At 36.3% G+C, this 72,089-nt stretch overlaps 2 protein-coding genes and 2 pseudogenes across 3 annotated transcripts; 2 read left to right on the top strand and 2 right to left on the bottom strand.

The window, feature by feature from the left end:
* The first annotated feature begins 31,322 nt into the window (after positions 1 to 31,322).
* LOC149234161 (AAA-ATPase At4g30250 pseudogene) lies at positions 31,323 to 32,326 on the top strand (annotated as a pseudogene).
* A 5,156-nt stretch (positions 32,327 to 37,482) lies between these two features.
* LOC149234160 (uncharacterized) lies at positions 37,483 to 43,233 on the bottom strand. The gene is made up of 2 exons (XM_089368174.1): positions 41,851 to 43,233; positions 37,483 to 41,715 (listed from the first exon to the last, which is right to left on the bottom strand). The coding sequence occupies exons 1-2, from the start codon at positions 43,231 to 43,233 to the stop codon at positions 37,483 to 37,485; spliced, it is 5,616 nt and encodes a 1,871-aa protein (XP_089224300.1).
* A 17,136-nt stretch (positions 43,234 to 60,369) lies between these two features.
* On the top strand, positions 60,370 to 62,275 carry LOC149234159 (AAA-ATPase At4g30250 pseudogene; annotated as a pseudogene).
* A 3,285-nt stretch (positions 62,276 to 65,560) lies between these two features.
* Positions 65,561 to 66,651, bottom strand: LOC149234158 (respiratory burst oxidase homolog protein A-like). Of its 2 annotated transcripts, XM_089461116.1 has the most exons (5): positions 66,512 to 66,651; positions 66,272 to 66,425; positions 66,057 to 66,185; positions 65,880 to 65,958; positions 65,561 to 65,767 (listed from the first exon to the last, which is right to left on the bottom strand). In XM_089461116.1, the coding sequence occupies exons 2-5, from the start codon at positions 66,311 to 66,313 to the stop codon at positions 65,658 to 65,660; spliced, it is 360 nt and encodes a 119-aa protein (XP_089317242.1). In that variant the 5' UTR covers positions 66,314 to 66,425; positions 66,512 to 66,651; the 3' UTR covers positions 65,561 to 65,657. The 2 variants fall into 2 exon arrangements, with proteins under 2 accessions (XP_089317242.1, XP_089317241.1); XM_089461115.1 differs by lacking the exon at positions 66,512 to 66,651 and having other exon boundaries at positions 66,272 to 66,304.
* Positions 66,652 to 72,089: the final 5,438 nt, after the last annotated feature.

Below are 72,089 nucleotides of genomic sequence, written 5' to 3'. Positions count from 1 at the left end.
GCAACCAATCAAATTATGACACGTTATCAGCCTCTGCTGACATCATCCTAGACATATGGCACATTCCCGGGACAACACGTGTCCTGCTGACATGTTGACTATTTGACTTTGACTTTGACTTTTTGCCCTAGTTTGCCTTGAAACTTTGACTAGCCTTAACTTCTTCATCCAAACTCGAATTTATGAACTATTCACATTGTTGAAATCATCTCGTCGAGCACTTAGACTTGATCCCACTTTCATATGCATTTGAAGACTTTGATCTAGAGGAAAAACTAAATCCATTTTGGATCAATACTACTAGCCAATAGTGTTCAAGGACTCTCATGCTCTCGCTAAAATAAGCAAAACCTACCAAAAAACCATTGGTGAACTTAAAAAATCAGCTTTCCCTCTTCAACTTGTTACTGTTGAAGCTCCATTTCAACAATGAGGCTTGGACATAATTGGACTAGTAAATGCTCCCTCATCCCAAGAACATAAATTCATTATAACAACCATAGGTTGTTTCACTAGATGGGTTGAGGCAACACCTTTATGCATGGTAAATGCTAATCAGGTAATTAATTTCTTATAGTCACACATTATCACTCATTTTGGTGTTCTTAAGTCACTGGTTTTTTTATAATGCAGATTATTTTCATCTCACGAGTTTGACACATATGTAGTTGAAAGGAATTAAGGTAAAATATTCAGCAAACTATTATCCACAAAGAAATGTCCTTGTTGAATCATCAAATAAAAACCTACTTAAAATACTTAAAAAAAAAAAACAGAAAATCATAAGAACTGACATATTGTGTTGTTCAATGCACTAAGGATTGACAAATTCACACATAAAGCTACTATAGGCAACTCACCCTTCTTTCTAGTTTATGTTAGAGATGCCATTTTACCCCCTCGTATTTTCTTTCCTTCTCTCTAGTCATCTCAGAGTGTTCAGGAAATCAAGTCATTGGCTATGGAAAATAGAATTAATACTATATTAAAGCTAGAAGAAGAAAGATAAAAGGATAAAACCAAGTTAGACTAGCATAAAAAATTAGTAAAACGATGGTTTGACAACAAGACTCCTTCTAACCATGACCTTGATGTTGGTGAACTTGTTTTAAAATGGGACAAATCTCATGAAGATAAGGGTGAACATACTAAGTTTCAAAGATTGTGGTTGGGATTGTTCATTATTACAGAAAATATCAGATCCAACACTTTCTGATTGCAGACTTTGGAGGGTCAACCAAAGCCCCTCCCAGTCAATGGGCAACTTATAAAGAGATATTTCGCTTGATCTCCTTTGACAAATTCTTGCATTTATTACTTTTTTCTTGTTCTTTCTGCTTTTGTTTTTTGTGTGTTAAGTTTGATTATTTTTACTTTAAGTGTGCTTTTGGTATTATTTTTGCTCATTCCACAAAAAATATTCATGAACATAATTATTTTTTTCAGAAATATTGTCAGGTGATTTCCTACTCACGTGTTGATTGTTTGGTAAATTCTTCTAGTTTGGTTCAAATAAAAAGTTTTTAAGCTGAAATGATTACTTTTTGTATCTATCCTTAAGAATAAAAATTATACCTGAACCTTTTTTCATTTTAGAGGAATCCTCATCACCAAAAGAAACATATTTATTTTAAATAAGAACATTATTATTCAGTTGGCTATTTAAAACTTTTCATGACATCCCCCACTCTTAGAGAGTGAATTTGCCTCCCCATTTGTTAAGTAATCCAAAAGGGATTCATATTTATTAGTGTAATTCAAAAATATAAAAGTTAAAAAGTTTAACTAAATAATTTATTAGATAATTGACTGAGGAATTGATGAGCTGGCCTACCATGATCATGGGTATTAACAAAGATGACATTACTCTATCTGGTCACCAAGACAAGGTAGTGGATTTTGGTTAAAAACTGAAAAACAAGGGGTTTCATCACGTGCCATTTTTTTCACCTCTGTTATTCTTGTGAATGGCATTGTTGGCATTTGGTTACCAAACCAAGATAATGGTCTTCATCTGATCTCTAATCAAACTAATTGACTAAAATTTGCATCTATATCTAATGGATGGGATACTAGAAAATCATCGTGTTAAAAATTGACCCTGGCAAGGCTATGGATGCCTCCAGGCAGCAATGGCTCCACCTATGGTATTAAATTCATTATTCAACCAACTTCTACAATTTGTTGTATATTTCTGCCAATCTATTATCTGTAAGGTTTCTTCTAAAAGAAGTAATTTATTGGGTTTCTAGTACAACTTTTGTATATTTAAGTACTTTTCAGTTTCAAAGAGTGAATGGATGCTTGTACAATCTGATAGACTAAAAAAATAAATAAATAATAAAAAAATGGATTTTCAGCGTTTTACACATGATTGCTTTTTTCACATGATATTTATTTCTTTATTTTGTTATTTCAGGAACATAAAACTAGTTCACCTAGTTAGTTGCCATTATTGGTAGGCCAACCCCTCGCTTTCATTTTTCTTAAAAAAAATAAAGGGCCCCTCTTTACATTTTATTTTCCTACTTGTTTTCATATGATTGGATTTGTGTTAGCTAAATTCATGCATTCTTTCTTTTATCATTTTCTCGATTGTTTTTGGTTTTGAGATCTATTTTTCCATGCATGTTAATGTAAGGATAACCCTTCACAATTACTATGATTGGTATGGACAAATATTTTCTTTTAAATGCGAAAAAAAATTGTCAAATAAAGAGCTGCTACAGAATCTCATATTTTGTAGCTTCTTATAGACATATTTATAATGCAAATGATATTGGTTATATATTGTCATAGTGATTTCTCATACTTATCCATTATTTCCATGGTGTATGTGCTTCTGAATGTTTATTTTCCTATTCATGGTTCTAGTCTACAATGTATGACCTTGGTTGGTTGAGTTGTAATTTTGATTTGAATATTGATATGGACTAATCATTCTATATTCACTTTGATGGGTATCGTTCAATGATCCTCCGATTTCTATTTAAATATATGATCTGAGAAATTCATTCCATAGATAGGCATTTATGGTTAATTTACTTGGTTCGATTAACTTGTCATGTTGGTATGTTTTCTCATTTACTAAGTTGCAAATATAATGCCTAGGTGTCAACCTATATGAATGTCATATGTTATATAACTTGATTTCATATCATGATCCACATTTCAAGTTCATACCTACCTTGTCATGTACTTGTTCTTGACATCTATCGATTTGATTTCTGGGGCTTTCCCATAGGGTTTCGTCAAATTGATCTTTTATCCCTCATTCTCATTTTTCATTGATTTTTCTATCACTTAAGGTTGCATGTCTGGTTTCCATTCTTCAAACCCTACCTTATACTATCCTATTATTTCTTCTCTGTAACATGCCTTTGGTATTTCAAGAAGAACTCATTAGAGCATAAATTGTGGAAGCAGATGAAGAACATTTATCCTTGTTTCGACAAATATGGTGGTGGTAATTCTTACTACTATTTCAACGACACAATGAACATGTAGTTAAGGCTTTTGCTACTTCCTTCAATGGTAGAAGAGATTATGTCAGTGACCTTGAAATCAAAATTGACATGCACTTTGTGGCAAAAACTACCCACTTTCCTTTGGAAGGTGAGTGTTTGTCCAAAAACATTCCAGTCGGGAAAATCCCATGGAAGAAACTGCTTGTGAATAAAGATTGTCAATACTCCGTCAAAGGTATGTTGATTTTGTTTCTTAAACCAGAATGGAATATCCTGTTACATTTATTAGCAGAAAAATTACCTTAGAGGGTTGTTACAATGTTTTTTTTTTTTATATATAACATTTAGCTCTTGATGGCCTTTTTAGTTTGGAAACTTAATTTTCCATATTTTCACCTCAAAAGTTTAACAAGGATGTCAAAATATTACTAGGTCAAGCATAAGAACCCCGACTGGTCTCTTTTCCATCATGGATTACTTTGTATTTTGGTTAAATACCATTTAGCTCATATTGGCAATCATTGGTACCTATTTCTCACTCATAATGGCTATGCCAGACCTTCGCCATTTGACCCAATTCAGTCCTTTGCCACTACTCCTCCCAATGTTGCAGCAAGATGAATGTGAGGATGTTCCTCAAATGATAGGGTTAGCCTCTTTAAAGGACAACCAAATTAAAATTTCCAAAATATTTACTTCCCTTCAAGTAACTAAGAGCTCAACTAAAGCTCTTAATTACAATTTCATGGTCGAATCTTCTCAGTCCAATGCGCAACCTATTCGGCCTACAGCCAAACACGAAATTGGTCAGACATAAGACATGGTGAAAATGAAACGTTTCCAAAGGATAATAGCTAGGGATTGAATAATTGGTCATAAAGATCCTCTTGAAACCATCTCTTTGGTCAACTTGGAAAAGAGTCCTCTCTCAAAAGGAACAGGTCTCAGTCTTAGGACCCGTCTCTAGGTTATGGCAATGTTGTAAATAGTGGTGATTCCTCCTCCAAAAACCCCTACTCATATGATTTAATTGTAAATATGTACTGGGAGCAATGATATTTTCTTATTGTTTTTCAACTCGAACATAGAATCAAGTAATTAGTTTATGAAAATGAACAATTGAGGGTTGCATTCCATAGAAAACATAAGTTAGATGAACACAAATCATGTTATATTGAAGGTAAGACCATTCTAAAGATACAGATTGTTAGAAATACTGGGGGGGTTGAATACATATTTCATTCCCAACTTAAACTTCCCTTAACTTGTTCATTCAATTCACAATGATCTTTAAATCATTACTTCATTTAGTAAATCACAATGTTAAATATAGGTTATTTAATAAACCATGAGTGGCATCAAGATAAAAGCATGTAAATAACAAGTCACATCAACACATCAATCACATAAAGACACTGAGATTTTAGGTGGAAACCCAATGTGGGAGAAAACCACCGTTGTTATTGTATTTTTCTTATTTCTTATTATATAAATAAAAATTTCATTACATATTGGTCTTTTACTGGCACAAACTCTTGCCAACATGCAGGCTCTTACATATAGGAGGCTACAACCTCCACTTGTTCTCGAACACCCACTAGAAGGGAGCTACAACCCCCTAATCAAGTTTACCGGCTCCTACCAGAACGAAGCTATGACTCCCTCAGTAAGGCTACAACCCTCAACATCTCATGAACCTCGTTTCAAAATATTTCACGTTGGATCCACCTGCCTCAAACAATCATCAAAACCTGTAGGCCACCTTTCATCATCTTTTCAAATTGGACCCACATACTGTAATAAGCTCAAACCAATATGCGAACTGAATCATTGAATCAATCAAACCAATATATTAGATTTGAACCATTGAAGGCCAATACCAATATTGAATACTGATGTGCTAATAACTGAATCACATTGATGCCAATGCAAATGTGTCAAACACAAACAACTGAATACTAATGGAAAGTCACTAAATATAAAACCAATATGAACAATGATTATCAATGTGCCAACCAATTATAGCAATGATGTCAATGTGCCATCCATTGACTACCAATATTGAATTTCTAAACTTGAATATCAATCATCCAATTACTGCATATCAATTATGCTAACCATTGACTCTCTGACTTAAGCCAATAATGCAATCAAGATCAAATCAATGAGAAAAACATCTCAATACATCTCGTTATCATGAGCATAATAGTGCAAGGAAACTCAATATATATAGAAGACAAACAACAACATTGATAGATTCATAAAAGTCTCTCCTTTGTGTTACACTAACCATAGACTCTAAGGCATCATCATACTCATGGGCTTAGAGAGAAATGAATAAAATAAAACAACTTATATGGATCCTTGTTAAGTTCTATCACATTCACTAGTATGTCATAAACAATAGATTTCCTATGTAGCATAACCTTCAGACCTTCATAACATAGGTAGGAAAAAATGTCCTCAACTCAACAATAGTTCAATGCATCAATACATAAGGCTCATAAAACCTTTAACCATATTAGATATATCAATAAGAGTTTCTTCATACACAAACCCATGCAAGAAAACAATCTCAAAGGTAACAAAAGACTTCTGCAACAACCAATATTCATCATAACAACCACTGAATAATGTCTTCAATCTCAGCAAAAATAATCAAGTATCTATGTCAAAATAATTTATGCATACATTCCTTCTCAACACCACTAGTCATCATAAGTATAGAGAAACCATGGATAGATCTTAAAGGATAATTCAATATTAGCATACTAAGTCTATGTTATGCAAGCCTCTAATATAGATAAAGTCAAGGACTATAAAACTTTGCTCTCAATCTTTGTTAATTCAATAATTTTGATCTACATCAATGAAAGCCAAGTCATTAACATATGTTGATCTTTGCATATCAAGACATTCTGTTGAGACTATAAACCTTTTTGTATTACAAACCAGGTGTTAGAGGTCAAGGAGAAATATTAATGAATTTGAATCACAAAAATTTTGTTATTTCATGTCATTTCCATACTAAACCAATTCAATAGCCCTTGCATATAATGATTGCTAAAAAAATATCAGATCTTTGTACAACACATCAGCGATATTGATATGTATAACAAAGAGCAGGATCTCATTAAAAAGCAATTCATAGATATGATATATTTAGCTTTCATTGCACCTGCAAAAACACATATTCATTAGCTCATAATACCAAACTTCAAATCATTGGGATCTGAGATTCCTTGTACTCATGCGCCCTTATGCACTCTTGATCATAGAAAACACATACAAATTCCTTAACTAGTGCACACACACAATTCTTGGATCAATCCCCATTTTATAGTGTTTTATCCTCGTAATACCTTAGACCAATACTTTGGTTTTGTAGTTACTATGGGCATGATTACTAGTGTATTACTTTGACCAAATCAATTCCATCTGGACGTTTACGAATCCATGAGCAAAACCATGGTTGTGTGCTTGGTATTTTCATTTTTTATAACCTATAGGCTGGATGCACCTACGATACATGGAATTCTCGGTCGGTCACACCCACAAGATGCTCTTCATGCAGTTGGAGCCCTTCTAGTTGCACACACAGACCTCCCTCCATGTGACTGGAATAGAGCATAGGAGAAAAATCTTTTGCTCATACTAGAACTAGTCATAACTTCTTCTATCGATTTATGGCCCCTGTTATTCATGTATGAAGCCTCTATAAAACCAATCTTGAAGTATGTGAACCACTTTTTCAAGTCAATGTATAGCCATGTCATATGCTAAATCTCAATAAGAATTATTCAACATCAAAAGCCTCTAGTTCATAGAACTACAATATTACTTTCATACAATGCACATGCATAACCAAACCATCACCAAAGACCATACAACCAGATCTGACATACTCATCAAGAAGACAAACAAGCTTCCTCACAGCTCAATGCATCCAAAATCCTTCATGATATAACTATAGAATCACATTTTCATCAAATGTCCAAGTGGCATTATATCTCCATGTGAACATATTCAATTCACTTAAGGTATAATCAAGGGCCCTTTGTAACACCCATTCAAATCACAGTTAAGCTCACAATCATGCCATCCTGGTACTAGACAATTGTTGATAAATAAGAGATGAAAAATGCACAAGACATCCTCCATCGTCCATACATCTTGTTCTTGATCAAAAACATCATTCATGCATTAATGAAAACATCAAACATCAAAATAGGATGGGGTAGACATAAAAATAGGTTATCATCAAGGACAACACCAGAGCCATAATGCCAACATACATATCGTGATAAATTCTCTGAACCTAAAGCTCACCATCTCTTCTGAGTTAGAATGACCTAATATCGAAGAAAAGTCAATTTTCTTGAAAACAGATGCATGTAATATTTCTTTTAATCTAGTTTGTTATTTTAATAAAGGGTCACTACATAATTTTAAATCTTGTAGCAGCCCAATTTAGTTTTAATGCTATCTAATTTTCGTTTCTTTTTTTTCTCAACAAATCTTCAACATTGACAAGGCAACTTTCTTGGACAATACGATTTGGGATGTTTCTACCCAACCTATGTCCACTCATAACCCAGTATGGGATTCTTCCTATCACATGCTTTATGTTAATTTTTTCATAGGTCGAGAATGCCTAAACTTGATAATTTCCTTTATCTTCTATAACTGATTGACTCAAATACAGTTTGATAGTTTTTTTTTATTATAAGGTTGAGGGCCTTGTGGTTATATAAACTCTTGGATTCAATTGTATAGGGTGGTCTAAAAGGGGAAATTTTGGGCAAAGAAATGTTGTTGAATATATGATTGTGGAATGTTTTTATACAGTGATTTGACTTGGTTGGTTCTAGTTAATTAATTGCATCTTTATGTTTCATAGTCTCGTTGATATCTTATTTATTACTCTATAATTGGATTTCTGAGTTTTTTAGAAGACAGAAATATCCTCTCTACTATGATTTGATCTCTTGAACAAAAGATTACTTATTGAATTTCTTTGTTAACTTAATATTTCAGTTTTGTTTCTATTAAAAAGGATAGATAAAACTCCAGTGATTGGTGTCCTAAGGCTCTTATTCATCAATACCTAAATATAGTTTGATTATCTGTGGGTGGGTCTGAGATGTTTAAATTTGTCTAAGGTCTTTCTTTTATACACAGATTGAATTAATGCAAGGTTGTGATTGATTGATGGGTTATGTTATTTTATTTGTCTAATGGTTTATTAGTTGTGTCTATAAATCAAAATATTGAAGCCTGTAAATTTGTATGTTAATAGTTCTTGTTTCATTCTTTATTCACATTGAGAATTATTTCACAATTAGTAGCATTATAGAAATTGCATTTCATATTATATTTTTGAAATATTCCTCAGGTTTATTTTTAGATCATTCATTTCATGTAGTAGTTTGATCTTGTAATATAACCCTGTATTTCATTTCTAATTCTAATTTCTAAATGCAATCTATAAATTTGAATTGATCTCATAACATCACATTTAGACTTTAACCTTCTATTTAACTTAGTTTAGGATAAAAAAGTTTTACTAATATTTTTTTTACAATCTAACTGATTGTAAGATCTTACTTCATTATTTAATCATACTTAGTATATTATGACATAGTATAACATAGGTTTAGAGTTAGATTTAGGTTCATCTCGGATTCAATCCTTCGCAAGGAGATCGAAGGCTAACAAAGCTTTTAAACCCATCGAGGGTGACTATTCCAAATGTCTAGGTTGTGTGAAGAGTCTTGGTCCTAATCACTTCCTCTTGTTGACTTAGGGTGAATATTACTAGCCTCAATAGGTCTCTATGTAAAGCCTCACATTTTTTTCTTGAATTTTGCTTTACTCTCTTGACCAACAAATCTAGTCAGGTTAAGATTGGGAAAGCATAGATCTTTTTCATTATCATATGTAATAGTTAGATGATGAATTAATAGAATCCTTTTAGCCAACAAAAAAATAAAAAATTAACACTTAAAAAAAATCCTTAGTTAAATTTATAATTTAAATAATTTATTTAAATTTTAAATAAAAATAATTTAAAAAATAAATTCAAAAATATTTAAAAAAATTGAAAAATAAAATAATTATACTATATATATATATATATATATATATATATATATATATATATATATATATATATATATATAAATAAATAAATAAATAATTAAAACAAAGCGTAAAATTCATGGCCATTCACATTTCTAAAAGCAAGGACAACCACAGTCTTCTTAATTTACGTTTATGCTCGTAAACACACATCATAAAAATATAATTTCATGTTATTTTAAGATTTTTAAAGTTCATGGTAATTTTAAAGATATTCAAATTCAAGCTTCTGTGATTCATATTTTGAATACTTGAAACATTTTCGAAAGAAATCGCATGGAAGATTTAGGTTGCCGCATTTCGAACCAATCTATGTGGTTCATCACCAAGACAAGATGAAGAATTAGATCATAGATGCAAGTTAAATAAGGAGATAGGCCTACTAACGGCTATAAGGAAAACGACTAGATTTGACTTAATGAGGAAAATGGTAAAAAAATAATATAAATAAATTAAAAACTCATTATTTATTAAATTTAAAAGAATTTAATTAATTTAATTTTAACTAAAAATTTTAATTATATTATTTAATTTTAAAGATTTTTAAATTTTTTAAATCTTGAAGTGGAGACGAGCTAGACTTGTTATGTTGATAGGTAGACTCGTTATGTCGGTAGATATTTTTTGTATTGATATTAATTATTATTTTGTAATTATAATTGAAAAACGTTGTTAAATTAAAAAAATAAAAAATAAAAATTTACTTTATATTTTAAATTTATGTTTGTTTTTCTACACTTACTTAATATAATTATAAAATTATAATATAAATAATAAAGAATAAATATATTATGAAATAACAACTAATGTGTTATAAATAAGTGAATTAAAATTTAAAATAATTATCTCTCGTTCAAGTGCAAGTAGGTGTAATGGTTCCAGTGGGAGCCGAGCCAAAGATAGAGTAATAATGATGACAAAGATAAGGTGGCTGGGTGACGACCCTCATTTATCTCCCTGCATGTGAAAGGTGGCGATGTGTGATGTTAAGAGATTTGGAAGGTATAAGTTTCAATCACCAAATTTGGATTTGAAGTCTTGCTTCAAAACTATTGTGTTATCATCGACTCCGGGTAAGAGATTCCTCAAGGCTCCAGGCGTGGCTCCAGATGGGTGGCTCCTGCGCTTTGTCACCTCTCAGTGAGTAAATGTTTGGTGCAGGTATGCTCTCTTAGTTACTTCTAATTCCCTCCCCTCTGGCATGGTTCTTTGTCATTGCATGAATATCATGATGGTTGTTTCTTATTTGATAAATGTGTTTGGTACTGAGGGTTCCTGGGTTGTTATTGAGGAAAGAATGGTTATACACGTTCTCTGCCATGTATCCCCTGCAAATATTTATGTTTTATTTAGAATTTTGCTTTCTTTAATGGCTATGTACTCTGAAATTATTGTGGAGTTCTCATTTAGTGTTCTGGACTTATGGATTTTTGAGCAGTTCACTTCATTAAAGCCAACCCACTAGCTTGGGGAAATTTGGGTTAATTATGTAAAGCACTACCTTACCTGACAGAGAGGTATGTGTTCAAAGGGCTTTAGGGCCAAGAAGGCATTCAACTTTGGCTCTTTGGGTTACGACTGGCTCATTTCCATGGAGGAGTATGGGTCTGCTATCTCAGTCACTTACTGTTGCTTTGTATTATGTCTGCTTATTTTTTAGGTTTAAATATTTTTTGGTCTAATAAAGTTCTCGTGCCTTCCAGCCTCTCTGCGTACAGGGTTTCTGCCTTATCAGGTACCAGGGAAGGTGGTTTTGGGTTTTCTTGGTTTCTACATTCTACTTTGTTGGGTGGTCTGCAAGACATTCTTATGGCTCATCCCTACTCCCAGAAAAGGAATAACAGTCAAGGAGTGTAGGCCTTGAGCCACAACAATGGTCGAGGGCGAGGTGGCGACCAACCCTAACCTCAGCCAGCCAGCGGCAGAAGACGTCGAGGCTTGGTGGGGAAGTCTCGAGAAGCTACTCAGGTATATTTTAGCACCACACCTCCACCTATTTGTCAATTTATCTCCAGTTGGGAAACACAGCTTAAGCAACAAGTTGAGAACTATGATATAGACCTGGAGGAATGAAAGCATATAGCCTTGGATCTTGGTCACTCGCGTGGAAGATAAGCTCAGTACCAACATGCAATTTATCTTTACTAGCTACTGAAGAACATAGTGGCAAAAACAATAAGATCCAGTTTTGTTGGGGCACCCAAACAAGAGTCTGAGTTGTAATAAGTTCACAGAGAATTTCAATTGATCAAGTGCCAAATTCAACTCTAAAATGTTCACCTTGGCAGGGTTGAGAGGCACATCCTTTGTCTCCCTCAAACAGAGTTGTCAGGTTCTAGCGCCAAAGATTTGGCACCTATTGATTCCTCTTATGAGTAATAGTTTGATTAGCATGGTCTTGTTTTTTGAAAATTTTGTGTAGCTCATATGATGGGTTTACAGTTTTTATGATTATGTTTTAGTTATATAGATATTAGGAGAAACAAGGATATTCATACCTACATTATACTACTAGTCAGTTTGAGAACCTTTAAATTTTGGATGGCATACAATGTAGTGTGATGGCCAACAAACTCTGTTTCGCAGTGAGCAGGTTGAGGCCAACTAACATTGTTGGATGTGTATGTAAAATTTGTATGCTTTTTGAAAAGGAATAGAAAGGATCTGCCAAGCTTACATAAAAAAAAGAAAAATTAAATAATTAAACTCGAAAAATCCAAAAATTTAAGAATAATGTTATTTAAATTTTGATAATCTATTCACTTTTGATAATTATGCTAGTATAAATATAGTAGCATTTCATATGGACATTTATAGGTGAAGCATTGTTTTTTCCATGTTTTGAAAGGTGTATCTAAAGGGCCACCATTAGATCTTGTTTTAATGATAGTTGAATGATATAATGGGTGAATGTTGAATGATATAAAGAGTTATTATTTTTTAAAAGTATATGTACACTTTCAAAAATATTGTTTTTCTCAAAAAATATTATAATAGCATTTCAATTTTTGACCAAATCTCTACTAAAAAATAAGTAGCTTTAAATAATTGTATCATGTACCAACATTGAAAATTAACTATAATTAAGAAACCTTTGCTAATAATTCAAAATCAATCAAACCAATTTTATCCATGGTCCATGATTCTTTCCACATCTAATATAGTTGATGATCCAAATTCTTGACAAATCTTCAATGGTTGAAGATGAAATTTGAATTTGACACTAATTGGTAAAAATGTATATGGTTCAAATCTCCAAATATACATATAGTCATCACCAAACTCACCCAACTTTCGAGGATAAGTGAAAATAAGTTATTTTTCTAAGGTTTAACCTCACTAAAATATATGCAATGGAAAATATGAAAACTAATCCCATATATAAATGTTATGAACAAGATGGTAAAAAAATGTGAAATAATGATAATTTAATGATGCAAAGAAAAACTGCCTAAAGGCAATTTTCCTCTCATTACATAAATTCTTACGTGAACCTGTGGGTTATGTCCCACACTTACATCAGAAGTGTTATTACATTGGTGGAATTTAACAAAAACCCGACCAATCACCTAACAGCGAATAACACATAACCCGCCAATGAATGTCGGTCCCACTCCGAACGCACAAGACCGAACCCCAAATAAAATAAACCTGCGCAATTGTTGATCACCGTCGATCTGACGATTTAGATCTATTCCTTCGCTATTCTTCTTCCGCCATTAATATTCGTTGATCTAAATGATCCAACGGCTCACTCTGCGCTTGTTCGCTTATGATGGAATTTGCATTTCCACACAAATTAACTCTGCCACACTCTATTTAAACACTTACACACATATATCGTATTAACACTGGATCGCCATCGATCATTATAGTGATCAATGGTCGATCAATAACCTGTCACACGAAATTTAACTCTTCCACCACATACATCTAAACTATAGGTCAAACATACACATATACATGAAAATCCACATAAAATGTATATTTCTATTATATACATAATTCGATTACAGACTAAGGCATTTCAGCTTTAAGCACAAATTATCCTTCGACTACATTGTATTCTATCTCTCTGTCTATGTTCCCTGTTACAACACGCAGTTACATAATTTATAGAAATAACCACAGAATCATGGATCATTCTAGATCCATGATCTTCTCCTAAAATCGTTCAAACAAACTCCTAAATCTCTCTATAAGCATACATGGTAGATAATTACATTTGATTAAGTCTTCTAAAGACTTATCAATTCCATCAAATTAGCTCGTTTTTAAGAAATTTGCTCTCGGTTTACATGATTGTCCACGTCTCCTCCTCCATAGCTTTAACTGTGACTTTTGATTAAGGGTGGTCGGATGCTCCTGCATCAGACTCTCGAGGCACAAAAATTTATGACCTCCTAGTCATATACTTCTCCTTAATCCCATAGCAATTATACCCACTTCCTCAGTGGAACTTCCTTCATGATCTTTCTGTGAGCTGCAACAAAGCCTTTGCAGTAACAGTATTCTCTGCTACACAATACTTCACCAAGCTTCTCTCCTCAAGCTTAGTCTTTTGGCATCTCTCTAGTTCTCTTTTCTTTGGAACCAATTGAGCACTCCTTGCTCTAGGTTGCTACATTCTTCTCACCTTCTACTGCCGCTATCGACAATACAAAGATCATAAACTCTCCAATCTTCAACATAACTGTACCTCCTCCTTTCACATAAAAAATCTTCTTTCTTCTCGCATGAAACCTTTCCCTGCTCTGATACCACTTGATGCAAAGAAAAACTGCCTAAAGGCAATTTCCCCTTCATTACATAAATTCTTACGTGAACCTGTGGGTTATGGCCCACACTTACATCGGAAGCATTATTACATTGGTGGAGTTTAACAAAAACCCGACCAATCACCTAACAGCGAATAACACATAACCCGCCAATGAATGTTGGTCTCACTCCGAATGCACAAGACCGGACCCCAAATAAAATAAACCCGTGCAATTGCTAATCACCGTCGATCTAACAGATCTGTCAATCTGACGATTTAGATCTATTCCTCCGCCATTGTTCTTCCGCCATTAATATCTGTTGATCTAAACGATCCGACGGCTCCCTCTGCAATTGTTCGCTTATGATGGAATTCACATTTCCACACAAATTAACTCTGCCACACTCTGTTTAAACACTCACACACATATATCATATTAACGTTGGATCACCATCGATCCTTATAGTGATCGATGGTCGATCAATAACCTGTCACATGAAATTTAACTCTTCCACCACATAAATCTGAACTATAGGTCAAACATACACATATACACGAAAATCCACATAACACGTATATTTCGATTATATACATAATTCGATTACAGACTAAGGCATTTCAGCCTTAGGCACAAATTCTCCTTCGACTACATTGTATCCTTTCTCTCTGTCTATGTTCCCTGTTACAACACACAATTACATAATTTATAGAAATAACCACAGAATCATGGATCATTCTAGATCCATGATCTTCTCCTAAAATCATTCAAACAAACTCCTAAATCTCTCTATACGCATACATGGCAGATAATTACATTTGATTAAATCTTCTATAGACTTATCAATTCCATCAAATTAGCTTGTTTTTAACAAAAATTTGCTCCCAGTTTACATGATTGTCCACGTCTCCTCCTCCATAGCTTTGACTGTGGCTTTTGATTAAGGGTGGTCGGATGCTCCTGCATCATTTAATATATATATATTTCAATGGAGTGTTGCTTATTATGATGGAGATGTCCAATTTCTCAAGCATTCAAGAAAGAGTAAATCCATTCTAACTCTAGATTTATTACCCACATAGAGGGATCAACTCTTTCAATGTACAAAATCTTGTTTTAGAACACAAAACTAGAAACATGCTAAATCTGAAATTAAGATAGATTTAATAATTTAAACACAACATTATAAAAAATTATTAGTTTTTACATATCTTACATTTCTTTATATAAAATCAAATATTAATTTTTTAATACAATATTAATTTTGAACTTTAACAATATAATAATAATAAAATTAATTTACAAAATTATTAATTTAAACATAGATGATGAACCACACTTTTTGGTTTGAAATGCTTAGGCCAAAAATTTATCTTATGTAATTTCTACTAAAAAACTTTGCTTAATTTAAATAATTTATTTAATTTTTTAATAAATATTTAATAAAAATAAATTTAAAAATATTAAAATATTATAAAATAAAATAATTATACTACTATAAAAAATAAATGCTTTCATATTTAATTTTTTGAAACATTATTAATCCAATATCTGACAAATTCGTCGACGCCCCTCAGCCCTTTTGTGAACCGAATTTCAATGGCCATTCACATTTCTACACGACAATCGAGCCTTCTTAATTCACATTCACATTCGTAAAGACATATCATAAAAATATAATTTCCTTTAATCTTATTTTAAGATTTTCTAAAGTATATGGTAATTTTAAATCTGGAAGTGTAAAGGAGTTAGATTAGTTAAATTATTAAATAATACAGTTTAGTGTAAAAAAATAACAAAGACAGATTTTATCATAAAAATAAAACAACTCATAAAATATTGTATTGTTAAATCTTATCACAAAAAATTAAAAAATATGATTATATATATATATATATGTTTTTAACATAATAATAAGTTATTTTAAATCCAAAATATTGTGAAAAAATTATAATTCATGAAAATATAAATAATAGAAAAAAGAAAAAGAAAAAAGCAAAAAGTTAAATAAAAAGGAAATAAAATAAAAAACAAAAAATTAGTAACTAATAAAAATGGAAATCACTGAACAACCCATAATATGTCCTCAACTGATCACCTTACAAATAAATAAAATTAAATAATAATAATAAATAACAAAAATTGAATTCTTAATGTTAAATTATGGATAAACGTCATATTTTTTTGGTCAAAGACAAACTAATATACCATGCATGTATAATAAGTGAATTAAAATTTTAAATAGCTAAATTCTAAAATCTAAATATTTAAGAATAAGACTATTTAAATTTTGATAATTGAGCCAAGGGGCTTATTCTACAATTCACTAAGGGGATGCATAAGTTAGTCCATCTAAAATAAAAATAAATTATGTTCTAAATAGAAAACAATGTTGGCTATAATAAAAGAAAATGAATATGTTGTGGGCTAATTAGAAGTAAAACAAAATCTGTGGATAAGATGTTTAAACCATATAATTTTCAAGAATATTTCAACAGGAGATTTAAATAAACTATTTTTTCAAAAATATTTCAACAAGAGATTTAAATAAAGATCTATGTTAACAAGGGGGGGACAAACGCAAGGGATCCTGAGGTGCGGAGAACGCAAAAAGAGTGAGCAGTTAGGGTTTCTAGGGTCTCCACGGCTCTACCCTGACATCCCTTCTAGCATACAACCAAATGAAGGACTGAAGAAGCAATGAGCGGAATGGCAGGGGGGAAGAGATCCCATCCTATTAGAACATTGCAGCAGGAGAATTGATCCAGCATGGAGCAACCGACGGTAATGGAGGAAGAGGAAAAGGAATACCAGTCTTGGGAGGAAAATGCTTGCCAAGAGCCGCCAAAAAACCAAGATTTGTTATTCCGAACAACAAACTGGAGGAATATCGAAAATACATGAAGGACCATGCCCTAATCTGCAAGTTCATTGGGGCATGGCCGATAGAGAAAGAGTTGATTAAATGGATCCAACAATGATGGCAGCCGAAAGGACACATCGATCTCAAGCTTGGGGCAAAGGGATTCTTCACAGTGATCTTCTCAAATCTGGAAGACAAAGAGAGGGTTTTCGAAGATGGGCCGTATTTCTTTAACAATGCAGGACTCTTCATTAGGCATTGGGAAGAATGCTACAACCCAGATCAGGAAAAACTCTTGGCTGCCCCAATCTGGGTTTGGCTATTCGGCTTACCAATGGACTTTTGGGATCCTGAGATCCTAGAAGGAATCGGGAACTCTATTGGAACCTTTGTTAAAGTGGCAGATTCGACAAGAAAAGGCAGATACACTTCCTATGCCCGGATCTGCGTCTACATGAATATTATGGAGCCACTCCCAGATTATATAGAACTGGAATATCATGATGAGATATGGCTGCAACCTTTAGATTACAAACATATAACTTTCAGGTGGTGTTGATGCCATGAATATGGTCACTTGTTCCGGGCATGCCCCCTTAATCAAAAGGAGAAAGGCCAAGGAAGATGGTGAAGGGTTCCAGGAGGTGCAATGGAGAAAACGGAACCAGAGACAGCCAGTGAACCAAAAAGAAAACCAAAACGAGAAATACCAAAGACTCTAGAACCGGTTTTTTGTGTTACAGGAGGATAAAATGAGAGAGCACATTCCGGATAGCACCTAGGAAACGGGAGGCCAAAAAGACAAGGAACTTAAGGGAAACAAACTGAAAAAGATGGAGGCAGAAGTAAATCAAGGAATGGAGGATACCATGCAAATGGTGAAACAAAACCTAAAGGAGATTGATAACCAAAAAGAGGACTTAAGTGCTGAAGAGAAAGTCATGAAGCGGCTACTACAAGAATGGAGGCATTTGGATGAAAGATTCATCCCCGAAGACCAGAAACAACTCTATAAGGAAACCTTCCAACAATATAAAGACAAACAGGGCTAAGTGATAACAAGCTAACCATACCATTTAGGGTCCCAAGTCAGCCAAGGGCAAGAGGCGGGAACACAAGGAAAAGCGGGGAAAAAGAGGAAGGAGAACGATGAATGAATCCATCCAGATGGTTGGTGAGTTGCTTGTAAATTCTGGAAGAGTAGTTCCATTATCAGAAGTCTTTCATCAACCCCTAAAATTGTTGAAATGATTATTACAATCTGGAACATTATAGACCTCAATGGCAGAGGAAAATGGAGGTACCTTAAAGAGAGATTGAAAAAAGACAAGCCCAGTGTTATGATAGTATAGGAAACTAAAATCAGTGAAAGAAAACTGAAAGAAATTATGGAGCACTTTAAGCTTGAGTATCAAGTCATGGCTCAGGATGCTAATGGCAGTGCAGGGGGGCTGGCGATTCTATGGAACCCGAAAGAAGTCTAGTTCGAAGACTTGGTCAGCTTACCAAGAATTATCACAAGCAAATTCTAGAATACAGGCTCCAATGAATGGGTCTTTTTTACAAAGGTATATGGGCCTCATATCCTTCATGAAGGAGGATCCTTCTTACAAAAGCTGGTAAACCTGAGGAACCTCTACTCAGAGGACTTGTGGATAGTGGGAGGGGACTTTAACATGATTACAACCCTAGCAGAAAAAAAATGGAGGAATGAGAAGGGCAGATACAGATATGGAAGCCTTCATTGAAACCATAACAAATCTACGCCTCATTGATATGCCCACAATCAATGGTGTTCACACTTGGAACAACAGAAGAAAAGGGATACATAAAATAGCATGCAGACTAGATAGGTTCCTACTCTCTAAGCAGTTGATAAGCAACGATATTTTTATGGAAGCCTCGATCCTCCCATGCACGGGGTCAGATCAATGGCTAGTACAACTGGAGGTGGACCTAAAAGCAAGACCCAAGAATTGCCCCTTCAGGTTTGAACCCTTCTGGCTCAAAGACCTGGGACTCCTTAAAAGAATCGAGGAATGGTGGACACGAAGTGAACAGTAGGGCAGAAATTGTATCCATACCTTCCAACTAAAACTTAAAGAGCTAAAGAAGAAGCTTAGGAAGTGGAATAAAGAAGAATTTGGACACATTATCAAGGATCAGAATGAGATAAACAAACGTATGGCAGAAGTCCAAGAACAAATTATCCAGGAAGGGAGATCTGAAGAGCTAGTCCAAGCAGAAGGAATGATGATAAACAAGATGGAGGAAAAAATAAAACAGGAAGAGATTCTCTGGAAACATAAATCACGGGTCCATTGGTTGAGGGAAGGGGAACGAAATACAAGATTCTTCCACAAAGCTATGGTGCACCACCATCAGCATAATAGAATATACTCCTTAAAGGATGAGGAAGGGAAACACAAAGTTCGACATGAAGAGATGGAAGAACTCTTGGTCAACTGCTTTAAAGGCCTTCTCTTGGAAACCTCAGAGAATAGAACAGGAGCCATTCAAAGGATCACGCAACACATACTCCACCTAATAACTCGAGACCAAAACATGGCCCTGATGCGTGCAGCTACCCTAGAAGAAGTGGAAGAGATAGTCCACGAAATGTAGAAGAATACAGCCCCTGTACCTGATGGGTTCACAATAGAATTCTATCAAGCCACCTGGAAATTCATGGGGCAAGAAATTCAAGAGTTTGTAGAGGAATCATGCCGCAACCAAAAGGTATGTCCCAATTTGAATTCTACTTTTATAGATTTGATTCCTAAAATTGCGAAGTCTAAAGATCCTCAAGGGTTTCGACCCATAGCCTTATGTAATTTCATTTACAAGATCATTGATACTCTTATTTTAAAGCATCTGAAGCCTCTCCTCCCCAACCTTATCTCTCCCGAACAAATAGGATTTGTGGAGGGTAGACAAATCCTTGATGGCTTCATCACGTCTCAAGAAGTAGCCCACTCTCTCAAGACCCAAAATATTCTTGGTATGATGATAAAGCTGGATTTATCCAAGGTGTATGATAGACTCAGTTGGGGTTTCCTGTCGAGTATCCTCAAAGCCTATGGCTTTTCCCAAAGATGGATAAACTGGATCCTCACCATGATATCCTCTCCGGTTTTCTCTATTCTATTGAATGGGACCCCTACCTCGACGTTCAACCCAACCCGGGGCCTTAGACATGGGGACCCTATATCGCCCTTCTTGTTTATCATTGCAGCAGAAGGATTAGGTCGGTTCATAAAAAATGAGGTTCGAGAATCCCGACTTCAAGGCCTAAGAATTTGGGGTAACGACATGCCCATCACCCATCAGCAATTTGTTTATGATATCATGCTATTCTGTCAGGTCTCTTTGAAGGAAGGCCGTTGAATTAGAGAAATCCTAAACACCTTTACGGAAGCCTCGGGGACTATGATAAACAATGAAAAATCCTGTATCTTTTTCTTCAATACCCAAGGGAATGTCAAGAACTATCTAGCCAGAATCCTTGGGTTTAGTACTGGAAATCTACGTCCAAATACCTAGGCATGCCCCTTTCTGATAACCCTTTAAGAAGTACTTGTTGGTAGAACATCCTCAAAAAATTACAAGGAAAGCTCAATTGTTGGGCTTTTAGATTTCTTAACATAGCTGGCAGAACAATCCTTCTCAAAGCTATGTTGCAATCAATTCCCATATACCAACTTTTAGGCATGGCTGCGCCCAAAGGAGCGTGTTCCAAAGTGGTGGATATATTCAAAAAATTCCTGTGTGGCGGAGCACAACAAATCATGAAATGGGCACTGGTATCATGGCAAGGACTGGCCAAAAAGAAATTGGATGGTGGGCTAGGCCTCAGAGATCCCTATATTATGAATCAAACAATGGGAGAAAAACTTTAGTGGCGATGGATTGGAGGGGGAATAGATCTATGGAAATAAATTTGGACAAGGAAATACAATATGCCTGAGAGAACAGAGGACATCTTGAGATATCAAGATCCCCCAAAGGGATCGACAGTGTGGAATATGGAAGCCCGCAATAAACACCTTATTAACCATCATGCTTTTCGGGAGATTCGTAATGGCTAGACAACAAGATTCTGGATGGATTCATGGAAACAAAGAGAAATAATGATAGAGAGACAGGAGCTCAGGGACATATACCAGTATACCAGGGACAGGAATAAGCATGTGGTGGAACAATTCTGGAAAGAAGACCAAGGAATGGGAAGCTGGAGGAGATGGAAGATAAAGGAAGACTGGGACCAAGCAATAGAAACGAAACAATGGAAAGCTCTTGAAAAATAATTGAGGTCAAGAAAGCTAAAGATCCCTCATGATCTAGATATTTTGAGATGGGTACATACCACTAAAGGCACCTTTACTATAAACGAAGCCTATGACATCCAAGTAAGACAAGACTAGGATAGGCAAGATATCATATGGAAACAAATCTAGAAGGGAGGATGGTGGCCCAAGGTAACCCATTTCCTGTGGATGGTTTGCAAAGGGTGCATCTTGACCTAGGACCAATTGTAGAAAAGAGGATTTTAGGGGGCTTCCTTTTGCTGGCTATGCCGTCAACATAGAGAAGACATGGAGCATGTCCTCAACACATGCCTATTTGTGGAGCAAAAGTGGAGGAAAATGCAAGGAGTTTTCGAAAGAATGGACGGAGACCAAAATAGCATTAAAGGAACAATTCTCCTATGGAGAAATCATATTTACTCAAGCCCAGTAATAAATCGAGCATGGGGTCTAGCCCTAGGATTCAACCTCTGGGCGATCTAGAAGGAACGAAACCATATAATGTTTAAGAATAAAGCAACTACACTGGAGAAATTATGGGAAGGTATAGTCCAAAATATCAGGGAAACAATTCTTGTTGAGCCATGGCATCAAGACGACTGGAAAGTACCCCCCCAAGAATCCTGTATCCTTCAGAAGCTCAACTTATCCCCAGGAATGATTTCCACCATGGCGTGGAAGATAAACAACGTAGGCTCAACATCTCGGTTCCATTTTACCTCTCCGGAAGAAGGATTCATGAAACTAAACTTCTGTTGGAAATAATACTGAGAGGGGGGGTGAATCAGTATTATCAGATCAATCAAACTTTTTCAATTTCATGCTCAGAAACATATACGCTACTTCAATTAAGTAAACCCGCGTGTACACGCTACTGTGTCTAATGAAACTCGCATATATCCAGAGATCTTATAATTCAGTTAGCTTAATCTTCAGTAAATGCATCAGATCATTATTAAGCATATTAACAGTAAACAGATGCAGAATAACAGAACAGAACATCACACAAGAGCCACACACATGAACATCATGATATAAGGTGGAAACCCAATGTGGGTGAAAACCACCTGCTGCAATTCGTCTCTTTCTTCTTTAATGAGAAACTTCTTTTACAATGCACTGGTGCAGTCATTTACCAGCACGCAGGCTGCAACCTGCAGAGGGCTACAACCCTCATAGCTCTTGTACTAGCCGATCCATTTACTAGTACGTAGGTACCAACCCTACAGAAGGCTACAACCTTCATAGCTCTTGTACTAGCCGATCCATTTACTAGTACGTAGGTGCCAACCCTACAGAAGGCTACAACCTTCACTCGTTTTTAGCTGCTCCTGGAAGGGAGCTACAACCCCCTTGGCTCTTGTACTGGCTGATATGTTTACCAGTACGTAGGTGCCGGCCTACGATCTTCCCGAGACCACGTTTCATACATTTTCATACTGGATCCATGAAACAATCATCATTGTAGAACAACCTGCATCATCAATCACTGAAACACCCAATTCTGAATCACTGTAACCCTGTCAACAACAACCAGACAACATAACAACAACCAGATCCAACTTCATCTTCAAATATCATACTTCACATTGTATACGCTACTTGGATGAACCCAACCTGCGTGTATACGCTCTTTTACCAAAGCCAACCCGCGTACAGATCTGCAAATTCTAACTTATAACTCTGCAGCTATATCAGACATCAAAACATACCCAGATCATAATAATAAACATGCGTCAGTAGATCTGATCTATCCACAGGCAAACCATATGAAGATAATCATTCCAAGCCTTGAGATCTCGTTCCATCATTCATCATCCTCCACATGAGTGAAACCTTGGTTCAGATCACCAACCCATAACCAGCACTTGGATCTCACAATTCTTCAGATCTTCATCACTCACACACTCTTGCACCTTGCTTACCTTCATATGCCTAATGATCTTCTCCTTATATAGCCTTAGGCCCTTTACAATACCACGGTCCAAAACCATAGTAACACAATACCATCAACTTCAAAACTAGGGATCAACACGTCCGTCGAGACGCCATGGTCCAAAACCATAGGCACAACTTCCAAGGACTAACCGCCATGGACCAAAGGTACGTTTTCACATACACGCGCTTTTACTGAAGCCAACCTGCGTGTACACGTGACTTGGGCTTAACGAACCTGCGTGTATGAATTGTCTTGGCCTGCTATACTCAGATCTGTCCTCTGATTAAGTTGCCATCACCTGTACCACCTGTACCAACCTCTGAGCACCTGTACCAGCCTCTGAGTGAGTTGCCATCAAGGACAACACTTGAATCATAATGCCAACAATCTCCCCCTTTGGACTTGATGGCAACCACCACACCAAGTCACTCTCCCCCTTTGACATCAAGGGCAAAGGGCGTACCAAGATATCCTCTTCTTTGGTATACCTTCTGCTGTCCATACTCCCCCTGAGTACCTGCTGCAATCTCCAAATGTGCTCCCCCTTTGTGTATGCCAAAGTGTACCAATCTATCCATCCTGCTCTTGCTGAATTGTGCTGTTCATGCTCCCCTTGACTGTAGGCAAGATCTGCAAAAGATGTTCTTCAAGAAGAACAAGGACTTATACATCATAGAAGACCTTCCTATCACCAAAAGACTCAATACATACATTCATCACCCAACCTAGTGGGGATATACCAATATTGACTCATCTACCTAACCATGTGGAGATACATTAAGAGTTTACTCATGATAAGACATGAACATTACATCATTCATCCCAGGCATAGTGGGGAAACCAACATAGGCCGTTACATGACCTTGACATCATAAAAGAGATACATGACATAGAGATGAAATATCTAGACCAGGACTTATGAAGGCCACCAGCAGCATCACGATCTGTACCATAAGCATCAGCCTGCAATACCATTCCTTTGATCAAACAGCAAGATGTATCATAGACTTTATCAACAGCTTCTAACCATAATGCCAACAATGCATTATTTGAAGTATATGCTCCCCCTGAGCCTGTGCCATAAGTATCAAGACATTTCCAGACATCCTCAGCAGACTGTAACTGTTAACCAATAGAACATATACTGGACTGGATCATATCAGACCCCTTTTCTGAGTCTGTCCCCAGTGCTTTTTCACAAACTGACATATACGCGACTTTGTAGTGTGAAACTCGCGTATATACGCGGATTTGCTTCATGAAACTTGCGTATTAGAATTAGAACACTGAAGTTCTATGCCTTCAGCTCCCCCTGAGTCTGTTATGTCTGTGCTGTGCTGAGTACCCTGTGCTGTGCCACATCTTTCTGGCTGAACTTCCTTCTTCTTCCATATCTTCAAGCATGTTGATGATTTCTTCTTATCATGAGCTTTGTTCCTGCAATCCTTTGCTCTATGTCCAAACTTGTTACATGCATAGCATCTTACATGTTTCATATTCCTCCTATAGCAATCAGCAGCTTTGTGACCAAACATATTGCAAGAAAAGCAATATCCATTAAAGTACCTTGAATGTGATGATCTTTCTGCATGATGGTCTTGAAACCTTCTTTTTCTACATATGGCTGCAACATGTCCAAGATTATGACATACATAACATTCAACATTATTCATGGGAGGAGTAAAAGATTTTCTTTGAGGAGTCTCTTTCCTTGATTGTTGATGAGGTTGACCTTTCATCTCCTTGTAGAGCCTTTCAGATTTTGCATGAGAGATTCTTGTCTTACTTTGTGAACCAGATTCACCTTCAATAGACTTATGAAAACCAAGACCAGTTTTGATAGCAGGGGACCTTTGACTACTAAGAATATCATCCAAGACTTTAGAGCTATCTTGAAATCGTAAAAGCTTATCCTTTTCTTCTAATTTACTTTTCAAGATATTTACCTCAACTTGATGTTGTTCTTCTTTTTCCATACATTGCTTCTTCAAGGTCTCTTCAGCTTTCCTTCCTTCATCCAACTGATGCCTTAGTTTGAGGATCTCGTTCTCTTGCTCTTTATTCAGTGCTAGCAGCATTTGTCGAATTCTGGATTCACATTCCAACTGATCTTTTAATATGATGATTTCTTCTTTGAGGGCATTCTCCCTTTTGCTAGGTAGATCTATGATTTGATCTGGTGCTTCATTTGCTTGTCCATCTTCAATCTGAGGTGATTCAGGATCTGAATTCTTGCTTCCACTCAACGGCAGGTTGTCATTGTTCCTTTGAGCTATCTTCTTCTTCTGACGTGCTTTCTTCCCCATTGTTCTACGAATCTCCTTCAAGCGATCAAGCTTCTCTGAAGGACCTGCTCTGATACCAATTGTTGGAAATAATACTGAGAGGGGGGGTGAATCAGTATTATCAGATCAATCAAACTTTTTCAATTTCATGCTCAGAAACATATACGCTACTTCAATTAAGTAAACCCGCGTGTACACGCTACTGTGTCTAATGAAACTCGCGTATATCCAGAGATCTTATAATTCAGTTAGCTTAATCTTCAGTAAATGCATCAGATCATTATTAAGCATATTAACAGTAAACAGATGCAGAATAACAGAACAGAACATCACACAAGAGCCACACACATGAACATCATGATATAAGGTGGAAACCCAATGTGGGTGAAAACCACCTGCTGCAATTCGTCTCTTTCTTCTTTAATGAGAAACTTCTTTTACAATGCACTGGTGCAGTCATTTACCAGCACGCAGGCTGCAACCTGCAGAGGGCTACAACCCTCATAGCTCTTGTACTAGCCGATCCATTTACTAGTACGTAGGTACCAACCCTACAGAAGGCTACAACCTTCATAGCTCTTGTACTAGCCGATCCATTTACTAGTACGTAGGTGCCAACCCTACAGAAGGCTACAACCTTCACTCGTTTTCAGCTGCTCCTGGAAGGGAGCTACAACCCCCTTGGCTCTTGTACTGGCTGATATGTTTACCAGTACGTAGGTGCCGGCCTACGATCTTCCCGAGACCACGTTTCATACATTTTCATACTGGATCCATGAAACAATCATCATTGTAGAACAACCTGCATCATCAATCACTGAAACACCCAATTCTGAATCACTGTAACCCTGTCAACAACAACCAGACAACATAACAACAACCAGATCCAACTTCATCTTCAAATATCATACTTCACATTGTATACGCTACTTGGATGAACCCAACCTGCGTGTATACGCTCTTTTACCAAAGCCAACCCGCGTACAGATCTGCAAATTCTAACTTATAACTCTGCAGCTATATCAGACATCAAAACATACCCAGATCATAATAATAAACATGCGTCAGTAGATCTGATCTATCCACAGGCAAACCATATGAAGATAATCATTCCAAGCCTTGAGATCTCGTTCCATCATTCATCATCCTCCACATGAGTGAAACCTTGGTTCAGATCACCAACCCATAACCAGCACTTGGATCTCACAATTCTTCAGATCTTCATCACTCACACACTCTTGCACCTTGCTTACCTTCATATGCCTAATGATCTTCTCCTTATATAGCCTTAGGCCCTTTACAATACCACGGTCCAAAACCATAGTAACACAATACCATCAACTTCAAAACTAGGGATCAACACGTCCGTCGAGACGCCATGGTCCAAAACCATAGGCACAACTTCCAAGGACTAACCGCCATGGACCAAAGGTACGTTTTCACATACACGCGCTTTTACTGAAGCCAACCTGTGTGTACACGCGACTTGGGCTTAACGAACCTGCGTGTATGAATTGTCTTGGCCTGCTATACTCAGATCTGTCCTCTGATTAAGTTGCCATCACCTGTACCACCTGTACCAACCTCTGAGCACCTGTACCAGCCTCTGAGTGAGTTGCCATCAAGGACAACACTTGAATCATAATGCCAACAACTTCAATGAGGTGTCCAAAGGGAACCGAGGTGAGGCAGGGCTATGTGGCCTCTTCCAAGACCCCACACTAACACTCGGCTCATTTATGTTGAATGTTGCGGGATAGCCAGTAACAATGAGGCAAAGTTTGCTACAATGCGACAGGGTCTCCTAATAGCTGTCAGAATGGGATATCGAAACTTAGAGGTGGAAGGGGATTCAAGCTTGTTCATAAATACATTGGCAAAACTAAACAATGGAACTAAGTGGGATAAGCTTAGCCAGAGCTAGCGGACAACAAGACTCATCCAAGAGATAGGTGAAATTTTCCCCAAGTTTGACTACATTTAGGTTAGACATGTCAGGTGGGAGGGGAAAAAGGGGTCGACTTCTTGGCCAACTGGGGGTGAAATCATCAACAGGAAAGGTTAGAAAAATAGTGGCTAGTCCAATCCTAGGATGAAAACTTCAAACCCCTCAGGGAAATACTGGTTTAGGACCTCAGACAGAGCCGAGAAAGTGGACCCTTAGCAACTCAAGATCCCGATCGGGATGCAGGCCGACAGTTGGGACGGGCTAGGTGTAGTTATCACTGGTACCCTAGGAAGTAGTACCACCATCCCCACATGCTCAAGGCAGGGGGTGCAGTGACCCTTGGCATGAATGCATGCTGGGGAGGTGGGAAAGGTGGCAGGACTATAGGTAAGACAGGGCATATAGGTGCGAGAGTTAACTTGACGCACAATGTTAGAGAGTTAGCTTGTGGAGAAGGGTGGCATTGCAGTGCTGCAGGAAAATGTCAGAATGTGAAGAACCAAGCTCGACAATGAACGTCTACGAACTTCGGGTATGTAATTCGGCTCTGCTCCAACACTGTAATTATGTTCTGGTTGGGGTTTTGCTGGGGGGAAAGGAGGGTAATTAGTAAGAGATTCTGTGGGCTAGGAAACTGCTGGTGGCAATGGGGAAGGGAATTGCTTGCCATTACCTGGTTTTGCATCCATACCTTCTAACAAATGGGTAATACCCATGACTGCTAGGGGGGAAATTGCATGTTGTTGGGTTGGGAAGCTCCACGCTCCTTAAACAAGGTCTGGGGGGAGTTTGACTGTGGCATGAAAATGCATGAGGGGCAGACAAAGGTAGAAAGGGGCAGGGGGAAGCAACTGGTAGGAGGCTTGGGACGCAACCATTCCCGCGGCCTACAAAGCAAGCACTGGGTTAACTGGAACCCCTACCGGAATGATGGCAAGGCCAGAAAATCTGGGTGGAAACCCAATTGGGTGGAACAGAGAGGCAGAGCCACTAATCCTTAGGTAGAGGGGGAAAAGAACCTGAACTACAACAAGAAAATTAAAAGAAGCAAGGGGGGTCTGAGAGCTCAACTTGGGCAAGGGCTAGCTGACCTGCATGCAAACGTTAGCAATGAGGAGGGAAAAAAGGGCGTAATAGGGGGTATGGGCTATGGACCTCCCCATTGTGGGTTGCAGGCTTTGGTCCACCCCAGCCTGAATATGGTGAGAATTGACAGAGAGGAGACATAGGGAACGATGTATTATGTTGCAAACAACACTAAGAACACAGCCACCAGGGGGTGCCGCATAACTGAAATTTTGTGTTTTAATTTAACTAATTGTGGATGTCACCAATGTTCTAGAAAAAAGGTCATGGCTCATGTTGTGAGAGGTCGTGGGCGTGGTAGGAGAAACTCAGCACTAAGGAAAAACAAGAAGCCGAGCATGGCAAAACCATGCAGGGGCTAGAATTTGGTAGAACATCTCATCACTAAACCAGCGGAGGCTTATCGAGAGGGGACTGATGCTGGAATCCAAAAATTGCTAGAAGAATGGGAAGAGGAAGTAAAACAAGGCAGTGAGACAAAGGAAGAAATGGATAATTGGAGGACCTTAGTCCTGGATCCGGGCAGCACCCATGGAAGAATCACACAGTTCAAGCAAACTTTGTCCTTGTACTGGTTAATGAAGAGTTTATTAGGCAAGGCGATGGAGCAGATCTCTGTGGGAATGATGGTGACACTTCAAGGAATGTCAAGCTATAAGAAGGATTTGGACAAAATCCTCTTTCAGCTGCATAAAAAAGATATCAGGTTGGACAAAATTGATCGTCATATCCCTTGCATACTGGAGCTGAGAGATATGCCAGGGGCATTTGCTAAGGATCCGACACCTGTTGCATTTTCCTCAGAGGAACAGAAGGATTAGACTCTTACCCATGCATAATTTTGTTTTATGCGGATAGCTTTTAATTTCTATGTTGCAAATATCAGTTTATATAGTTATGTAGTGTATGGATACAAAATAGAGACATATCTAGCTTGGCTGGAAAGATTAAGACAGTATTGTTTTTGGATGGCCTACAATGCGAACTGGTGGCCAACAGACTTGGTTTCCCTTCGGGGCAAGTTGAGGCCACCAGGTCAATCTGTGTGGTGTAAACTTGCTTATTTTTAATAGAAAATGGAATGGTCCTGCCAAGCTTAACAAAAAAAAAGATCTATGTTAACAAATTTATGTCGATATCAACTTCATATATATGTATATATAGATAAAAAAATTGTTAAAATAAAATATTTTAATATTATATATAATAATAAAATATTCAATATGGGTTATCAATAAAATATTTTAATAGACATATACTTAAAAATATATTAATAATAAAAATACCATTTTAATTTGTGCATGATGTACATGTTATGTATAATATTTTAATGTGAAATATATATATATCTAGATATATATATATATATATATATATATATATATATATATATATATATATATATATATATATCAATTAAATAAAATTATGGTTAAAACATTTATTTGGCCCTATATATACTTTTTATAGTATTCAAAAATAATCAAAAATTACACATTATACTATGCAGTGTACTTTAAAGAATTCGCACATAAAAAAATTTGATCCTTCTTACTTTAAAGAATTTGTACATAAAGAAATTTGATCCTTATTACTTTAAAGAATTCGCACATAAAGAAATTTGATCCTTCTCAACTGATGTTAGATGCATATTTAAAATAAATTTATACTAATTTTACGGTGTTTGAAAACCACACTTTAATAATTACGCTAATACAAATATAATAGCATTTTATATAAGCATGCGTAGGTGGAGCACATGTATTGAAGAGTGACCATTAGATTATGTTTTGATAATAGCTGAACAGTATAAGTCATATGTACCCTATTTTTGAAAGCGAAAAATGTGCATCATTTGATTTGGCAATGATAAAGTTTTTTTTGGAAAAATATAATAGCATTTCAAATTTTGGCCAAATTTCTCCGAGAAAATAATAAGTAGTTTTAAATAATTTTATCCTATACCTACGCTGACAAAACTTTTTACCGACCAAATTTGTCTTCATTCTCTTTTTCAAGGCGGCTGTGGTAAAGGGATCCTTCCTACCCTTCCCGTGCATTTCTCTTCCCCTTCCAAGAAGTATCCTACTTAGTTTTACCCTGCATTTCTCTTCCCCACCAAGAAGTAATCCTTTTTTTGTGCATTACTGCATTCCTTTGTGAAGGTTTAGAATGATGTAGAAAGGAATTGGACAAAGATGGTTGCTGGTAGGCTTCTTCACTCTCTTCAGCAACCTCCTCCCTCAACAATTCCGAGAATCACTGAATCAGTGGTTGAATCAATGGTGGTCCTACATTAGGAATCATTTCGATCCCTATTACTATCTCGAAATTCCAGAGTTTAAGGGAAGTCGTGGAGGCAATTCCAATGAGGTGTTTAACGACCTCAAGCTCTATTTGTCCAAGCTCGACGCCATTGGTAGCGCCCCAAAACTGACTATATTTCGCTCCAAGAACTCGATCAGTACGGAGTTCGGTCCCGCTTCTGGTGAGGCGGTGGTCAATTGCTTCCAAGAAGCCAACGTTTGGTGGTCTCACCACATTCAATGTGTTGGCATGAACCATGATCTGGTAGAGAAGTGTAGGTTTAGCCTAAAGGTAGCCAAACCAAGCAAATCTTTTTTATCAGCATATTTTGTTCACATTGCAAATATAGCAGCTGAATTGAAGAGATTGAAGAGCACCAGAACCCTTTATACCAATAATAGTGGATGGAGATGGGTTTTGTTCAACCATCCTTCCTCTTTCAATTCTCTAGCCCTGGATCCTGCGATGAAGGAGAAGATCATAAGGGATGTGGACCGCTTCAGGCAAGGAAAAGAGTTTCATAGCAAAGTCAGTCGTTCTTGGAAACGAGGATACCTTCTTTACGGTCCTCCTGGAACTAGGAAATCCAATCTCGTTGCGGCCATAGCTAATTATATGAAGTATGACGTCTATGACCCGGAGCTCACAAAGGTTAAAGAGAACTCTGAACTTCACACACTGCTCACAAGAACAAACAACAAATCGATTATTGTTATCGAGGATATCGACTGTTCGTTGGACTTGACCAACAAGTTTTCCAAGCCTTTGAAGCTCAATGATGGAAAAGAAGGGCAGTGGTAATGGATGATCCTGAAGAGAGAAGTGAAAGCCGACTTACTCTTTCAAGTATTCTGAATTTTATGGACGAGTTGTGGTCGTGCTGTGGAGAGGAATGGATAATTATCTTCACAACGAACCACAAGGATAGGCTCAACCCTGCACAGTTGATATCCGGCAGGATGGATATGCACATACACCTCTCCTTCTGTTCTTTCCCTACATTTAAATGTCTTGCTTTCAATTACTTGCAGATTAATGAAGATTGTGCTCTCTTTTCTGCAGTGGAGGAGAGTATGCGCAGAGGAGCTGAAATGACTCCCGTAGACATCTCTGAAATTCAGATGCATCACATGGACGACCCTCTCAAAGCTTTGAATACAGTTATTTTAGCACTCAATGAAAAGGAGCCATCTGCAATATCAGACTATCTTGAACTAACAAAGTGATATCTAGTATCAATATGCTTGCTCTTCTGATGAAACACAATATTCTTGAATAGTGCAATCACTGAGGTGTTGTCAAAATATATCGTTGTTGATCCTTGTTGTTTCTGCTTGAGTCCATCAAATACTCTTCTTAACCACACTGCTTGACATGCTGCTGATGTTGCTGCTACATATTCTACCTCTGTTGACGAAAGTGTCACAATGGGCTGCTTCTTAGATGCCCATGAAATCACACCTGAACCAAGATGGAACACAAAACAGAAGTACTCTTCCTATCATCCAAACTGTCTGCAAAATCACTATCTGTGTATCGAATAAAATATTTATTTTCTGTGCTTACATACATTATGCCACAATCTCTAGTTCTTGCTATGTATCTCAGAATTATTTTTCCTGCACTCCAATGTGTGTCTTTCGGAGTCTCCATAAATATGGAAATCAAACTCACTCCTTGCATGGTATCTAGTCTTGTAGTTGTGAGATACATGAGGCTGCCAACCAATCTTTTGGATAGAGTTGGATTGACATATGATCCTTCATCATCCTTGCTTAACTTTGTACCTGTTGAAATTAGTTTAGGGACAGGTTTGCAATTTTCCATCCTGAATCTTTTCAACAAATCTTTGGCATATTTGTTTTGACAAATAAAAATTCATTTTTCAAATTGCTCAACTTCTATGCCAAGAAAATATTTCATGAGACCAAGATCTGTCATCTCAAATTCTTTCATCATGGCTGCTTTAAATTCATCTATCCCAAAATCACCCGTAAAAATCATGTCATCAACATATAAGAAAACGATCAAAATATTTCCATGCTCATTTGCCTTTGTGTACAAGGTAGGTTCAATGTTTCTTCTGCAAAATCCATTCTTAATCATGTAGCTATCGATTCTGCTATACCAAGCTTTAAGCGTTTGCTTCATTCCATAGAGCGCTTTCTTCAACCTATAAACTTTCTCTTCATTACTCTCAACTTCATATCCTGGAGGCTGCTGCACATAAATTTCTTCTTCTAGAATTCCATTCAATAATGTTGATTTCACATCCATCTGATATACTTTCCACTTCTTCTAAGATGTTGTGGCTAGAACTGCTCTTACAGTATCCAATCTGGCTACTGGAGCAAGCGTTTCTCCAAAGTATATTCCCAGTTTCTGCGAGAATCCTTTTGCTACAAGTTTAGCTTTAAATCTGTCAATTTCACCTTTCTCATTCAACTTTGTCTTGTACACCCACTTCACACCAATGAGACTTTTTTCCTTTGGAAAATCAACCAAATCCCATGTATCATTCTTTTCAATAGCTTCAATTTCTTCATTCGTGGCTTGCACCCAATTTTCATCTTTGATTGCTTCTTCAAACAAAGAAGGTTGGAATGACAACAATGCAAAATTTGAACTAACATCCAAATCATCATAAATATCCTTAAAACTTCTCATCTTTCTCTTACCATTACTTGATTCATCACCTGATTGATTCCTGGGAGAATCTTGATTTGTTGATCTGCTTGAAGATCCATGCTACTCTGAAAAGCTTGGAGTCCTTGTTGGTGTGTCTCTATTTGGTGTTTTCACCTGTGATTCTTGCTACTCCTTTTCTGCTACATCATCTTCTTCCATCAGTGGCACTTGTGTATCAACTATTTTGTCTACATTTCCCTTCCATGACTCATGTTCTTTGAACACAACATCTCTACTAATTATGGTCTTCTTTGTGACAGGGTTATACAATTTGTAAGATTTTGATTGCTCACTATAACCAGTGAATATGCATTTTTCACTTTTATCATCCAATTTTCCTCTTCACTGCTTAGGCACATGTGCATAAGCTACACATCCAAATACTCTGAGATGAGATACACTACAACACATACCTGCCCATACTTGTTCTGGTATTATGTTCATCACACTATTTGTAGGATATTTGTTGATCACATGAATAGCACATGCAACTGCTTCTGCCCAAAACTCATTAGACAAGTTTCTTCCTTTCAACATGCTTCTTACCATGTTCATAATTGTCCTGTTCTTTCTCTCTGCTACACCGTTCTGCTGTGGTGTGTACCTAGATGTAAACTATCTTCTCATCCCATGTTGTTTGCAGTAATCATGGAATGCCTTTGAGTCATATTCTCCACCATGATCTAACCTCAATACCTTGATTTGTCGATCACTTTGGTTCTCTACTAAGGCTTTGAATTCTTTAAACTTTGCAAAAGTTTCAAACTTATGCTTCAAGAAGTAAACCCAAGTCTTTCTGCTGTAGTCATCAAAGAAAGTGAGGAAGTAACAACTTCCATCAATCGAATGTGTCCTCATATGTCCACACAAGTTTGTATGCACTAGATCAAGAGGTTTCTTTGCTTTGTATGCAACTCCCTTTGGAAAAATTTCACGGTGTTGCTTTCCCAAGATGCAACACTCACAAGTACTAGCAGGTTCTTTGATGAGAGGTAATCCTCTGACCCTCTATTTCTGCCGCAACAATTTTAAACCAGAAAAGTTCAAGTGTCCAATCGAAAGTGCCATAACCAATAATCATCAGAACATGCAACTATAAAAGAACTCACCTGACCACTGTAATTCAAAATTAGAGGAAAGAGTCTATTCCTCGCCATCTGCACATTTTCTATCAGTTGCTTGCTTGGGGGCTTGTCATATATAACACATTCTTGACCTTGAAAGATAACTTTGTATCCTTTCTGTGTCAATTGACCAACACTTAACAAATTATATTTGAGACTAGGAACATAATATACCTCTAAGATTGTCTTCATCTCCCCCTGCTTGGTCAGAATGTTGACCACTCCTTTGCCATCTACTTCCACAGTCTTTTCAGTCCCCAACTTTACCTCTGTTTTCACAGATTGATCGAAATTTGCAACCAAATCCTTGTTGCCTGTCATGTGGTTACTGCAACCATTGTATAATAGCCACACACTAGCAGAAGGTTCATGCACGGTATGGAAAGTTAGGAACATGGAGTTAGTACTCTTTGTAGTGACGTTAGCTCTATGGTTCCCTTGATCAGCTATCTTCTTCCTGCAATCACGAGCATAGTGACCAAATTTATTGCAATAATAACATCTCACCTTTGATTTGTCAACTATTTGATTATTGTCGAAGCTTCTGTAGTTGCTTCCGTTTTCATGTTCATGCTATTATCGACTATCTCTCTGAACACCATATCTCCCGCTTCATCCTCTGCCTCTCGATCTACTTCTGCCTCAACCTCTATCTCTTGAAATAGAAACCTGAGTTTTGAAAGCAATCTCTAAAGTGGAATCCTTATTTCTGTCTACCCTTGCCTCATGCGATAGAAGTGATCCCATCAGCTCATCAACTATCAATGATCCCAAATCCTTGGCTTCTTCTATGGCTGCTACCACAACATCAAATTTGGTAGACAAAGATCTGAGGATCTTTTCAACCACTGTTTGATCTTTAATTTCTTCACCATAAATATTAATTTTTCTGCTTACATAACATTCTTCCATCAAATTTTCCTACACGGAGGGTAGATTGAAAATATGGGGATGTTATTAATTTTTTTTTTTTTGTAAGCTCAGGTATTACTCATTCTATTACTGAAAATTTTTCAAAAAGATACATCGTCCAAACCATAGAAGCCCGCCCTCAAGGGGAAACCGGGTCAAAAACCATCTGTAATTTTTCAGTCCAGCCCAGAAGTAATAGGCTCTCAGTCTAACCAAAGTAGCTAACACAGCATAGCAGTTTTGAAACTTACAGCAAACCCTATTCATGACTATATTTCTGTTCCTACTATTCATCTATAAAGACACGAAACAAAATCAGAACAAAACAGAGAAACAGTATTCAACATATCTCCCGTCATGCATTTTCCTTTTCCACTGGCCGGCTGGCTCCTTGCGCAGGATTCGGCTGGCTGTCTCCTTGAACAGGATCCTGACGATCACTCTTCAGAAGGTGAAGAATCTCATCCATTTTATCCTCCTGTCTTGACAAGGCTGTACGAATATAGCCTAGCTCCTTGCTCATATCCGGTTTCTTCTGAAGTAAATCAGCCATTTCTTTGGCAACCTGTTCCAAGGCCTTCGCCATCAAGCCTTTCATTACCCAATACATGTGAAGGGACTGCTTGAACAGAGTCCTGCGACCACGAGTGTGGCCCGGGTCGTGGAGGATTGTTGCCCATTCTTCCATCTCGTCTGACGATTGCTCCTGAATGGCCTCCTCTTCAAGATATTGCATTAACCTACGAATATCAGGGTCAGCATTGTTTTGAAAGGCCTTTTCCGCCTCTCGAATTTGGTGCATCACTGTTCTTTTAGGCTTCGCAGATTGCTGCTGTCGCTTTCCAGAATTTTCCCCTTCCTCGTGCTCTGTCGTGCTCTGGTTCCTATCCCCCTTCTGCGTTTTGCTTTGACCACTGCTCAGTGGACGACCCCTCTTGCGAAGCCCCGAACGTCTATCATCAGAGGCATTCAGCATAGGCGAATTTGTCTCCGGCTGGGGCGTGCTACCTTTCGAGCTCCTCTTTTGCATTTCCTTAAATCTTTTCCCAGAGACTCCAACGTCTTCCTCTTCTGAATCATCATCTATATCCCAAATTATGAATGGGGAGTCTCGTTCTATGGGGCTTTTGCCCTTCCCTTGCTCCCGATCTTCATCAATTGCATTCCGCTCCCCTACACCACGGCCTCTCTGTCGAGTTTCCATACCACCTGCAGTCCTGTCGCTCTTCCTTCTCTGATTATTTCCCCCCTTTGAATGCCTCTGCTGGAGACTATGGAAATGTTTCTGAATTATCCCGCAAGGGTAGTTGTTTCTCGGTCTCTGTTTCTCTTGACTTCGGAGATTTATAATATGGTGAACATAGGATGAGGCCCGAATTTTAATTCCCGGCTGCTTCCCATCCGGATCCGGTACCCCACTACCGTCGGCCGTTCCATCCGTAATCACGTCCACTGCAATGTATCCTGACGCCTCGTTAATCTCCCCTCTCAGCTGATGCCTATTAATTATCGCATCAAATGTGTAATCTTTGGTACTCATCCCCTCTGCCGCCATAATACCTCCTTTTAATTCCTGCTTCATCATTGTGTGGATTTGCATGCCACTTAGCACCTTATTCAATCGAACCTTGGCCATGGTTCGATCGTGCCTCTGCCAATTAATAATCCCTTTCATTGATCGAAGTGTGATCCCCGATAACACCATCATGATCAACCTTAATGAGCGTAATCAGATCTTTCCACTCTCTATTTGCCTCCGCATTCCTCCACTGACTATCTATCCTGCTTTGCTGGCCACGGCTGCCCCAGTTGGCAAGCCAGTCCGCAGTTTTATTGCCATTTCTTCTAACATGATTAAAGATACAGTAGTCTATTCTTTTAATCATATCCGCTATCTCCTGTACGATACCTGCTGTGCGCCAGCTCTTAGTCACCTTTTCCCACCCCTTGCCATTCCTGAGTTTCTTTACCATTTCAATGGCAATTTGGGAGTCGCCCGTAATTTCCAAGTTGGAGTACCCATTTCTGATAGCAATTCTCAATCCAGTATGGAGAGCCCAGAACTCGGCCTCATTGTTGGTCATCTTCCCTCCCCAGTCGGCATATATCCATCTTACTTGTCTGTTGCTGTCACGGAATATACCCCCGAACCCTGCATCCCCAGGGTTGCCCTTAGAGGCCCCATCGAAATTTAGTTTTATAAATTGTCCCCTAGGATAGGTAAACTTGTCTGGGCTTTTAATCCTCATGTCCTGCTCTCTCCTTAATTGATAATGCACCATTTCAAATTTAAGGTTGAGTCTGTTCAAAATTTCTTGCTCCCTTGGATCTGCTTTCCAATCCTCGTCCTGCCATCTCTCTACCAGAATGGTTTCTCTCATCGCCTCTACCACCCGCTCCCAGATTACCTCAGGCTCCTTATTGATACTTTTGAAAATTCTAGCATTGCGTTCCTTCCATGCCATCCATATTACAAAACCTGATACAAGATTCCAGGCTCGCTGTATGACTTTGCAGTGGAAAGTTTCTTCCCTCCAATGGAAAACCATTTCGAGAAAATCTCTAACCTCCACCCCAGGTTTATTAAAGGTGCGCTTGGTATTAGACCAGAGTTGATTAATAAACGGGCAGTGGATCATGATATGATCTCTGTTTTCTTCGTGTTTTCTGCACAGATAGCAGCTCGAAGGTCCCGAGAAACCCCGTTTCTGGATGCGGTCCCAAGTTAAGATTTTGTTTTTCGAAGCTAACCAAGTGAAAGTGGTCACTTTGGGCCACCAATTTAGATCCCAAATTTTCCTCCAATCCTGCTGGCCTTCATTGTTATTGTGAGAATTTACCAAATAATAAGCTTCCTTAGCTGAGAAAAGGCCTCTCATGGTATTACCCCAGCGTAGGATATCTTTTCCGTCTCTTACTCTGATTTTCCTTGAGTTCATTTCCTTTTTGAAAGCCGTCTGCATGTCAGGACTAAGATTCTGATCCCACTCTAACGGGTCCTTCCAGGATCTCCACCAGTCATCCATGCTGGCAGGTTTCCAATAATCCTTGACACTTGTTCTATTCCCCTCAATTCTTCCTCTGATTTGATGAAGATTCTGCATATTGTTCAGTCTTTCTCTTTGCTGCCATTTGTCGTCCCAGAAGTGAGCCTCATTCCCTCCTCTGATTTCCCAGAACGCATGCTGCTCGACAATGTTTCTATTTTGGCTGGCCAATTCCCATACAGCGGATCCGCGAGGCGTTTCTTCTTGTCTTAGAATGTCTACCTGTGAGTCTGGCATTCGATATTTTGTTCTCCATATTGATTTCCAGAGGTCATTTCCCCCTTGCAACCACCTCCACCAAAGTTTAGCTCCCATTGTTTGATTGAGCAATTCTGGGTCTCTTAATCCTAACCCACCTCTCTCTTTCCTCTCTGTAAGCTGATTCCAGGCCACTAAGGCCCATTTCTTCTTTTCCTCCGACCCTCTCCAAATGAAATTTCTGATAATTTCTCTAATCTTCCCATAAACTCCTCTCGGGGCCGCCATAATTGAAAGGGGATAAATAGGTATAGCCTGAAGAACCGATTTGGCTAAAACAATTCTGCCAGCAATATTCAGGGCCCTAAAGGCCCAGCTCGAGACTTTTTTCCTCATTCTATCTAAGATTCCCTGCCAATTCTTTAATCTTTTTGACGTGAAGTCCAGCATGTTACCCAGATACTTGGTAGGTAGTTCACCCGTTTTGAAGCCCAGAATTCTAATAAGGTGAGTCTTCACTTGATCCACCGTGTTGAAGATAAAAACACACGATTTATCCCGGTTAATTTCAAGTCCCGATGCCTCAGCAAACAGGTCTAGAATTTTCTTTAGATGTTTGACTTCCTTAACAGTTGGCTCTCCAAAGAGCATTATATCATCAACAAATTGTTGATGCGTTAGAGGAAGTCTGTCTCCCCATAAGCGAAGTCCTTTTAATCTGTGAGCTGCTCTTTCCTGAGTAATATACCTTCCTAGACCCTCTGCTGCTAAGATGAACAAGAAAGGGGACAACGGATCACCCTGACGGATACCTCTGGAGGCATTAAACGTGTTCGAAGGGTTTCCATTGACTAAGATTGAAAAGTTAGGGGAAGAAATGAGATTGTGGATCCATGTAATCCATCTCTTGTGAAAACCGAAACATTCCAGAACTCTTTCCAGGTACCTCCAGTTAAGCCTATCGTAAGCCTTGGATAAATCAAGCTTGATCATCATTCCCTTTCGTTTTTTATCTTTGAGTGAGTGAATAACTTCTTGAGAGACAACTAAGCCATCCAAGATCTGCCTCCCCTCCACAAAACCAGTTTGCTCCGCCGATATTAAACTTTCCAGCAAGGGTTTTAATCTTCTAGCAATTAGAGAGGTTATGATCTTATACACTACATTACAGAGAGCTATCGGCCTAAAGCCATTAGCATCCTCCATATTTTCTCCTTTAGGAATTAGAGTAAAGAAGGTTGAGTTAAGAGCCGGCCATACCTTCTGCTGCACCCTTGACTCTTCTACCAAATCCAGTATGTCTTTTCCAAGAAAATGCCAGCCAGCCTGGTAGAAATCTACTGTAAAGCCGTCCGGGCCCGGTGCTGTGCCCTTCCTCATTGCTTTCACTGTATCTTCCAGCTCTTCCAAAGTAACCGCCCTCATTAAGGCTTTGTTCTGGTCCTCCGTAACTAGTCTAGGTATAGCAGTACAGATCTCCTGGATAGCTCTCACTCGATCTACTTGAGGTTCAGAAAGGATTCCTCTATGATGATCCACTAGTGTTTGCTCAATTTCCTTTTGCTCCACCAACCTTATACCATTATTCCCTTTAATGGAGAGAATTTTGTTTCCCTGTCTATGCTTAACCATTGCCTGATGAAAAAATTTTGTATTTCTTTCCCCTTCCCGAAGCCATTTAATTCTAGATTTTTGTCGCCATAGAATTTCCTCTTGCTTTCGTCTTTCTTCCATTCTTCCCAGCAGAATCCCTTCTTTGGTGATGCTTTCCTCAGCCCTGCCTTCCAAAATTATTTTCTGTTGGAGATCCTCCATTTCCTTTTCTAGTTTTTGCTTATCTTCCAAGATGTTGCCAAATTCCTCTTTGTTCCACTTCTTAATCTTCATCTTCAATTCTTTCAATTTTAAATGAAACGTGTGCATCTTTCCTCTACCCTGCACTCTACTTTGATTCCACCATTCTTCTACCTTTTTTATGAAATTCGGATCCCGTAACCAGAATGCTTCAAAACGAAATGGCTTCTTACCCTGGATTTTTTTAATGTCGATTTCCAATCGGATTGGCCAATGGTCCGAGCCCAAGGAGGGGATAATCTTGGCCTCGACAAAGATATCCTTGTTCAAGATGTCTTCAGATATTAAAAATCTGTCCAGTTTTGAGGCAATTTGGTTCTTGCCTCCTCTTCGATTATTCCATGTATAGACTCCATTGATGGTTTTAAGATCTACTACTCTTAGGTCCTCTATCATCTCATTAAATTTATCCATGAACTGATCCAGCCTTCTAACCCCACCTTTTTTCTCTTCCAGGGATCTGATTAAGTTGAAGTCTCCTCCAATGATCCAAGGTTGCCCAGAAAAAAGTTGTCGGATAGTTCTTAAACTTCTGATGAAGTTTTCTTTTTCTCCAGGGTTTGTGGGTCCATAAACACCTGTAATGACCACCTTTTCCTTGGTCCCCACTATCCTGCCCAGCCCGGTCAAGATTCCATGCATGCTAGTCCAATTATCTAGAAGGATTTCATTCGGGTTCCACAATATTGCTATTCCCCCAGCAACTCCTATGGCATCCTGTCCCATAACTTTGTAATTCAATCTATTTTTTTCAATGATTTCTTCTAACTGGTGTACCCCAATTTTAGTCTCCTGCAGTATCAAAATGCTAGGTTTTTCTTTTTTGAGTTTATCTCTCAAATATCTTTGCTTTCCCTTACTATGCAAGCCCCTAATATTCCAGCTGACAATAATCATTTAAAACTTTTGGAAGGAAGGAAAAAATACCTCTGACAGAGGTATCACTTTACCAGAGTTGATCAATGTTTCGCCCACCGATTGGATAGTTTCATTTAACGTTCTCCGACCTCTTTTTCTGCTACTTTTGCCAGCATTGCCCATTTCCAGCATTTCTTTCTGCTGCTCACCAACCTCCGTTATTTGTTTTTCCAGGTTTTCCCCTTTCCGTTCCTTGTATTTCTGGAAAGCTTCCTTGAATAACTGTTTTTGTTTTTCTGGTATAAATCTATTATCCAGATACTTCCACTCCTGGAGTAGTCTCTTCATTAACTTTTCCTCTTCGGCCTCATTTTCCATTTGGTTTTCAATTTCCATATGCGATTCCACTGTTTCTTCCGCCTCTTTTTCCTCTGTTTGTTCCTTGTTTGGTTTGTTTGGGCTTTTTGCTTTCTCTTTCTCTTCTCGGGAAATCTCCATGGGCGAGTTCTCTGGATCTTCATCATCATTCAAATTTATTTCATACCCTTCCGCGTCATCTTGCAGCGCCTGGAACTTATTTTGACTTTTTATTGTATTGGATGTTTCTTGCGATTTGGGTTTCAGGTTTTCCTTATTTTGCCGTTTCTTTCTATAGACTTGCTGGAAGCCTTCCTCTTTGTCTGCTGCCCTATCTTTATCTGACTTCCCCCCTTCCTCCTTATTCAATGGGCATTGCCTATATAGGTGGCCGTACTCATGACATTTCCGGCATCGAAAGGGGATGTGTTCATAATCAATCGGCTGCGTCCAGACTTCATCATGGTATTCCAATTCGATATTTTCCGGGAGTGGTTCAGCCAAGTTCATGAAAACACAAATTCTGGCAAAGGCATTATACTTTCCTCTTCTGGTGGCCTCTGCAGTCTTGACAAAGCTACCTATTGAGTTTCCTATTCCTTCCAAGATTTCCGGATCCCAAAACTCATCGGGTAACCCAAACAGCCTAACCCACACCGGGGCATCCATTAGTTTTTCTTTGTCAGGGTTATACCGTTCTTCCCAATGCTTCATAAACAGACCTGCATTGTTCAGGAAGTACGGCCCTTCCTCAAAAATTCTGTTCTTGTCTTCCAGGTTCGTAAAGATAGCAGTGAAGAAACCCTGCGCTCCCAGTTTAAGATCTATATGACCCCGGGGTTTCCATCGCTGTTCTATCCATCTATTTAACTCCTTTTCTGAAGGCCAATAGCCGATAAATTTGCAGATTAATGCATGATCCTTCATATAGCTATTGTATTCCTCCAGTTTATTGAAGGGAATGACATACCTGGGTTTTTTCTGAGCTCGAGGAAGGCATTTTCCTTTCATTCGTTTCTGCCATAAGTTGCCCATTACCGGGGCCAGGTTTTCCTTGTTTCCGTTTGGAATCCCTTCTGAACTGGTTTCTCCCATCACTATATTTTTGAAGGAGGGGTTTGCACCCCCCCCCCCCTTGTCTCGTCCATCCCGTTCAGTACTGTCGGCTAGGTTTTAACCCTAGTTCTCTTATTAAAAAACAACGAAGCTGCAAAAAATCGTTTCAGCCGAAAGAGCCGCAGACCCTGTCTGAGGATTCCGTCCCCCGACTGAGGAACCGTCCCCTGGCTGCGGATTCCTCTGTCAATCCTGCGCACCTGCGTAAACCCTCCGCTGTATTTTTTTTTGTTTGGTAGGTAAGCACCCATGGGGAATTTGAACTGGGGATGTTATTATTAGTAGAGTAAACTTACAGATATTAATTTTTATGTTTACATAGCATTCTTACATCAATTCTTTTATTTAAATCTAATGTGTTTGAAAATACAAAATAAATAATCAAATTTAATATATAATTTTATAAACTCTGCTTACAATCTAGAAAACTAAAATATAATTGATATTGAAAAACATATAACCTACGTCTATTGATATAATCAATAACAATGTTCTAATTTTTTAGCTTTTAAGCATTTAATTTTATTAAATATATAAAATTTAATTTTCTTATTCAGGGTACAAATTTATTGAGCTAAGTAAATAGAGTTATAAAATTGTTTCTTATTTCTAGAGTTTATTTACTTATAATAATGAAAGAAAATAGGTTAATGGTCCAATACCAAGAAAACATTTAACCCAAAGAAAACTTACTCTTTACTCCTCCTTAGTTATAATTCTCAGTGATATAGTTTTCTTGAATAATAATGATAATTTAACTTACATTTACATATACCAACCAGTAATAATTGTCCCCACTACTAATTTGATTAATAATTTAACATCTAGATTATAATTATATAAAAAAAAAAAAAAAAATCTAAATAATAAATATAATCTTCCATTCAAAAAACCAAGGCACTTTTCCTCAGGCTAAAACCAAATGATCATATTCATGACTAGTTCATCTCAACTATTGTGACTCTGGATGACTTGTTACCTGGGAAGTGATGATAAAATTATACCAAGGAATCTATATCCCATTAATCAAATATGCAATTACATATGTACAGGAGTATTGTCTCTAGATAGGAAAACTATCTTGGACATACAATCTGTTGGTTGAGAGAATATCTCAACCACACACCAAACTAGGGAAACCACTCCTATAGAATAGGAACAGACACTTTACATAGAAAGTCACACTAGAGACAAGTAGGAATTAATATTCCAACAAGTGATTATTATACGTGTGCCACATGTAACGATGTCTCTTTGGTAGCCTTTTAATTCTTGTAATTAGCAGCCTTTTTTTATATTTTTAATGTAGCTTTTTCTTCCCGTTGGTCAAGATTTTTGGTTCATATGTTCTTCCAATTATCAAGGAATTTGTAGTAGTTCTTCCAGATCTACCAAATAAATGCCAATTTTTGTTGGAAATATTAATTCCAACCACTGCCTTAAACACACTGACAAACACCATGCGTGCCCAGTCAACTACTGCATGGTTGTGATTTTGTTTGCATGCGAAAGGACTGAATTCAGAGTAGAAGTACAACACTGACCATTCCGCAACACAACAGAGAAGTTAAGGAATTTAATAAATTTTGGTAAATATATATGGGCAAACATTTACTCCGCGACTGTTGCCCACACTCCATAACACCTGCAAGTTCAGAAAACCAATTGTTATGTAAAATCACCCATGTTGGGTATTAATTATTTGCTTTGTCATGTATTAATGTCAAATTTATATCTTGAGATAAATATGGATGTAAAAGTCATTTTTGTAATGGTTGGGCAAGTTAGAGAGCCAAAGTCTGTGAGGTAGTGAAGAGAAAATCGTGGAGGAAATATTGGTGGGCACGTGAAAACCAGTTTTGTGGAGTTTTATAGAAGTTTACTCCGCAACCCCAGTGATGCATAAATCTCAGTAAGTTTGTTGTGTTTTTCACTTGAAGCTGCAACCTCCATTTATCACATGAATGTATTTCCTTATGTTTTGACATATAATACAAAGTGTGGCTTGTTGCGTTATGGTATTAATCTTACACTAGTAAATTTACCGCAACCCTCTTTTGTTTTACTCAATTTTGTTGTGCCTAAAATTTTTGTTTTAATTAAGTCCCTGTGTGGTTGTGATATCCTATCTGCAACCTATTTCTGAGCTAGTTGACTCTGTCAGAATCGAATTTCTGAGTGAGACTCGGGTTAAACTCTGTTAATGAAAAAAAGAGTTTTTACTACCAATTAAAATTTGTTTTGAGGGCAGAATTTTTGAAGTATATTTACCATTCGGTAGAAAGTTTTTTCTTTCACTCAGAAATGGAAACATCAAGAACAAGCTTGAATAATCCTCAGATACCTCAATTTAATGGCAAAAATTATGATTATTGGGTTATTACAATGAAGGCCCTGTTTTCCTCTCAAGACATTTGGGATTTGGTGGAGAACGGTTTCCAAGAACCAGCAGATGCAGCAACATACAATGCCTTGTCTCAAGCATAAAGATATTTGCTAAGGGACAACAGGAAGAAGGATTCAAAAGCCCTGTTCTATATCAACAGGAAGAAGGATTCAAAAGCCCTGTTCTATATCTTCCAAGAAGTTCATGAAAGTATTTTCCCAAGGGTTGCAGTAGCGACAAAGTCTAAGCAAGCATGGGATGCCCTCCAGACAACCTACCAAGGCATGGAAAAAGTCAAGACAACACAATTGCAAATGTTGAGAAGAGATTTTGAAACACTTTGTATGAAAGAGTCTAAGAATGTAGACTCGTTTTTTACACATGTAATTGGGTTAATCACTCAAATCAGGTCTCATGGTGAGACACTTGAGGAAAGAAGAATAGTTGAGAAAGTTTTGAGAAGTTTGCCAGCAAGGTTTGATGCCATTGTTGTGGCCATAGAAGAGACAAAGGATCTCTCACAGTTCTCAATGTATGAGCTTCATGCATCACTAATTTCTCATGAACATAGACTGAATAGAGCAACAATCTCCTCATTAGAGCATGCCTTCAAGACGCAAGTTTCCTTTGGTCAAGGTCGAGGTAGAGCAAGATCATATACTAGAGGAAGAGGAAGAATCCTACATAGAGGTGGAAGAATCAGCCCTTCAAGCTCAAGTGGAAGGGGCAACAATCAAAATCCAAGTCAATTCCCAAGCTAAAATCAAGCACAAGGTCAAAGGTATGATAAATTTCAAGTTTAATGTCATTACTGTAAGAAGTATGGTCATTATGCAAATGAATGTAGAAAGAAGCAATATGACATTAGTAGCAAACCAAGTGTAAATTTCACAAAAGAAAATAAAAACCACAATAACATGTTTTTAGCTTGTAATGTAGCACAAGAAAAACAAAGTGATATATGGTATCTAGATTCAGGGTGTAGCAACCACATGTCAGGGAACATAGAAATGTTTTCCAATCTAGATGAAAGTGTGAAATCTGAAGTGACATTAGGGACTGATAACAAAGTCTTTGTCATGGGAAAATGAAGAGTTAATATCCTAACAAAGAAGGGGGAGAAGAAGTACATCTCAGATGTTTACTTTGTCCCCGATCTGAAGCATAACCTCATAAGAATTGGACAACTCATGCAAAAGGGCTACAATGTCTTCTTCAAAAATGATGTGTGCATAATTTTGGATAGGCCTCCAAGCAGACAGCTGATTGCAAAGGTTCAGATGACAAACAATAGAATGTTTCCCCTAAAGATAAGATCAGATTTGAAAGAAGAAGGTGCACAAGCACAACTATCAATGAACTCACAAGAGGATGGAAGAAAAGAGGCAGCTGTCACACAAGTGAACTTTCAAACAGAGGTCAAAGATGAAAATTGGTTATGGAATTTGAGATTTGGACATCTCAACTTTGGAGGTTTGAATTTGTTGCATAGGAAAGGCATGGTGAAGGGTTTTCCACTCATAGAAAAACTGAACAACCTATGTGAAGGATGTATCTTGGGCAAGCAACATAGAGAGACATTTCCAACAAGAAAGTCAGTAAGGGAAAAGGCACCTTTGGAGATTGTCCACTTAGATTTATGTGGACCAATGCAGACACCATCAATTGGTGGCAGCCACTATTTATTGACCTTCATAGATGACTACACAAGGAAGACATGGGTCTATCTCCTAAAATAGAAAAGTGAAGTGTTTGAGCGCTTTCACCAATACAAGGCTCTTATTGAGAAGAAAAGTGGACACTACATCAAAGTCCTTAGGACTGATAGAGGTGGTGAATACATCTCAAATGACTTCCTTCGATTTTGCAGGGAGCATGGAATTCACAAGCAATTTACAACAAGGTATACACCTCAGCAAAATGGTGTGGCAGAAAGGAAGAATAGGACCATTATGGAAATGGAAAGGAGTATGATGAAGGCAAAGCATTTGCCAAATGATTATTGGGCTAAAGCTATCGCATGTGCAACATATATCTTGAATAGATGTCTGACCAAAAGCGTCCAGAACATAGTTCCTGAAGAGGCATGGAGTGGAAGAAAGCATAATGCCACACACATGAGAGTTTTTGGTTGTGTGGCATATGCACATGTCCCAGATGAGTTGAGGAAGAAATTAGACAACAAGGGGGGGAAATGTATATTTGTTGGATATAGTGATGAATCCAAAGCATACAAGCTCTACAATCCATTAACCAAGAAAGTCATAATCAGCAGAGATGTGCAGTTCATAGAAGAGGAAGCATGGGATGGAATTTTATAGAAGATAGTCAACGTCAAAGCACGTATACCACATGAGGACAAAGAGGAATTGATAGCAACAAGTAATTCCTCAACAGTGACGCCCTCTACACCTATTCAAGCGCAACTAAGTAAGCAGCAAGGAACACCATCAACAAATAATAGGACAACATCACGAAGTCAAGCAAGTGCTTCTCCAAGCACATCGCAAGGCGCAACACCAAGTGACATGTCAAGCCCATCTTCAGCAAGCACAAGAAGACCAAAATTCAGAAATTTAAATGAAATTTATGAGCAAGATGAAGTTGATAGCAACGCTGGTCTGAATTCCTTATTTGCATTATTTTGTCATGTAGATGACCCAATCCATTTTGAAGATGCAGTCAAAGAATAAAAATGGGTTGTGGCAATGGAGGAAGAAATAGAAGCAATAAAAAAGAATGACACATGGGAGTTAGTGGACTTGCCACAAGGAAAACATGTCATTGGAGTGAAGTGGGTCTATAAGACCAAGAGTAATGTCGACGGTAAGATTGAAAGGCACAAAGTGAGGCTAGTTTTCAAAGGATACAAGTAGCAGCATGGAAGAGATTATGCGTAGACGTTTGCGCCAGCCGCGATGATGGAGACAGTGTGTACAGTGGTGGTGATTTCTGCGCAACATAAATGGAAAGTGTATCAAATGGACATAAAATCAACGTTCTTGAGTGGAGTGTTGAAAGAGGAAGTGTTTGTTGGGCAACCGCCTGGTTATGATGTAGAAGGCCAAGAAGACAAAGTGTATTAGTTGAGGAAAGCTCTTTATGGGCTGAAGCAAGCACCGCGTGCATGGTACAGCAGGATAGATGCCTACTTGTTGGACAATGGTTTCAACAAATGTGACGGTGAGCCTACTCTCTACATCAAAGAAAATGATGGTAAGATTCTTATTGTCGTCTTATATGTAGATGATTTGATTTTTATAGGCAGTGATGATTTCCTCATCGTTGATTTCAAACAAGTCATGAAGAATGAATTTGAAATGACTAACTTGGGGTTGCTAAGATATTTTTTGGGCATAGAAGTGAAGCAAATAGAAAATGGCATTTTTATCTCTCAAGAAAAGTATGTAGCAGACATTTTGGAGAGGTTTAAAATGCATAACAGCAAGCCCGCACCAACTCCAACTGTCATGGGGTTGAAGTTGAGCAAAGAAGATTACAGCAGCAATGTCAATCCGACATTATACAAAAGTATGATAGGCAGCTTGATGTATTTGATTGCCACTAGGCTAGATATAATGTATGCAGTGAGTTTGGTGTCGAGGTTCATGGAGACACCCAAGGAGACACATTGGAAAGCAGCGAAAATAATTCTAAGGTATGTCAATGGGACAAAACAGTATGGCATTTTGTACACCGCAATAGATGATTTCAGGCTGGTTGGTTACACTAATAGTGATTGGGCAGGAAGTGTCGATGACAGAAAGAGAACATAGGGATATGTTTTTCATTTGTATTTTCGAGCCATTTCATGGGCTTCCAAGAAGCAGCCAATAGTTTCATTGTCAACAGTAGAAGCTAAATATTTCGTCGCAACAGCGGCAACATGTCAGGTAGTTTAGATGAGAAGGATGTTAAGGGATCTTTGTCACGACCAAGAGGGAACAACAACTATTTTCTATGACAACACATCAACAATTGCATTGTCAAATAATTTTGTCTTTCACAAGAGGACCAAGCATATTGATGCTAAATATCATTTTATCAGAGAGTTGATTAACAATCATGAAATTGTGTTGCAGTACTGCAGGTCACAGGAACAAGTCGCTGATATTTTCACAAATCTATTGGCACGTAAAAGTTTTGTTTATCTCAGAGACATTTTGGGAATTTTCAATGGCGACAGTTGTTATTAAGGGGGAGTGTTGGAATATTAATTCCATCCATCGCCTTAAACACACTAACAAACACCATGCTTGCCTAGTCAACTACTGCATGGTTGTGATTTTGTTTGCAAGCGAAAGGACTGAAGTCAGAGAAAAAGTACAACGTTGACCATTCCGTAACACAGCAGAGAAGTTAAGTCATTTAATAAATATTGGTAAATAGATATGGGCAAAAAAAAATTCTCGCGATTGTTGCCCACACTCCACAACACCTACAAGTTCAGAAAACCAATAATTATGTAAAATCGCCCATGCCGGGTATTACGTATTTTCTCTATCATGCATTAATGCCAAATTTATATCTTGAGATAAATATGGATGTAGAATTCATCTTTGTAATGGTTGGGCAAGTTAGAGAGTGAGAGTCTGTGAGGTAGTGAGGAGAAAATCATGGAGGAAATATTGGTGGGTGCATGAAAACCAGTTTTACGTAGTTTTACAGAAGTTTACTCCGCAACCCCAGTGATGCATAAATTGCAGTAAGTTTGTTGTGTTTTTCACTTGGAGCTGTAGCCTCCATTTATCACGTGAATGTATTTCCTTATGTTTTGACATATAATATAAAGTGTGGCTTGTTGCGTTATGGTATTAATCTTACACAAGTAAATTTACCGCAACCCTCTTTTGTTTTACTCTGTTTTGTTGTGCGTAAAATTTCTGTTTTAATTAAGTCCCTGTGTGGTTGCGATATCCTCACCGCAACCTATTTCTGAGCCACTTAACTCTACGCAACCGAATTTCTGAGTGAGACTCCTCTCCTTTGCCCACGTAAATTTTCTAACAATTTTCTTTGGAGTGGAGACCTTCAGATATTCTAGCCGTTATAATTGAAGCCTACTTAGACAAGTTGAAGCTTCCTGGAGGAATGACAGAGAAATGAAATCTCCATTCCTTATTGATCACATCAATTAGGGTAATATAAGAGTTGTTTTCCAAAAAGAATATTCAATTTGATTGAACAGAATGGTGAACAAGTCAAAGAAGGCATGCTCAGAAATGCTATAAAACCAAGAAAATAAGGAAAATCATCGTTACTCAACTCCCGACCGTTACATAAGTTAAATGGCCGATTAATACTTCTCATTTCATGTTACCAAAGTTAAATCATATTTTTTCACAAATTTTTAATTTTTTTTTAGTAAGGGTTGTTTTTCTATTTTATTTCAACTATTTTTTTTTAAGCAATAATAATGAAAACAACAAAGAATATATATTTTTTATGATGTAAATCTATCAATTAATAATATTAGCACAACTACATTAATAAATATAGTTCGTAAATATGATAATAATTATAAACCCAAGGCATTAATACTAAAAACCCGAGGGATTAATATTGAGAATCTAAGAGATTAATATTATAAACCCTACCAATAATATTATACCCTAGGAATATGAACCCTTAAATTAACAATAATATAAAAATTCTTGATACTATTAACCAAAGGGATTATTAATATTATAAACCCAAAACATTATAAATCCCAGGAAATAATATTAAACACAAAGGATTAATATTATAAACCCAGGGAATTATTGTTATAAACCCAAGCGATTAATATTAAAAGCCCAAGAGATTAATATTATAAACCCTTGGGATTAATATTATAAATGTAAGCGAATATTAATATTATAATTATAAGGAATTTATATTATAAAACCAATGAATTTATTTTACAAGCCTAAATAATTTATATTAAACCCTAGGATTATTATAAACCCTATCAATATTATTATACTCTAGAAATATGAACCCTTTGATTAATAAATTCAAGGGATTGATATTATAAACTCAAGCCACTAATAAAACCAAGGTATTAATATTGTAAACCCAAGGTATATAAACCCTAAGATAAATATTATAAACCCTAAAACAAACATGCTTGACCATGCTTGACCATGCTTGATTTTCATATTGAGACAATCTTTGTCACAATGCGACGTTGGAACATCATTGACCATGGTTGACCAAGATTGATTTTCATATTGAGAGAATCTTTGTCACAATGCGATGTTGGACCATGGTTGACCATGGTCGACCATGTTTGACCATGGTGAGACAATCTTTATCATAATGCGATGTTGGACCATGGTTGACCATGATTGACCATGATTGACCATGGTGAGACAATATTTGTCACAATGCAACATTGGACCATCGTTGACCATGGTTGTCACAATGTGACGTTGGACCATGAGACAATATTTGTCATAATGTGACCATGGTTATTGCCCATGAGAATCTTTGTCACAATGTGACCATGGTTATTGACCATGGTTGACCATGATTGACCACGCTTGACCATGGTTGATTTTCATATCGAGGCAATTTATGTCACAATGCAACGTTGGACCATGGTTGACCATGTTTAACCATGGTAGGCAATGGTTGACCATGGTTGATTTTCATATTGAGACAATCTTTGTCATAATGTGATGTTCAACCATAGTTGACCATGCTCGACCATGATTGACCATCATTGATTTTCATATTGACCATGGTTGACCATGATTGATTTTCATATTGAGACAATCTTTGTCACAATGCGACATTGGACAATGATTTACCGTGGTTGACAATGATTGAACATGGTTTACCATGGTTGATCATGGTTGATTTTCATATTGAGACAATCTTTATCACAATGCGACATTGCATCAAGGTCGACCATGATTGACCATGGTTGATGATGGTTGAACATGGTTTATTTTCATATTGAGATAATCTTTGTCACAATGTGACATTGGACCATCATTGACCATGGTTGACCATGATTATAAACCCAATGGAATTATATATAACCCTAGGATTAATATTATAAACCATATGAATAATATTATACCCTAGGAATATGAACCCTTAGATTAATAAACCCAAGGGATTGATATTATAAACCCAAGGTACTAATAAACCGAAGGGATCAATACTAAAATCCCAAGGCATTATAAAACTAAGGGAATAATATTAAACCCAAGGGATTAATATTATAAACCCAAGGTATATAAACCCTAAGATAAATATTATAAAGCCTAAAATAAACACGGTTGACCATGTTTGACAATGGTTGACCATGGTTGATTTTCATATTGAGACAATCTTTGTCACAATGTGACGTTGGACCATATTTGACCATGATTGACCATCGTTGATTTTCATATTGACCATGATTGACCATAATTGATTTTCAAATTGAAACAATATTTTTCACAATGTGATGTTGCACCATGGTTGACCATGGTTAACGGTGGTTCATGATGGTTGAACATGGTTTATTTTCATATTGAGACAATCTTTGTCACAATGTGACATTAGACCATGATTGACCATGGTTGACCATGATTATAAACCCAAGGGATTTATATATAACCCTAGGATTAATATTATAAACCCTATGAATAATATTATACCCTAGGAATATAAACCCTTAGATTAATAAACCCAAGGAATTGATATTATAAACACAAGTTACTAATAAACCCAAGGGATTAATAGTAAAAACCCAAGGGAATAATATTAAACCAAGGGATTAATATTATAAACCCAAGGTATATAAACCCTAAGATAAATATTATAAACCCTAAAATAAGCATGGTTGACCATGTTTAACCACTGTTAACCATGGTTAATATTCATATTGAGACAATATTTGTCACAATGTGACGTTGGACCATGGTTTATCATGGTTGACCATGATTGACCATCGTTGATCATCATATTGACCATGATTGATTTTCATATTGAGACAATCTTTGTCACAATACGACGTTTGACCATGGTTGACCATGATTGAACATGGTTGACCATGGTTGATTTTCATATTGAGACAATCTTTGTCACAATGTGACGTTGCACCATGGTTGACCATGATTGACCATGGTTGACGATGGTTGAACATCGTTTATTTTCATATTGAGACATTTTTTGTCACAATGAAATGTTAGACCATGATTGACCATGGTTGACCAGGATTTTAAACCTAAGGTATTTATATTTAACCTTTGATTAATATTATAAACCCTATGAATAATATTATACCTTAGGAATATCAACCCTTAGATTAATAAACCCAATGTATAAACCCTAAAATAAGCATGGTTGACCGTGGTTGATTTTCATATTGACACAATTTTGTCATAATGTGATGTTGGACCATGGTTGACCATGATTTATTTTCATATTGTGACAATCTTTGTCATAATGCAATGTTGGACTATGGTCGATCATGGTTGATTTTCATATTGAGACAATCTTTGTCACAATGCGTTGTTGGACTATGGTCGACCATGGTTGACCATGGATGAACATGGTTGTCACAATGTAATGTTGGGCCAAGAGACAATCTTTGACACAATGTGACTGTGATTATTGACCATGTTTGATTTTCATATTGAGACAATATTTATCACAATATTATGTTTGACAATGGTTGACCATGGTTGATTTTTATATTGAGACAATCTTTGTCACAATGTGACGTTGAATCATTGTTAACCATGATTGACCATAATTGACCATGGTCAACCCTGCTTGACCAATGTTCACCTTGAATGACCATGGTTGACCATGGTTGATTTTCATATTGAGAAAATCCTGTAATAAACCCTAAGATAAATATCATAAACTAAGGTCTATAAACCCTTTGATAAATATTGTAGATGCTAAAATAAACATGGTTGACCATGGTTGATCATAGTTTATTTTCATATTGAGGCAATCGTTATCACAATATGATGTTGGACCATGTTTGACCATGGTTGAATTTCATATTAAGACAATCTTTGTCACAATGCAATGTTGGACCATACTTAACCATGGTTGATTTTCATATTGAGACAATCTTTGTCACAATGTGACATTGGAGCATGACTGACCATGATTAACGATGGTTGACAATAGTTTACTCTTAGCAATCCAAATGTAAGTTAAAATTATTCTCCCTTCCTTATTATTTTAAGTTAAAATTATATTTAAACATTAATTATAGAGAGTGACATTGTTTGACTAATGCAGTGAGTGACGTTTCATTATTAATATTAAAGAATAATAATCTTAAATAGTGAACACTTATTAATATTATTAATAAAATTATTAAACTTTAATATTAATTAATATTAAAATTAAAATTAGTAAACTTATTAATATTAATGTTAATTTTAATATTAAAAATATTGAATTTAAATATTAAAATAACCCTATTAAACTGTAATAACAATACTAAATGTATTATTAACCTTATTAAATCAATTTTAACATTAATATTAATATTAACTTATTATTAAACTTATTAATGTTTTTTATATAATAATATATTGACATTTATTAATAATGTAATATATTAACCTAATATATTATAATTTATATTAACCTTTTCATAATAAAAATTAGTATGTAAACAAGGCTTACCATATATATATATATATCAAAAAATATTATTCGAAAATATGAAAATACCTCCGAAGAGTGTTTTGTTGAATTTTTGTTGTTTTTAATTTTTTTTTTTGTGTTTGCAAAGTACTATCTGTGTATCTTACCATTCCATTCACATAGAGTTTCATGTGTATATTAGAAATAGAATGCTAGATGTGTGAAAGCAATGGAGAAAAAAGAACATATTTTAGATTTCCCACTAGAGATTCAACTCCATAGTAAAATATTGAATAAACAATGTTAGTTTTTTAATTATATGGACAATATCTAATTCCATCAATAGCTTGATTATGACGTATGCTCTTGTCATCACTGGCCTTTGCTTTTTAATCCTTGGCTTTACACTCGGAGTACAGAGACTGTTCAAATGTAGCACTCTGCTAGAGATAAGAAATCTTCAAGAGCTTATTGATTCTGTGGTCAATATCGATGAGAACTCTGTGGTGGACATGCTTACTGCATCTATGGAGTCCTTGAGTTCATCTTTCATGTTGGAAGACAACTTGGCCGTCTTGTTGAAGCCGTATCACTCTGTAATTTCGTAACTCGGTTGCCTTGCCGTTATTCGGGGCAGATGCACTGAACAATTTCGATGACGTCATTGTAGGTAGTAATGGTGACGTATGTATTCACGTCCACGTTTGCAAAGCATTGGGGACGGACTTGATGTTCATTATGTCTACCAAAGTTATAAATTCGACTCAAAAGTTATTTTTAGTAGTAATTTAATTTAATTATAAGAGTGTTTGAATGGTTTTTTATATGGTGGAAATGGAACAAAATTTTTTGGGTAACCAGAATTCTAAAATTTGATAATTATAACTCAGATTTTTCAAAAAAATTATCAAATTTTAACAAAAAATCATGCAAAATTTCCCTTAATTGAATGCAAATCATATAAAAATAAAACAACAACAACAAACTCTTGCAATATTATTATAATTATTAAAAAACCAAAAATAAATAAAACCATTATCTATGGTTGAGTTGAATCGAAACCCTAATTTCACAAACAGCGATATTTAAATTATTTGTATCTTCCTAATATATAAAACAAAAACCATACAAAATTATGCCTCACAAGAATGAATTAATACAAAATATGTAATCTCAATTATTATAATTAAAAAGAAAACCAGTTAAACTCAATATACTTAGTGTTTTTAACTAAACATACTTAGTGTTTCTAATAAGTAATCAAATGTGAATTTGTTTTTATATTCCTTAAAGGCAGCAAATTTAAAATAAGCAAAATGGGAAAGCTAAACATAAAAAAGTAATAAAGAGAAACCTGCTTAGTATTTGAGTTGAATTCTTACGTGTGACTAAGTCTGACTTTGTTCACATATTCTTGATCTATGAAACAACACATATGGAATGATTAACTACCTCACACAAATCTAATGGGTGTTGTTACAAACAAATATCTAATTTAAGTTATTAAATTAAGGAAAACACAGATAAATTGACGAAGTAATTAATAGTCTAGTGTGATATTGTTAATATATTTTTAATGAGTTAAAAAAACAATTTAAATTATAAAATTAAAATTTTATATAGTATTTAACAATACAATTAAAATAATGAAAAATTATATATTATATTTTACACAGTAATCATTAAATTTTGTTTTGATAATAATTAAACAATAATTATTCGATTTTATTTTAATAATAGCTAAACAATATAAATTATATGTACAATATTTTTGAAAGCTAAAAATATGTATCTTTTGATTTAGTAATAGCATTTCAAATTTTGGCCAAATATAATAGCATTTCAAATTTTGGCCAAATTGCTCGGAGAAAATAATAAATAGTTTTAAATAATTTTATCATATAGCTACGCTAACAAAACTTTTTACTGACCAAATTTGTCTTCCTTCTCTTTTTCAAGGCGCTATGGTAAAGGGATCCTTCCTACCTTTCCTATGCATTTCTCTTCCTCTTCGAGGAAGTAACCCTACTTAAGTTTAACCTACATTTCTTTTCCCCTCCAAGAAGTAATCCTTCTTTTTGTGCATTTCTGCGTTCCTTTGTGAAGGTTTAGAATGATGCAGAATGGAATTGGACAAATATGGTCGTTGGTAGGCTTCTTCACTCTCTTCCGCGAATTGTTGAATCAGCGGTTGAATCAATGGTGGTCCTACATTGCGAATCGTTTCGATCCCTATTACTATGTCGACATTCCAGAGTTTAAGGGAAGTCGTAGAGGCAATTCCAATGAGGTATATCACAACGTGGACCTCTACTTGCCCTCAGCAACTCAAGATCCTGATCGGGATGCGGGCCGACAGTTGGGACAGGCTAGGTGTAGTTATCACTGGTACCCTGACAATTAGTACCGTCGTTCCCCACATGCTCAAGGCAAGGGCTGCAGTGACCCTTGGCATGAATGCATGTTGGGGAGGTGGGAAAGGTGGCAGGACTGGAGGTAAGACAGGGCATATAGGTGGGAGAGGTAACTTGAGGTGCAGTGTTAGAGAGTTAGCTTGTGGAAAAGGGTGGCATTGCAGTGTTGCGGGAGGACGTCGAAACTTGAAGAACCAAGCTCAACGACGAACGCCTGCGGACTTCGGGTATGTAATTCGGCTCTGCTCCAACATTGTAATTATGTTTTGGTTGGGGTTTTGTTGGGGGAAAGAAAGGTAATTAGTAAGAGACCTAGCAGGTAGGAAACTGCTAGTGGCAAATTCCTTGCCATTCCCTGGTTTTGCGTCCATACCTTCTACCAAATGGGTAATACCCATGACTGTTGGGGGGGCAATTGCATGCTGCTGGGTTGGGAAGCTCTGCACTCCTTAAACAAGGTATGGGGGGAGTTTGATTGTGGCAAGAAAATGCATGAGGGGCAAACGAAGGTAGAAGGGGGCAGGGGGAAGCAACTGGTAGGAGGCTTGGGGAGCAGCCATTCCTATGGCTTGCAAAGCAAGCACTGGGCTAATTGGAACCCCTACCAAAATGACGGCAAGGCCAGAAACTCCAAGTGGAAACCCAATTGGGTGGAACCGAGAGGCAGAGCCATCAATCCTTGGGCAGAGGGGGAAAAGAACCTGAACTACAACAAGCAAATTGCAAGAAGCAAGGGGGGTTTGAGAGCTCAGCTTGGGCAAGGGTTGGTTGACCTGCATGCAAACATTAGCAATGAGGAGGGGAAAAGGGGTGTAATAGGGGGTATGGTCTATGAACCTCCCCATTGCGGGTTACGGGCTTTGGTCTGCCCCAACCTGAATATGGTGAGAATTGACGAAGAGGAGACGCAAGGAATGACATATTATGTTGCAAACAACACTCAGAACAGAGCCACCAGGGAGTGGCAGATAACTGAAATTCTGCGTTTTAATTTAACTAATTCTAGATGTCACCAGTGTTCTGGAAAATAAAACATGGCTCGTGCTGCGAGAGGTTGTGGGCATGGTAGGAGAGGCCCGACACCAATGAAAGACAAGGATTCGAGCACGTCAGAACCACGCAGGGGTAGGAAGTCAGTAGAACATCTCATCACTGAAGCAGCAGAGGCATACCGAGAGGGGACTGATGCTGGAATTCGGAAATTGCTGGAAGAATGGGAAGAGGAAGTAAAACAAGGCAGCGAGACAGAGGAAGAGATGGATAATTAGAGGACTTTAGTCCCAGATCTGAGCAACACCCGCGGAAGAATCACACAGTTCAAGCAAACTATGTACTTGTACTAGTTAATGAAGAGTTTATTAGGCAAGGAGATGGAGCAGATCTTCGTGGGAATGGCGGTGACACTTCAAGGAATGCCGAGCTATAAGAAGGATTTGGAGAAAATCCTCTTTCAGCTGCATAAACAAGATATTAGGTTGGACAGAATTGATCGCCATATCCCTTGCATACTAGAGTTGAATGATATGCCAGGAGCATCTGCCAAGGATCCGACACCTGTCACATCTGCCTCAGAGGAACAGAAGGATTAGACTTTTACCCATGCATAATTTTATTTTATGAGGATAGCTTTTAATTTCTATGTTGCAAATATCAGTTTATATAGTTATGTAGTGTGTGGACACGAAACCGAGACATATCAAACTTGGCTGGAAAGATTAAGACTGTATTGTTTTTGGATGGCCTATAATGCAGACTGGTGGTCAACAGACTTGGTTTCCCTTCGGGGCGAGGCCACTCGGTCAGTCTGTGTGGTGTAAACTTGCTTATTTTTAATAGAAAATGGAATGGTCCTGCCAAGCTTAACAAAGAAAAAGATCTATGTTAACAAATTGATGTCGATATCAACTTCATATATATGTATATATATAAAAAAATTGTTAAAATAAAATATTTTAATATTATATATAATAATAAAATATTCAAGATGTACATGTTATGTATAATATTTTAATGTGAAATATATATATATATATATATATATATATATATATATCAAATAAATAAAATTATGGTTAAAACATTTGTTTGGCGTTATATATATTTTATATAGTGTTTAAAAATACAATTAAAATAATGAAAAATTACACATAATAATAGTATGCATATACTTTAAAGAAGTGGCACAAAAAAAAATTGATCTGTCTTAACTGATATTAAATCTGTATTTAAATCAATTTATACATATTAAATTTGTATTTAAAATAAATCTATACTGATTTTACTGGATTTGAAAACCACATCTTTAATAATTATGCTAATACAAATATAATATTATTTTATATAAGCATGCGTAGGGGAAGCACATGTATTGAAGAGTGACCATTAGATTCTGTTTTGATAATAGCTGAACAGTATAAAGTCATATGTACACTATTTTTGAAAGGGAAAAATGTGTATCTTTTGATTGGGTAATAATAAAGTTTTTTTTGACAAAATATAATAGTATTTCAAATTTTGGCCAAATTTCTTTGGGAAAATAATAAGTAGTTCTCAATAATTTTATCATGTACCTACGCCGACAAAACTTTTTACCCACCAAATTTGTCTTCATTCTCTTTTTCAAGGCGGCTGCGGTAAAGGGATCCTTCCAACCCTTCCTGTGCATCTCTTCCCTTCCAGGAAGTAATCCTAGCATATTATTATTGGCCCTGATCTTTATCCGGATGGATTATAGGGAGCTATAATAAATTAGGTGTTTGCATATTATATAGGAAGAAACGAAACTCTTCCAAAAATTGTGGGAAGGGAGGTTACTTAGGTTTACCCTGCATTTCTCTTCCCCTCCAAGAAGTCATCCTCCTTTTTTTTGTGCATTTCTGCGTTACCCTGCATTTCTCTTCCCCTCCAAGAAGTAATCCTTCTTTTTGTGCATTTCTGCGTTCTTTTGTGAAGGTTTAGAATAATGCAGAACGGAATTGGACAAATATGGTCGCCGGTAGGCTTCTTCACTCTCTTCTGCAACCTCCTCCCTCCACAATTCCGAGAATTGTTGAATCAGTGGTTGAATCAATGGTGGTCCTACATTCGGAATCGTTTCGATCCCTATTACTATCTTGACATTCCAGAGTTTAAGGGAAGTCGTGGAGGCAATTCCAATGAGGTGTTTAACGACCTCGAGCTCTATTTGTGTGAGCTCGACGCCATTGGCAGCGCCCCAAAACTGACTGTATTTCGCTCCAAGAACTCGAGCAGTACGGAGTTCGGTCCCGCTTCTGGTGAGGCGGTGGTCGATTTCTTCCAGGGAGCCACTGTTTGGTGGTCTCACCACATTCAATCTGTTGGCAAGAACGACGATCTGGTTGCGAAGCGTAGGTTTAGCCTAAAGGTAGCCAAACCAAGCAAATCCTTTTTATCAGCATATTTTGTTCACATTGCAAATAGAGCAGCTGAATTGAAGAGATTGAAGAGCAGCAGAACCCTCTATACCAATAATGGTGGATGGAGAGGGGTTTTGTTCAAGCATCCTTCCTCTTTCGATTCTCTGGCCCTGGATCCTGCGATGAAGGAGAAGATCATAAGGGACCTGGACCGCTTCAGGCAAGGAAAAGAGTTTCATAGCAGAGTCGGCCGTCCCTGGAAACGAGGATACCTTCTTTACGGTCCTCCTGGAACTGGGAAATCCAGTCTGGTTGCGGCCATCGCTAATTATATGAAGTACGATGTCTATGACCTGGAGCTCACAAAGGTTAATGACAACTCTGAACTTCGCACGCTGCTCACAAAAACAACAACAAATCGATTATTGTTATCGAGGATATCGACTGTTCGCTGGACTTGACCAACAGGGTTTCCAAGCCTTCGAAGCTCGATGATGGAAAAAGAAACGCAGTGGTAATGGATGATCCTGAAGAGAGAAGCGGAAGCCGACTTACTCTTTCGGGTATTCTGAATTTTACGGACGGGCTGTGGTCGTGCTGCGGAGAGGAACGGATAATTATCTTCACAACGAACCACAGGGATAGGCTCGACCCTGCACTGTTGAGATGCGGCAGGATGGATATGCACATACACCTCTCCTTCTGTGCTTTCCCTGCATTCAAATGTCTTGCTTTCAATTACTTGCAGATTGAAAATCATCCTCTCTTTTCCGCAGTGGAGGAGAGTATGCGCAGAGGAGCCGAAATGACTCCCGCAGACATCTCTGAAATTCTGATGCATCACGTGGACGATCCTCTCAGAGCTTTGAATGCAGTTATTTCAGCACTCAATGAAAAGGAACCATCTGCAATATCAGACTGTCTTGAACTACATGAAGCAGTTGAAGAAAGAATTGGCACTGAAGAAGAGGGTATCAGATTTCGGGGAAGGAGAGTCGGACAGGAAACCCCAAAGACTGCTGAACTTACTAATGGCTGTAACTGAAATCTTTCTGAATATCTAGTATAGTCTACATATAGAATAATGGAGTCATTTAAGTGGAGCCTGTGCTGACACAGATCCAACTGATCATGCATCCATCCTTGTTGTGCACGCTTGCACGGGTTTTGTGGTTTGAGATGTGAGTACAACATTATGGATTCAACCTCGGTTTGGAATTTAATTACATATATGAATATCTTTGTTTTGATCATGCTTATATTCAAATCTGGTGTGGGAAGCATCTGTTACATTGATACTATTTCTAATTTTATAGAAAGTCTCTAGTTCTTCATCTTAGCATATTTCCTACACGGAGGGTAGATTGAAAATATGGGATGTTATTATTAGTCGAATAAACTTAGCAATATTATTTTTTCTGTTTTAAACTAAAATATAATTGACATTGAGAAACATATAACCTACATCTATTAATATAATCAATAACAATGTTTTAATTTTTTTCTTTTAAGTATTTAATTTTATTAAATATATAAAATTGATTTTTCTTATTCATGTTATAAATTTATTTAATTTTATTAAATATATAAAATTTATTTTTCTTATTCATGTTATAAATTTATTCATGTTAAAATAAATAAAATTTGGAATATGCTTTAAAATTACTTCTTACGTTAAGAATTTATTTTCTTGTCATATAAGAAAAATTGATTGTGCTTGTTACGTTAAAAATTTATTTTCTTGTCATATCATAAAAATTTATTTTCTTTATAATATTTTTGGAAAATTGATTACAGATTTAGAATATTCTGAAAATTTAATAGATATAAATTAATTTTTGAATTTTATTCTTGTTTATCCGGTTTTTAGAATATTTTAAATTTTATAATTGTTCAAGTATCAAACACTTTTTGTAACAGTAATATTAAATTACCTATTCCAAAATATTTCAGAAATTTAATAAAAATAAACCACATTAAATAATTAACGTTCATTCAAATTTTTAGAAACTTTTAAATATTTGAAATATTTCAACATCTGTTATAAACAACTCTCTCAAAATTCATATTCCATTAAATTTCCAAATTATTCCAAAATGTACTACCATAAACCCTCTCAAATCCAACATTCCAAAATCGTCAATCAAACACCTTCGATAAACTGTCTAAAGCCCACGATTCTAGGGTTCTGTCGACATTTAACAAGGTCTGCAACCACTTTATTTAAATATTTTGAACAGAATCACAAATTACGCATAGTAAAATAGAGTAAAACAAAGGAGGTTGCCGTAACGTATCATTGGGTTGCGGAGTAAATTAACTGGTTTTTACGCGTCCATTAATATTTCCTCATGATTTTGTGTTCACATATTTTCACTCTTTAACTTGTTTAACATTACAAATCCAAAAACTTGGCGTTATATTCAATTCAAAAACTTGTTAAAAATAGCATGGTGCAATGATTTGTACATATCTTTTGATTATTAGTGCTTAGTGCTAAGATGACTTACTATTTACTTATACAAGTGAATCCTTCTATTGGCTGCAGAGCCATATCATGTGAAGTAACAACCAACCATGCATGCTCATAGTTCAACTAATTTTGTCAATTTTTGTCAAACTTCTTTTCAACAATTCAATTGTTATGTATAGGATTACATTTGGAGTTTGCTCAAACTCCAAAATAGTTAATGTTCATTACGTTATTTTTGATAATTTGGTTCATAACAAATGAGTATTAGAGGAGAAGATTTTCAAACCTACAACTTTAAAGTATATGTTTCACTTGTGAACCTAATGTTTTTATGGGAAGCTCCAAACTAAGCGTCAATTGCTTCTCTAGAAAGCAAATATCTATTATTGTTTCTAACTGAAGTTCAACAAAATTGGAAGAGATAGTGTCCTTACTAGTTAAAGTTTATACCCATTATCAACAATTTTTCTAAAAATAATATGGTTCAATGATTTGTACATATCTTTTGATTTCTATTGCTAAACGACTTACTATTTAATTATACAAGTGACTCCTTATATTGGGTTGAGAGCCATACCATGTGAAGCAACAACCAACCGTGAATGCCATAGTTTCAATGAAATTTGTCAAATTTATCCTCATCAAGAATTCGAATTCAATTCAATTTTCATGTACTTAACCTCTAAACTCATCCAAGATTAGATTTGCTCAAACTCCAAAATATTTAGTGAAATTGCAATATAACTTAATATTGTGACCTTCGAGTTGTAGTTGACTTCTATAGGCCTCAACAACATTGCAACATTATTTGACAATCCCAAGTGGATCATAAATTTATAATATATGGTTCGGCACAAATCTGTGAGCATGAAATCAATGTTAAGCTATTAGCAATTTTACTGTCTTTGAAGTATATTAGGTATTGGGATTTAATCCAATCTTGGACTGTTCCACCATTTGAAACTTAAGCAAAGTGATTCATAAAAGTTTAACAATCTGCAATTTTGAATTCTTTCTTTAATGTGATGACTCGATAGAGATCTAAGGTTGAGCTTTATCTGCAGAAGTCAATTATAGATTTGTTTTATTGTGTATAAATTAGAATTAGGTTTAATGGATCATCAAATGTTTGTAATGTCCAAAATTTACTACTTCGAAAAGAAAGGTCTTCTTAGAACTTGAAAATCAATAATCAAATATGATTTGTTCAGTCTTCTGAAACTCTTAGAAACAAACAATACTCAGATAAAGTTACAACATAAAGTTACAACAGACATTGTATATGAAACTCATGTAACTTCCAAATTGTTCTATAATAAGAACTCTTGGAAGTTACAAGAACTATGCAGCTTATGGCTTACAATGCAGCTTATGGTTTATAATGCCTTCATTAGTATGTCAAATCCTTTAATAAGAAAATTACAATCTTTTCCACAATGCACATGTATGTAGTGACATAAAGTTGATTAATTATCACAGTACATAAACAGAGAATTACCTACTAAGATTGAAAGTAAGATGATATTCAAAGTTTTCTCTGATCTCAAACAAGCTGTGGACACATAGTAACGGGGTCATATTACTACATAAGCAACTAAATACCAGAGTTCAGTAATCCCAACTGGATAATGAAGTGTGCTAATCTTCATTGAAGAATGGAAAAGAGAGGCTACATACATTGGAGAAAGTCATACTCTATTAACGTGAAACAAAATCCTAATAAACTTGCAATTAAGAAGGCATCACAAAAATAACGATCACAACACAAAGAACAAAAGGATCTCAAGAGTTTGGAAAGTTCTGAGAAACAACAAGAGAGGTCAGTAGAAGGATTTGAATCCAATCTGCAAAAATTTAGATGTACCACAGTTTAAACGAAAATCAAGGAATACTCTGAATATCAATCAAAAGATATTTTATTGCAAAGGAAGGAAGAAAAAATTGATTCATCCTCTATGTTCTTTGTTGTATGGCTCTGAAATTCATGTTCTAATACACAAAGAAAACAACTGTCAAAAGAGACCCGTTTTTTCTCTTTAGACAGTGGCTATAACTTCTGGGCAAGTAAGGGATAGACTCTTCGATTCCCTGCCTCTTGGGGTGTTAATAACATGAATGCACAAATAAGTTAATAACACACAAACAATTGAACCGCTTGGGCATCAGAATTTTTCCTTGTGAAAGTCAAATCTGGTGGAAGTTTTGCGTGTGAAATCCAATGAAAGCTGCCTCAAATCGTCAATAAGACCAGCAGGACCACAGTAGAAAACCCCTGAGTGCATATCAAGTAGAGAAAGAAGTGAGGTTTCAAAGGATTAGTTGACAATCTGTCACAGAACAGCCATCAGATCATTGACACAAGGTTAGGTTGGAGAAAATCATACCCACTCTGGAGTCTTTGTGCTTGAGAGCAATACTCTTGAAGATGTTTCTCCAATTAGGCTTGGCAAAGTGTGTGCAAACCTGTGTAGATTAATTGAATCAAATTCCCATAAGCATTGACAAAATTCTTCATTCGCATGAACATGTAAATCTTGAATGTTGTAATGTGATTGACTTACCCTGGTGCCCGACACAATATCTACACCATGTTTGGCATGATTTAGTGCCTGCAACATAGCGATCAATGCTGATCGAGCATCACCCTCTTCATAAACACTTGTGCAATAGTTGTGCAACTCAATTATGCCCTGACAGTGATTCATTCCTTGCTTCAATCAGCATCATTGAATCCCAAGGGCGTGTATAACAAAAGTAAAGACCTGAAGGTGTGTACCTTTTGATCAATTTCTGCCACTTCATTCATGACTCCCTTCATTCATGACTCCATTGAACCAATCAAATGATCCTTCCTCTTTAGTAACCCAGTAGAAAGATGCACGAACTATATTGAAAGTTTTTTTCTTACGCTTCCCTACATTTGCAATGCTCTGCAAATGCTAACCATTTAGAGGAGAAAATCAAAGATTTAAGCTCGGGGATCAAAACGAAAATTAAAACTTTTAAAGAAACTTACGCCTTCTTCCTCAGATACTTTCATATGGTTGACAATGTCTTTGAGAATGCTGATAAATGTAGTGGCTCCGATTCCTAGACCAACAAGAAGCAAGACATCATACTTTTTGTAGTCTTGTGCTGGTGCTTCATAAGGCCCATCGATTAGCAACCTCGGAAATCTGTTACACAAGCAATGATATTTGTTCAGCTATGAAAACCAGGTTGAATGTCTATCTGACATATTGCTGGACAAAAGTAGATAATGCTTGATGATCCATTTGCCTTCGGTTGGTTTTTCCTTGCATATAATCTGCTCTCAACAGGCCACTTTTCCCACCCATTGGAGGCTCACATACCTGTAAAATGAAAATAACAGCAACAAAACGCGGGCTCTTCAAAACATGGGGTTTATTGTCATGTAAACCATGGCGATTGTTCCAGTGTCAAGTCCACTTGTCTGCACGTCAGCTCCCAAAATCTATCTGTCAATTTAATTGTTGAGGATACTCGGTGTCCTCAAGGGTCTTACAGTGAAAATAACAGCAACCAGCAACTAGAACCTAATGATTTTACATATCAGGGAATTTCGATTTCGCACTGAAGGGAATTTCAATTAACGGAATCGGAGATTCATCCGATTGTACCTGGGTGGTGAGCTGCAGAGCGGGAGGCGCCGAGTCGAGGAGGAAGGTGAGTGAGCAGATTGCGGGATCGCAATTCCTGATTTCGAATTTCCAATGGCAATAACTCTCCAGCTCGGACCTGATCTGTCAGGGGATGTCAGGGTTGCCAGCCCCGATAGGATCTTCTGTCAGGGAATGTCAGGGTCGCCAGGGGAGGGTGGCGTAGCTAGGGGAGGGTGGCGGAGGGCAGAGGGATTGCCGGTGGCCAGGGCCAGACCATTTTCCGACCGGTGACGGAAAATGGGCCATTCTACAGCCTAGGTAGACTACTCCGTTATAAATTCGATTCAAAAGTTATTTTTAGTAGTAATTTGATATTTTTTTTTAATTTTATTATAAGAGTGTTTGAATGGTTTTTTATATGGTGGGAATGGATTCAGCACTATCAAAAATTTCTGGGTAACCAGAATTCTGAAATTTGAAAATTATAACTCAGATTTTTCGAAAACTTAATCAAATCTAAACAAAAATCATGCAAAATTTCCCTCAATTGATTGCAAATCATATAAAAATAAAACAACAACAACAAGCTCCTACAATATTATTATAATTATTAAAAAAAACCAAAAATAAATAAAACCTTTATCTATTGTTGAGTTGAATCCAAATTCTAATTTCACAAACACATTTAAATTATTTGTATCTTCCTAATATATAAAACAAAAACTATAAAAAAATTAAATTTTTGGACAATCTCTGAAATACAACCCAATAAATGAATAAAATATTAAAATTACAGATGCATATACAATCAACAATGAAGGGCTAAGAGGCAGGCATGCACAAGAAACTTGTTCCAAAGAAGAAAACTGAGAAAAATCAACTGTGGGTTATAATATATTTCCTTGTCTAATGAGAATCGTTAAGATGGTTGCTAAAAACATTGGTTCCCAGTGAAAAAATATTCACACCCGAAAAAATGAACTATGGGTAGCAGCCATACCAACCAAACATGTAAAGTACAGTAAAGCATAAGGCAGAATTGAATTTCACCCTGGTGACTACAGATCTACAACCATAACATGGGATAAATAATTTTCCATAGATAAATAATTTGCCCAATTTAAGTTTAGATTTACAGATTTGAAAATATTTTGAAATTTGATAAACAGTATCTATTGAATTTTGATTTTCAAATATTACCAAAATTTATAATTGAAATAATAATAATCTTTTTATGAATGAATATTTCAAACTTCTACTATTTTTTTCTCAATTTTTATATTTTATTTTAATGTTACAATAGATATCCAAAGTATTAAATTGAGACTAATTAAATTCATTATTATGATAGAAATATTAATTTTGGAATAGAATTTTAAAATTTTGATTTAATTCTTAATAATTATTAGGTGAATGGTAGAGATTTAACCTCCACAAAATATTCTGGAGTATCTTTAGTAGTAGTCCCATATCAAAGGTTAAAATTTATCTGAAACAATTATGTCTTTTTTCTTTTTAATTAAATTGATTAATTAAAAAATGTCATATAAACATGTGACATATGAATATGGTTTAAGATTTTTTGGGGCATGTGGTATTAGTAACTCATAACAAAGTCTATTTACATGTTAAAAATCTGCATGGTAAAGTGCGGGTGAATCTCCATTCTCCATTGTTAAGAATCTTGTTACATCCTTTTCTTAAATGTATATTTGAATGGCCTTAGTCTATTTGTTATAAGTTTTGGAGCTTTTTTAATTATATATTTCTGATCTCATTTGCCTTGAATCACAAGTTTGAGTTGTAAATTCTCCACAATCCAACTGCTCTAATGGTTTTCCTTGATATTGAATTTACATTTACAATCAAACATGCATTTTAAATAACAAAAGATCATAATTTGACCCAAAAACAGTTTACCTTATAATACCTATAGACCTATCTCTTATTTCATTCATATAGCTCTGCTAGAAATTTAAACCTAACATAAAAATACAAATTCATTTACACCTCATAAATAATTCCATAAACCAACTATAATCTAAATACACTTTAACCAGGCTCAATGACCACTCTATTTAATTAATAAATTTTAACCCAAAAAAATTGAGGTGGGTCATTTTTAAACCAGCTAAATGGAAATATTTTTAATTAAAATAATATATATTTTTATTAATAAAATATGATTTAAATAATTAGTTTTTATCCTAATATTGATTTATAAAATATTTATTAAACATTAATTATAAACCTAAATAAATTATATTACATTAATTATGTGAGAGGATTAATGGGCGGTCACAACTTGGACAAAATATAACATGTCACACGAGATATCTATGCTTGACATTTTGATCACATATTTATATTTAATCAAAATATTATTAAAAATCTATTTGACATTTTGATTTAACGTATTAATCAGTTTGACATTTTGATTTATAATTTATATCTTGTTAATTAATATTTCATTTTTTGTGTCATTACATAATTTGACTTTTTTTCCTTTAATAATATTAAATATATTTAATTGCTTATTTGAAATTTAAAATGTTTTTTAACACAAAAGACGTCATTGTACGACAAAGATATAAAATTAATCAAATTCTTTATTATGTTTCCTTCGAGACTAAACTTGTTTATTCTTTATTTATATTTCCTTCGAGACTAGACGACTTGTCTTTTACGGTTGGCTTCGTGCAACAGAAAAATAAATAAAAAATAATTTCATTCTTAAAACACCAATAAGTGATTACAAGAAACTTGAAAATATGAATAAGAAATAATAAAAAATAATTGCATTCTTAAAACACCAATAAGTGGTTGCCCTGCCGTTATTCGGGGCAGATGCACTGAACAATTCCGATGACGTCATTGTAGGTAGTAATGGTGCCGTATGTATTCACGTCCACGTTTGCAAAGATTGGGGACGGACTTGATGTTCATTATGTCTACCAAAGTTATAAATTCGACTCAAAAGTTATTTTCAGTAGTAATTTGATATTTTTTTTTAATTTAATTATAAGAGTGTTTTAATGGTTTTTATAGTGTGGAAATGGATTTAACATTATTAAAAATTTCTGGGTAATTAAAATTCTGAAATTTGATAATTATAACTCAGATTTTTCAAAAAAATTATCAAATTTTAATAAAAATCATGTAAAATTTCCCTTAATTAAATACAAATCATATAAAAATAAAACAACAACAACAAACTCCTACAATATTATTTTTTTCAGAAAAAACTCCTACACTATTAACCAAAAATAAATAAAACCTTTATCTATGGTTGAGCTGAATCGAAACCCTAATTTCACAAACAGCCATATTTAAATTATTTGTATCTTCCTAATATATAAAACAAAAATCATACAAAATTATGCTCACAAGAATGAATTAATACAAAATATGTAATCTCAATTATTATAATTTAAAAAGAAAACCAGTTAAACTCAATATACTTAGTGTTTTTAACTAAACATACTTAGTGTTTCTAATAAGTAATCAAATGTGAATTTGTTTTTATATTCCTTAAAGGCAGCAAATTTAAAATAAGCAAAATGGGAAAGCTAAACATAAAAAAGTAATAAAGAGAAACCTGCTTAGTATTTATGTTGAATTCTTACATGTGACTAAGTCTGACTTTGTTCACATATTCTTGATCTATGAAACAACACATATGGAATGATTAACTACCTCACACAAATCTAATGGGTGTTGTTACAAACAAATATCTAATTTAAGTTATTTTAATTAAGGAAAACACAGATAAATTGACGAAGTAATTAATAGTCTAGTGTGATATTGTTAATATATTTTTAATGAGTTAAAAAATAATTTAAATTATAAAATTAAAATTTTATATAATATTTAACCATACAATTAAAATAATGAAAAATTACATATTATATTTTACATAGTAATCATTTTGATAATAATTAAACAATAATTATTAGATTTTATTTTAATAATAGCTAAACAATATAAATTATATGTACAATATTTTTGAAAGCTAAAATTATGTATCTTTTGATTTAGTAATAGCATTTCAAATTTGGTAAATATAATAACATTTCAAATTTTGGCCAAATTGCTCCGAGAAAATAATAAATAGTTTTAAATAATTTTATCATATACCTATGCTAACAAAACTTTTTAGTGACCAAATTTGTCTTCCTTCTCTTTTTCAAGGCGTAAAGGGATCCTTCCTACCTTTCCTATGCATTTCTCTTCCTCTTCGAGGAAGTAACCCTACTTAAGTTTAACCTACATTTCTTTTCCCCTCCAAGAAGTAATCCTTCTTTTTATGCATTTTTGCGTTCCTTTGTGAAGGTTTAGAATGATGCAGAATGGAATTGGACAAATATGGTCGATGGTAGGCTTCTTCACTCTCTTCCATGAATTGTTGAATCAGCAGTTGAATCAATGGTGGTCCTACATTGCGAATCGTTTCGATCCCTATTACTATGTCGACATTCCATAGTTTAAGGGAAGTCGTAGAGGCAATTCCAGTGAGGTATATCACAACGTGGACCTCTACTTGCCCTCAGCCACTCAAGATCCCGATCGGGATGCGGGCCGATAGTTGGGACAGGCTGGGTGTAGTTATCACTGGTACCCTGACAATTAGTACCGTCGTTCCCCACATGCTCAAGGCAAGGGGTGCAGTGACCCTTGGCATGAATGCATGTTGGGGAGGTGGGAAAGGTGGCAGGACTGGAGGTAAGACAGGGCATATAGGTGGGAGAGGTAACTTGAGGTGCAGTGTTAGAGAGTTAGCTTGTGGAGAAGGGTGGCATTGCAGTGTTGCAGGAGGACGTCAAACTTGAAGAACCAAGCTCAACGACGAACGCCTGCGGACTTCGGGTATGTAATTCAGCTCTACTCCAACATTGTAATTATATTTTGGTTGGGGTTTTGCTGGGGGAAAGAAAGGTAATTAGTAAGAGACCTAGCGGGTAGGAAACTGCT

The sequence above is a fragment of the Pinus tabuliformis genome, chromosome 8, assembly GCF_031772625.1.
Source record: "Pinus tabuliformis cultivar Carrire ecotype Pingquan chromosome 8, CPIR1, whole genome shotgun sequence".
Classification (NCBI taxonomy): domain Eukaryota; kingdom Viridiplantae; phylum Streptophyta; class Pinopsida; order Pinales; family Pinaceae; genus Pinus; species Pinus tabuliformis.
The sequence above is the reverse complement of the archived record's forward strand: the minus strand, read 5'-3'. Positions and strand labels throughout refer to the sequence as shown.

Coding starts and splice junctions, on each gene's coding strand:
- LOC149234160 (XM_089368174.1), bottom strand. CDS start 43,233: ATGGGAGAAACCAGTTCAGAAGGGATTCCAAACGGAAACAAGGAAAAC. Junction 41,716..41,850: donor AAGTGATACCTCTGTCAGAG/GTATTTTTTCCT, acceptor TTGATACTGCAG/GAGACTAAAATTGGGGTACA.
- LOC149234158 (XM_089461116.1), bottom strand. CDS start 66,313: ATGAAGGGAGTCATGAATGAAGTGGCAGAAATTGATCAAAAG. Junction 66,186..66,271: donor TGGCAGAAATTGATCAAAAG/GTACACACCTTC, acceptor AATCACTGTCAG/GGCATAATTGAGTTGCACAA. Junction 65,959..66,056: donor ATATTGTGTCGGGCACCAGG/GTAAGTCAATCA, acceptor TAATCTACACAG/GTTTGCACACACTTTGCCAA.